Source organism: Emydura macquarii, unplaced genomic scaffold (assembly GCF_026122565.2).
Source record: "Emydura macquarii macquarii isolate MOO-44397 ecotype Brisbane River unplaced genomic scaffold, CSIRO-AGI_Emac_v2 contig_1253, whole genome shotgun sequence".
Lineage (NCBI taxonomy): Eukaryota > Metazoa > Chordata > Testudines > Chelidae > Emydura > Emydura macquarii.
In genome coordinates, this window is record NW_027131390.1 from 43442753 (window position 1) to 43503700 (window position 60948).

At 41.5% G+C, this 60948-nt stretch overlaps 1 protein-coding gene across 1 annotated transcript; it reads right to left on the reverse strand.

Annotated features, from left to right (window-relative positions):
* Positions 1 to 2525: 2525 nt before the first annotated feature.
* NDUFA10 (NADH:ubiquinone oxidoreductase subunit A10) lies at positions 2526 to 60362 on the reverse strand. Its single transcript, XM_067548629.1, has 10 exons — positions 60182 to 60362; positions 57047 to 57215; positions 56192 to 56407; positions 54707 to 54793; positions 51324 to 51445; positions 48285 to 48364; positions 42223 to 42277; positions 34567 to 34652; positions 21452 to 21560; positions 2526 to 2950 (listed from the first exon to the last, which is right to left on the reverse strand). The coding sequence occupies exons 1-10, from the start codon at positions 60263 to 60265 to the stop codon at positions 2882 to 2884; spliced, it is 1077 nt and encodes a 358-aa protein (XP_067404730.1). The 5' UTR covers positions 60266 to 60362; the 3' UTR covers positions 2526 to 2881.
* Between the last annotated feature and the right edge of the window lie 586 nt (positions 60363 to 60948).

Sequence of the window (60948 nt, forward strand, 5' to 3'; positions counted from 1 at the left end):
CAATCACTGCAGTAACTGCTGGAAGGCGAGAGCATGTATCAGAAGCTACTAAGGTGGAGCAGGAACAGAGCACCTGCTCTCAGACCTTCCAAGCACTATGAAGGAATGGCAGCTCCTGTGCAGTAGAGCAGGTCCTGTCAGCTGCTGTGGGGCAGGGAAATTCCTCTAGTCAAACAATAGCTGTTGTGGTGACTGTGCTGCCACCTGGTGGATGCCTATGTAATTACACAGCAGTGGGGCACTGGATGTGGGATAGCAGCTCACATGAACTATTCCTGTGCAAAAAGCTTTGGGGAATCTCCCGATCACTAGGTTTAGGTGACTGAGGGTGAGCTAAGATGAGGGCTCCAATCCCTGCTGCACTCTTTGGACCTTAGACCTGCCTGTCTCCTATGGCAGATGAGTTTGAGTAGTACCTGCATGTGAACACTTCCACAGATGGAACTGCCATGCTCCAGCAACCTGATTGCTTTCTATGATGAGGTGACTGGCTCTGTGGATGTAGGGAAGGCGGTGGATATGATATACCTTGACTTTAGCAAAGCTTTTGATACTCTCTCTCAGTATTCTTATCAGCAAGTTAAAGTAGTATGGGTTGGATGAATGGACTATAAAATGGATAGAGAACTGGCTAGAGCATAGGGCTCAACGAGTAGTGATCAATGGCTCCATGTCTAGCTGGCAACCGGTCACAAGCGGAGTGCCCCAGGGGTCGGTCCTGGGGCCGGTTTTGTTCAACATCTTCATTAATGATCTGGAGGATGGGGTAGATTGCACCCTCAGCAAGTTTGCAGATGACATTAAGCCGGGGGGAGTGGTAGATACCCTGGAAGGTAGGGATAGGATACAGAGTGACCTAAACAAACTGGAGGATTGGGCCAAAAGAAATCTAATGAGGTTCAACAAAGATAAGTACAGAGTCCTCCACTTAGGAAGGAAGAATCCCATGCACAGCTATAGACTGGGGACCGACGAGCTAGGCAGCAGTTCTGCAGAAAAGGACCTGGGGTAACAGTGGATAAAAAGCTGGATATGAGTCAGCAGTGTGCCCTGGTTGTCAAGAAGGCTAATAGCATATTGGGCTGCATTAGGAGGGGCATTGCCAGCAGGACGCGGGAAGTGATTATTCCCCTCTATTCGGCACTGGTAAGGCTGCATTTAGAGTATTGTGTCCAGTTTTGGGCCCACCCACTACAAAAAGGATGTAGACAAGTTGGAGAGAGTACAGCGGAGGGCAACAAAAATGATTAGGGGGCTGGAGCACAGGACTTATGAGGAGAGGCTAAGGGAACTGGGCTTGTTTAGTCTGCAAAAGAGAAGAATGAGGGGGGATTTGATAGCAGCCTTTAACTACCTGAAAGGGGGTTCCAGGGAGGATGGGGCTAGGCTGTTCTCAGTGGTGGCAGAGGACAGAACAAGGAGCAACGGTCTCAAGTTGCAGTTGGGGAGGTCTAGGTTGGACATTAGGAAAAAGTTTTTCACTAGGAGGGTGGTGAAGCACTGGAATGGGTTACCTAGAGAGGTGGTAGAATCTCCATCTTTAGAGGTTTTTAAGCTGAGGCTTGACAAAGCCCTGGCTGGGATGATATAGCTGATATTAGTCCTGCTTTGAGCAGGGAGTTGGACTAGATGACCTCCTGAGGTCCCTTCCAACTCTAATATTCTATGATTCTAAGACCCACAGACCTCAGAGGTCTGCAGTGCTCCAGGCAGGTCTGGAATGGGGGGCTGTGGCCCTGGTCGTTGGGCACAGACATTCGCCACCAAGGCCTTGTCGACTTTACTTGTGTGGGGATGCACATCCAACATTATGCGGGATCTGCAGAAGCTAATCTGAAGGCCCTGGTGTGAACGGGGGAGTCTTCCTGCCTATCTCAGCACCTATTTAGGCCCCCAAGGCAGTTTTTTAAGAAGCCTTTTCACAATAGGCTTGGTGCAGGAAAGGGAAGGAGGCCAGACTTGATTGCTTAGACATAAGCATGGCCCTAAAAGTTGGAAGGACTGGCAGCACTTCCATTCAATGATTAAAGTACTTGGCCCCCAGCAGGAAATGCAGAATTACAACAGACTAAATCTGGACAGTGCTGCCAGATCTAATGCCAGGAAGCCTAATTTTTATGATTGGTAACTAAAGCCAAATGAATCATTTATTTAAAAGAGCTCTGTAGCTTGAATTTTTAGGGACATATAAAATAATAACGACTTTTACTTTGCCTTTTATACTCCAACATTTTGATCTACAGTTTTCTATTAGAGGAAGAAATTACGTGTACAACTGCAGGCAATTATTATGAAATCTTTACAGTTTTAAGTGCAACAAATGTTTTGTTGTTTAAATATGACCACTGCTCATTTCCCTTCTCCTCTCTTGGTGGCTTTTAAAAATCTATATACTTGTTTGGTTTGATGCAAACAACTACTAAAAAGACATTCAATCCTATTTATAGAAATATTGCTCCATCAGAACGGTGTGCCTAACAGAACTTTGTGTGACATGGTGATGGACATATAAATTGGAAAAATCGTAAGGATACATGTTTTATTTCTTTTAAGTTTAGTCAAACAATCACAGTCCTATAATATTAAGCCTCAGTTTTGATGAAAAGATTTCATGTTGATCTTAGAAAAGATGCTACTGCAATGCCCGATTATTACAATGTTGTGGATTATTTTAAAATAAAAATGACCTGAATTCTACGAGGAGGAAAGAAGTTGCCTTAAATGATATATTACAGTGGTTTTTTTTATTTTCTCTTACACTCTAATTTCTGGAGCATTTACATGTGTCTCCTTTGTGTTGAATACACAGTTGATGGTGAGCAAGGAGATTGAAAGCAGTTTCTTTGTCATTCACCATTAGGGCTTCAAAGTGAGGCAAGTCTCATTTCAGCCAGATCCACTTGTCCCCCACATCGGAGTTGTAACCTTTGTCGAAATTGCGACCGGGAAGCTAGAGAAAACAAAAAAGCTCAGTCAGATATGATAAGCCATTTATTATTAATTCTTCCACACTTCATTCACCAACATCTTCGGCCAGGTTTTCAATTTAAAAAAGTAGTTAATTTTGGGTGCCCAATTTTCAGAAGGAGGGTATTCAGTACTTTCTGAAAATCAGGCCCTATAATTGGGCATCCGAAGTGAGAAGTCGCTTTAAAAACCATTGGCCAATATTTCCCTTGGTTGACAGCTTCCAAAACCTGGATACCTTCCCATGATATCCTAACCAGGAATTTTCTTAAGAGACTATCCTAAACGTTTAAAGGTTTCGTTGTAGTTTGTCAGTAGATACGAATGCCAAAATAAGGGCAAATTAAAAATACGAAAGATGGCATACATGAAAAATTCAGTTAACTATTACAGTAAGATTAAACCATTTAACACACATTAATATTCAGCCTTTAAATGCAGATCTAACCTGAATTCATTACAACAGGAAACTTTTGCAAGGGGTCAGTATTTTCTTTACATTTTCACTTTGCATTTAAATAGACAGCTGTTTCCTAATTTGCATACAGGAGCAGCTAAAATTCCTCATAGCATTTAGTGAGTTTCAAGGACTTCATATGAAAATAAAGCAATGGCAACGTTTGATTGGCACACATCACAACCTTATTACTATATGCTACTTATACACAGTGTAATGCATCTCCAAATAGAATTATATATTAATTGACACACACTCTTTAAATGGAAAGCAGTCTTCTGGACAGATTCTAGACAGCTTTCGCCTTAATGTTTTAGAACATTATTGCAATTCTGCCCAAGTGTCTCACTTCCCCTTCAAGTGGGATCCCAATGGACTCTCCAGCTGGCCTGATCCAACTTTTTAGATCTTTCTGGTAAGAGACTTATCTAAAAACACTCTGGCTAACATTGTCTCTGTGGTACAGCCTGGGCCCATCCCTTTGGGATGTGTCAGCCTAAGACCATAAGGGAAAGGGAAGTTGATCAGGACTTGAAGCTGATAAGTAAGAGGAATGAGTGGGGAGAACACTGAGTGTGAAAACCAAGGAACAGGTGCAGAATGCAGAGGAAAGAAGAGGGGCCAGGATTGCTGTGAAAGGAGATAGGATTTACCTGCTGCGCTCACTTGAGAGGGACAGGAAGGGGGATTACAGGTGGAAGCAAAAAAACGGTTACTAACCTTCTTGAAGAACAGCAGTTATGGATGTGTGGCTCATGTCCATTCCATGGTAGGTGTGTGCGCGTAACATGCACTGGCGCCAGAGATTTTTCCCTTAGTGGTACCTGTAGGGTCGGCTCTAGGGCCCTCTGAAACAGTGCGTGTATGCATCTGTAGAAGGCCACTGCTGGCCTCCCATTGCTCTCAGTTCCTTCTTGCCGGAACTCTGACAGAGGAAAAGGAGGGAGGGTCATGGAATGGACGTGAGTAACACTTCTTGAAGAACAACAGTTACGGAAGGTTAGTAACCATTTTTTCTTCTTCGAGTGCTTGCTCGTGTCCATTCCATGTCAGGTGACTCACAAGCAGTGCCTCTGGAGGTGGGCCAGGCATTCACGGATGTGCCGAATGCAATACTGCTCTGCCAGAGTCCCCATTGTCCTGAGCCTGCTGCATGATGGCATAGTGGGACGTGAACGGAAGCCCAACTTGTGGCCCTGCAAACGTCCTGTATTGAATGTGAGCTAAGAAAGCCACTACCAAAGCCTGTGGGCGGTGACAGTGGCAGGAGGCATGACCTTTACCTGCTTGTAACAAGTTCAGATGCAGGTGGTGATCCAGGAGGAAATCCTCTGCGATGAGACTGGCAAACCTATCATTCACTCAGCGACCACAATGAAGAGCTGCGTGGATTTCCAGAAGGGCTTAGTTCTTTCAATGTAGAAAGCCAGCGCTCGCCTGATGTCCAAACTATGCAGGTGTCTCTCCTCACTAGAGCTGAGAGGCTTTGGAAAAAAGACTGGCAGGAAGATGTCCTGATTGACATGAAACTGAGATACCATCTTTGGTAGAAATGCGTGCTGAGGGCGCAATTGAACTTTATCTTTGTAAAACACAGTATAGGAGGTTCTGATGTTAGAGCCTTGATCTTGAAGACTCTCCTCACCAATGTAATTGCCACCAGAAAGGCAATGTTCCACAGCAAGAGAAGAAGCAAACAGGATGCCATGGGCTCAAAGGGAGGCCCAGTGAGTCTGGACAAAACTAGGTTGAGGTCCCATGGGGCAACGGGGTCCATGACCTGCAGAAGGAGCCTATCCAAGCCCTTCAATAATCTGGCTGTCACCTCATGAAAGAAGACTGATCTGCCCTGGATATGCAAGTGAAAGGCCTGCATATGTCTGTCATTGGCGGCTGACACTACCAACAACCCCAGGGACAGGTGAGAGTACAGCGAACTATTCAAACCCCTTGGCAGGTACATAATATTTTTTCCCAGCCTTTTTTAGGTGCAGGGGGCAGAGAGAAGGTGGTTTGCCGTAAGGCCTTGATAAGTTTAAGAACTCCCTCATGGACGGGAAGTGCCACTCTAGAAGGGGCTGCTGCTGCCAAAATGTCAAAGAGTGCATGAGTGGACTCCTTCAGCTCCTCTGCCTCCAAGCCCAAGTTCACAGCTACCCTCTTGAGTAGCTCCTGCTGCCCTCTAAAGTCATCCTGTGGGGCCATGGCAGAAGGACCCACTACCATCTCATCAGGCGATGATGAGGAGTAGGAGGCAGGTAAGTGTTGAGTGGGCGACTTCTTCTGCTGTTGGAATAGCCTCTTCCAGGGGTATAGCTGAACCCCCCGTGGCTTGGTCTGGTTTCTCATTCAAGTCTGGGGGCGGATGCGACACTGTCGCCGAGTGTCTCTCAGATGGTCACGAGATCGATGTTGCACCTGTGATCCTGGGGCAGGAAGGAATCCCCATGGGTTCCAGAACTGCCATGGTCTGAGCCATTGTATTGATGGCTACGAGACCAGTGGCAAGCCTGAGGGGAAATCCATAGCTGTGGCTGGGCTCACTTGGCCCCTGGGTAAAGCAATCTTCTCTCTCTCTGAATCTGAGGGGTCCTCTCCCAGCGACCACAACAGTACTGACCTCGTTTCCACTAGTCTAGTGCACTGGGAGGTGCGGTGTCTCGGGTCCAGGGAGCGGTGCTGTCACTCTGCCAATCAGTTCTGGGCATCCAGAGATCAACGGTGGTACTCTGGCGATCAGTAACAGCACGCCAGAGACCAACAATGTGGCTCTGGGGATCAGTGCCAGGACTCTGGCGACCTGGGTTGAGGCCCCAGGGATCGGTAAGAGAGATCTGGCGATCGGTACCGGGAGACCAGCTGTCGGTGGTGGCTCTCCGGGGACTGGTCATGGGGTCCTGGTGATGACTGCCGGTGACTGACGAGGCACCAGAGAGCGGTGAAGGGGCATCAGGGATCTGTGTAGGGCCCCTATCGTGGGCTTGTCCTTGGACACACTCTTAGCTGGCTGTCCCGGCACAGAATCTCAGCAGCACACGGACCGAGAGCACATGCTTGAAAGGCTTTGGGCGTGGACGGTACTGTGAGGTGCCGAGTCCCCCACCCACTGGAGTTGGAGGCGGGTCCCAGGGAGCTCTATTGGGTGAGGTCATAGCTGACCTGAGTTCCGGGATAACAAGCAGCCTGGCACAGGTCTTGGCTCATCCCTTGTGCCCTGTTTGTCCTTCTTAGGGGCTGGAGAGTGCCCAATGCAGGCATGCAACTTCTTATGGCACTTAACCGGGGATGGTGACCGGTGCCAGGATGAGCTCTGTGCCAGCAGGGTGCACTGAGACGCCGCTGAAGTGCTGGGTGTGGAGTGTGAGCAACCCGGCTTGGAGTCTGGTCTAAGAGCTGACTCCATCAGGAGTGCTCTTAACCTGATGTCCTGGTCCTTAATAGTGTGGGATCTGAAGTTTCTGCAGATTCTGCACTTCCCCCAGATGTGGATCTCACAGTCCCGCAGCTCTGGCAAGGATCATTTACAGGCACGGGCTTCTTACATCAGTGCATGATTTGAAGCCTGGAGCCTGGGGCATGGCCCATCCCTGGGGCTATGTCCCTGCGGGACTAACTATGACTATCTCTAAACTACTAACTAACTTATCTAACAGAACTATACACTAAATATACAGTTGAAAAACCACTGGTAGCACTGTTTACTGAGGCAAGGACGTTGCAGCACGGTCACAGGTGGTAAGAAGGAACTGGGAGGGGGGGGGCAGAAGCGCCACTTATAGTGGCGCGCACCACTGCACAGGGTGTTAGAGCTGACTCTACGGATACCACTGAGGGAAAAGTCTCCAGCATCAGTGCATGTGGCACGCAAACACCTGACATGGAATAGACATGAGCAAGCACTCAAACAAGAAGCAGAGGTGCATGGGAAGAGCTGAACTAGAGTCCTATTGTTTGGTAGTTCAATGGGAAGTAACTGTGGGGTTGTCTGAGCTGGGCAGGGGCTCAGTAGACCCTCTGAGTGTGAGCAAGAGCATGGAAAATTCAAGTGCAATATTATTAAAGACAATCCCTTTACTGACAGTCTCATACAGTTTGTCACTATGCATGAAGCTATTCTACTTCACAAACTACTTCCTGCAGAGATGGAAAGAACCAAAGCATCACACAGCCTACATTTTCAGTGTCCAGCAACAGCACAAAACCAGCCCAGGCTGCACTGTGAGAAATCCCATTGCAATATATAATTCAATTTCGGCTACTAAGGCTTTTTTTTTTTTTTGGAGGGGGGATGGGGGGAAGGGAAGTGGGGTGTTTGTTTTAAAGGATCACAAATTACAGTGTCTAAGGCCAGACCTACACTAGAAAAGGTTTGCTGGGATAGCTGTACTGCCAAACTCTCTTAGAACAGATATTGGCAAAAAAGTGCTTCGGCTGAGAAAGCTTATTTCAGTTCCCTGAGTGAAAGAAGGTACCAAAGCAAAAAGCACTTTTATGCCACTCTAATTGTGGCTATACTTGGACGATTGTCTCTACAGAAACGTAAGAAAAGTCACACCCCAACCAACATTAATGGACTAGTGAAAGTTTTAATGTAGACCCACTTTAAACTAACACACAGTAGAGAGACAAGATGGGTGAGGTAGTATCTTATTGGACCAACTTCTGTTGGTGAGAGAGACGAGCTTTTGAGCTTACACAGAGCTTTTCTTCCTGTCTTGGGATCGGCACAGCTACAATACTGCATACATTCAGTAGACACATACTAAGACCTGAGCCTACAATCTGATCTATAGAGGTGAAACCAGTATCCAGACATAAAAATAGCTACTTTGACAACAAATCCCCCAAACTCAATGAGAGGCCAAGCAGAGGTAAATACATTTCAGTCGTCTTTAAACTCTGAGCTGTTAACAATTCTGAAGGAGGCACAGACAAAGATCTGAGAATGCCAGAAGTTCTCAGATTCCTAGTTCCAGGATCCATCAAGTTCTCAGATTCCTAGTTCCAGGATCCATCAAAACAACAAAAGCCATCTATCCCTATGAAGATTCGATACATAACTAACAGGAAGTATACAAGGCAAGTTTTGAAAAATGATGCCCAACACATGAAGAAAATGTATGACTCTAAAAATCTACTGTGATCGCAATGATTTTTAAAAAATGCCAAACTACAGTTCATTTTATAAAAAACATTGATCTGAGACATATAAATACTTCCCTGCCTTACTTCCCCACACAGATAGCTAGTGATATAACAAGAACCACAGGCTCATATTTTTTCTTTTTTAAAGAACAAATGAAGTCTAGACAAAGAACTATTTAGAGTAACAGCACCTGCTCACAGCATGGGAAGAGAGGTGCAATTAGGTACTGATGTGGTCGATAACTGTTTGCTATGCCACAGAATATTTACTATTTAACAAAAGTGGCCTCATCCTGGATTAAGGTCAGAAAGCAGGCAAGGTCTATTATGACAGAGGATCAAATGAGCCACAGAATGTTCCCGTGTCTTGAAAACAAACGCACACGCACACACACAGCCACCCCACATAGTGAGAAACATTTACAAGTCACCCTTGATCAGCTTTTCTAAGGTTTTTAATTTAAAGCTGCCTTTTAATGTCTTGTCTAAATATCAGAAGCAATCATGCAGTCCTATTAACAGCAACTCCTGCTGAGTGAAGAGTAGATTTGTGATAGTGTAGTCATTTGTTTGCATCTCTGCAACACAAATTTACAGTGAAAAACTGGAGGAAAAAAGAATCTATCAGGGCATCAAGATCCGCTGTGTCCAGCCTACGTCTATTAATTCTAGCACAAAACCTTGCTCTCTCCAGCCTTTTAAAGGCAGATTTAATTGGTCCTTTGATATTTAAAGAAATTCCCAGCTGATGATAATCAGATTATTAAAGCAACAGGGTATCGTGGGTAAAAAAACCCATGAATTTTATTATTTCATTTCTGAGGAAACAGACACACTAAAAAACTACCTATCGTACCTCCACCCCCAATTCAAATGAATTGTCTAATACAAAGATGCCAGGTGGTTTTTGTTAAAGACGAAATACATCAAAACAATTATTTTAATATGTATTCATCCAAGGAGGGACCAAGTTATTCAGTCAGTTATTCACAATGGGCCTTGGCAAAGTCATTTGTTAGAATACAGAGCCAAGATTATCTGAATTTGGGGATGTACTACTAGACAGGTTCTTAAGTTGCTAAAAATTCAAAGGGAAAATAATAGAGTTAAACGAAGCCACATATTTAGTAAACCATGCCATGTAACGACAGCACAGAAAACAAACCTACAGCAATGAAGTGGAGATTTAATTGAAAAAATGCCCCACATACGAATCACATTCTCCTTCACTGTTCATAACAGAGGATGCAGAGTTTGGAATCCAAATTAGTACACCCTTAGAGGAAAAAGACCATTGTTTGTTGAGTACCTATTCAGTGCTTATAAAGAATAGTATTTAAAAAAAACCTGCAACCAAGCCCAATTATAATAGAAATATCTAGGATTTGTTCTGAACATGCTTCATAGAAGATGCCACCTTCCTGTGAATTTATAATTATTGAGAATCTTTTCCAGTCTTTTTAGGTCATTTCAACATGCATTTAAAAATAACTTGTGAATAAGTACAGTGTAGTAATAAGTCAACTTTTTCTCTTTATGTAACAGGCAGAAGCAGAGCAGGATTTGTACGTGAAATGTCTTGCATCCCGGTCCCATTCTCCTCCCTGTCTCCCCGAAACTGGGCTCCTCGGAGGGGATTCCACCTTACCTACTCACAACCACCCCTTCTTGGACAGAGGTGGGGGAAGATCACCCTGATTACCAGCTACATTCCCCTTTTGTCTCATGGAGAATTCACAGAGTTTCTCAGAGAGCAGTAATGAAAATCAGTTAATCCACATCATTAATGAGAGTGGCTGGCTTGATCACAGTACTGCTCTGTGCTTGAGAAACCTGATTCATTTCATTAAGGCTTGGGGTCTCATTGAGCAGGGGTCTCCTCATGCAATTAAGAGGGAAACATTTAGGGCCAGGATCCCGTCCCAATCAAATCTGTTTTGTTATGACATAAATGGCCAGCCAAAGAATCCCCTGGTTTAGAGGATTTCTCCAATAGGGCAGACGCAGCATAACTGAACCTATGCCACCTACTCTTGTAGCCTCTGGAAGAGGGCATGTGGCCAGGGAAAGGGGTGTAGCTGGAACCCTGCTGTCTCTGCCTATCCCCGACTGTTTGAATTGCCCCCTGGGAACTAAGACAACCTGAAGCACCATGATTAGGGAGGGAGGGAGTGGAACGAAACAGACAAAGCCACCTTTGTCCCTTTAATTCCTCCTGGGTTTTGCACTGCAAACAGCATGGCAAGGTCTGTGGATTGTGCCATTACCAAGGTTCCCAAGTAGAAGAGATTGTGGGGTGCAATTTTTTATTTATTTATTTTTATACACAAATCCCAGAACCCACCCTCCGATAAAGTAAACAAAGCCAATTTATCTGTAGTATTGCAAAAGCATCTACGGGCCGTGGCCAGATGCTGTGCAAACACAGTAAGCAAGTGTCTGCCCCAAAGAGCTTCCAATCAAACACACGATGGGGTGGGAGAAACAAATGAGCAAGTCTGAGATGGAAAGACCCAACAGACCGTTCTAATCCATCTCCACTGTAAAGCAGAAATGTGTCCTCCAGCATAGTCACTGCTGAGTAATGCCTTTACTACTATCCTAGCAGAGAGAAATAAGAGACCAGGAATCAAGCCTGGGTCTCCTATGTACCTCGGCACTGAATTAATCAAACTTGACCCATAAAAGGGTTCACATTAACAAGAGTATGTGAAACAGAGAACACAACTCCTCAAACTGAGTTGCTGCTACAAAGACAGAACTGACTCATACATAGGAATTAATTTGCACAGATTTTTAAAAAGCAAATTATGTAAAAAAAATGAAAGATCACTTTACTAGTTACATTAAAAACTCTATCACCAAAGTGTGTGTCAAGAATATGATTAACTGCCTCTTGAAAATCGTATATGTTGTAGAACAATGAACAGCTTCAATGAGGTGTTTACTGTACACTATCGTTGCATTTAACAGATCCTCAAATTAATTGCAAATCAGACATGCATAGGCAGATCTCCCTGCGAGTTTTAACAATCTGAAAATGTCTAAATCCATCATGGAGTTTGGAGCCAGTCTTATTTTCCAGAATTCCTGGACCAAAGAGAATAATCACTCTCCTTTCCCCAACTCCTTGGCTGCTTTCATTAACTGCTGTGCTTAACAGCTAAAATAGGTCTATAAATAACAGGTTTTGAATACTGTTGATCAAAGAGTATTTAAAAACACAAGACATCACTCTGCAAAGCATGGAAGCTTTCACCAATCTCCAAGCCTTTTCATTTCCTGACCACTTACAGTAAGTACCATAGCAGCACCTGCCATTGCTGCTATTAGTTAAGGTCTATTGCTGTTTCCATTAGAATCCTTGGTTTTCAGAGGTTTGTAGCTATGGCTGTTTATTTTAGCTGGCTGTAAATTAAAGTGCACACTTTTCAGTTCAGATACAATTTCTTCTAAAAACTCTTTAAATATTGTCTGTGCTGGACTTTTTGGGGTAGGCTTGGTATTTACCTGCTACACTGCAAAATAATGTAATAAAAAATCCTGTAAGACAGACATACATGCTTCATAAGACTAGCATACTAATTAGGATGCTAATTTTTAAAGTTGTGCTACAGTACCTGATTCAGCCAAGACTCCCAGTGAAGTTAATGGGTGTTTTAGGCCAAGTAATGAATACTGAATTAATATTAAAGTAATCTATTCTTCAGTGACTTAAAGTAAAAAAAAATTAAATATGAATAGACAAGCAACTGTCCTGCTAAATTGACAGGCTCGTTGATAGAACAGGTTATTAATGATCTCTGGCTTCCTCTAGGTTCTAATGCATAAAATGTGTCTGAAGATTCTCATCGGTGATTTAATTTTGGATGCCCAACTTGACAACACCTTTAAGGACCCTGACTTTTTGAGGGTGGGTCACCTCTATTGCAAGCTATTTATGAAAGTCTTGGCCTAATAATGTGTATACAGCATGAAAAGGGTGATCTAAGCTGGTGTTATGCCGACAATATAAGCAAGAGTAATGTCAGGGCAATCCAAATATTTTCTACATTATTGCTAAAAATAAAGATAATGAAATGCAAACAATTATTTTTTTGAAAATAACATGGACATTCACCACATTTTTTCTTGCTGACACGTTCTGAAACTCTACATAGAAAGATGAATCTTGCTGCATATAAACTGAACTGTAATGGGAAGATTTCAGTAATCAATTGGAAATTATGAGTCTTCCCTGCTGGCATATCCAGAATGCTAAAAACAACATCTGTGGCACCAGCAGTTTAAAAGTACAACGCCAGATGAAATATTTTCCGTCCAATTCTCATATTGGGTCAACTGTCAGAAAACTACTTCAAGTATTCAAGTGCTGAGAAGAGTCTAGAACAATGACATCTCTGTGATTCCTTGCTTATTTTCTTTGAGCTGATTAACTTACCAAACTTGCTCAAATTAATAGTTGATTTCTCCAACTACCAGCTCTGTAAACAACCTAGAATACAGATGTGTTCTTGCTTTTACAACATTGCCAACAATAAAGATTCAGGCAGCAGAATTTAGCTGATAAAGAGAGATTAGGAACCAATTATGTGTTTCTATAATGGCAAATCACTATTACATCTGTACTAGTCACTGATATGCAAGGCAAAACAGAATGCGCCTTGCTCTTTCTTAGCAGAACAGTGCTACTAGTAAACGCTGACTTTAGTCAGTAAGGTAATACCTAGCTCTTATCTAGTACTTTTCATCAGTAGATCTCAAAGCACATTACAATGGAGGGCAGTATCATTATACCCATTTTACAGGTGGGGAAACTGAGGCACAGGGAGGCAGTGACTTGCCCCAGGTCACCCATCAAGCTAGTGGCAGAGCGGGGAACAGAAACCAGATCATCACATGACACCACAGGAAGAAGTTCTGGAGCCAACTGACTGGAGCCATGCTGAATAAAGTGATTATTATAACTGGGTATTTATTTTTCTGGTTAGTCAGTACTAAAATGCATCTGAAGCCTCTTACCTCTAGGCTCCCTTATGATTACTATCACATTAACAATTTAGCAATGTAGCAGCTGCTTTAAGAAATGCCTGTTTTACCCCAGAAAACTAGCGCTACACATAATTCAGTTAGTGTGTTGTCAGAAGAGCTTCTCATCAGTGAGAGTTTCCAAAACAATGTTCTCCGCAAACCAAGAAATTAGAACTGACCCTTCAGTTTTAGCTGGCCTACTTTGTCTGCAAAATACAGCATATAAACAAGGTAATATTTTCAACTCCTTGAGACCCCTGCAGAATCCAGCCCTATAGAGAAAGTCAAGAATAACCAAAGGGGAAAAAAATGGGGCCAGTGTCCTTTTGCCGAGTAAAGAATCTATAAAAGGCAGCCTGAAACCTTTCCACCTTTCGAGAAATAGTTTCCAATCTAAGAGATACTAAGATCATCAAATCTTGCCCTCCCATTTTTGCTGGAGGCCTCCTGTGTAGCTCAGAGGAGAGGAGTGGGAGCTCTCTCACCCCAGAAGTGAAATAGGACGGTCTTTAATCTTTAACAGAACTTTCTTCCCAGCTATTTGTTTGAGTTAAATAGACCTAGCTGAGGAATCACCTCTCCCCCAAGGCCATGCTGTCATAGCTGTGGTCAGAAGAAACAAGCAAGCAGATCTCCCTTGTTATAAAGAAGACAATCTTTGTAGGGGCCAAAGTACCCTGGAACTTGCTTGGTCCAAGATAGCCTGAATTTGGTGACCTTACAAGCATGCTGCAGAAGACATCTGCTCAACAGGGTTTTGGAGGGGGCTGATGGCATGCTTCTCACAAGGATGGAGAGATTTTTTTTTTTAGGTTTCTTGCTGAGTTCCTGTTGGAAATGATTATTTTATTGCTGCTGCCATTTTATTGTATTATTAACGATGCATCATGGAATCCAAAGCCTTGGGTAGTCATGTTATAATTTACATTTAAATAAACCATTGGGTGCTACCAAAATATCCCAAAAAGTTTTAAAGCAGTCTACACCAGCCTTCAAACTCACCATTTACATTGGTTTTACTTCCTTTGTAATTTACTTTATAATCCTATTTCTCGGGTTGTCTACAGATTCTTCCAGGGAAAACAGGGTAGACAAGATTTAAACTTCTAAAGCAAAAAGCAAAGCAGAACAAACAAAAATCTTTTATGCTCCATTTAAACATGTAAAGTAGGGGGAAAAAAGGACAGAGCACCCATTTTCCCCTTTGCAAGTCAGCTTTAAAGATAGTTTGCTAGTTCATTTAAAATCTACTGGTTTTTGTTTATGTTAGACTCTTAAAGATAATTTAACAGACAAAAATATTTTCACATAATTAACTCAAAGGCACAAACATTAAATTTGATGGCAAGAACAAATTTTATTTACTCCAGTTTGGAATCCGCTAAAAAGTAATTTTGAAGAGACAGATATTTCACAAAGCAGAACACTTAGAAATTAGAGCCTTCTCTTGTTTATTGCATGTCTGTCTTTATTAAACCTTTTCTTCCTAGCTCTGAGAACAGGCAGTGCTCTGTATTAAAGCTGTCAAATATCTCCATTAAAATAAAAAATGGAAATGGAGACCTTGATCGAGAAAAATGAAAACAACTAAGATAGTAAAGGAAAAAATAGCAGGGGAGAGAAAACAGAAGATGCTGTTGCCATAGCAGCTGTCTTTGATAAAAATCACACACAAGAAGGGAGGGAGTTACCCTAACAATAATTAGCCTCCTTAATTTTGGAAAAAACAGGAGAGGCCAAACTGAAATACAATTTACAATGTAATTACTTACATTAAAGGAAGAGCTGCAGTGTTCTAAAAAACATGACATCTGGCTTGGGAAGAATTTTTTCTTTTCAATGTACTGAGGACATTTTCTGTGTAGGTTACAAGGTGTTTGCCTCAATAACCATACCTAAAATCTGAGACCAATGGCCAAAATGTTTATTACTTCACAGTACAATTATTTCTGAGTTAATTTATTATTCTGACACAATCTCCCTGTTCACCCTGACTCTGGAATCCCCAGCATCTAAAGTATTTTCTCTGTAGAGTCACTGTATTTAAATGGAAGATTAGTGTGGAAGCCCGGAGAGCACTCTGTACTAATGAAGAAGGATGGGGAGATTGGAGGCCTGCCTGAGTGTTTATTCCCATTCTAGGCATTGTCCCCGCCCGGCACCAGAGCTGCCAGGATGTGTCTGAGTAGCACTTCACGCACGGCTACGGCCCGGGCTATATCTGCAGGGTTGGACTGGAAGAAGTTCTCTCTAAATTAACTCACTTTTTGGGCTAGCATCATCGTTACACAGTAAAAATACATCCCTTTACAGAAGTCTTATCTTTAGGGTTTGGGGTTTTTCTGGGGGGGCGGGGGGGGGCAAAGGGAGGGGAGTGGGAAGTGGGCATTCAGTGAAATTGAAAGGTGGGAAATTCAAAACTGATCAAAGGAAATACAACATGTAATTAGACTGTGAAACTCATTGCCACAGAATGTCACTGAGCAAGAATTTAAGAGAGAATGGACATTTGTACAGATCACAACAATATCCACAGTTGTGTCAGTTAATGCCTAAATAAATGGGAAGGGATATTAAACTTCATGTTTCAGGTCTTAAGCCAAATCTCTAATAAGGATCAGGGCAAGAGTTAGAGGGACAAGTTATCCCACATTCGCTTACTAAAGGGTTTCTTAGATCCTCCTCGAAGCAGCTGGACTAGACAGACTTCAGATCTGACCCAGTAATGCAATAGCTATATTTTCTTCTTCATAAGCGAGTAAGAAGGGAGACTTAAAAAACAAAGTTCTACTTCCTTCTATGGTATTTATAATATATACATTCCAAGAGACAAATTTCTGGGCTGCATAGTTATTAATTCAGAGTTACACTTCCAGAGAAATCCCACATGAATCTGACACACTGAGAACAAACCTGCACGCTCTTTTTACAGTCCTGAATGAATGTACTGTGAGCAGTGGACTTCAGTACCAGTCTCAGATTGTAGTAGGACTAGAGATAATTAGCCCCTACTAATTTTATTTAGCTGAGTTCTCAATTAACAGCAATATCAAAGGTTTTCAAACAGTGTATGTACAGGAAACACTGTGACTAGTCATCCTTTGATCTGCAGTGAGAAGAGAGGAATTATCTGGCTCTGGTTTCTGAGGTACAAATGCTGCCTGTGTTAACATTTCCCTTCAAACAACCATCTGCCTAATTTTAGGAGAAAAGAGAAGACATGTTTGGTGGGCTGAGAAAAGTAGTCCCTAGAAGGTTGCAGTAGGACTCAGTGATTCACTTTGGGAGCATGAAGTACACAGGGTTATTTGATTCCTTCCCCCCTGCAGACACCTCTAACTACTCTAGTGTCCCAGGAAGTCTGCAGACTTTGAAGCATTTGCTGTCAGGAGCTGTCTGTTGTTGGGAAAAGAGAAGGGGCACTTGTGAAAGAAGTCTGAAGTCTTTACTGCTTTCTGTCAGAATTATCATGCTTCTCTTTCAGTGATCTACATGACTTGATGACAGGGTTACTTTTTCCCCGAGTTTCCTTTTACCTCCCCACATCTTTAAAGTTTATGAAAATCTGCTGAACCCAGTCAGATAACTTAATTAGTAGAAAAGAAAGATGCAGCAGGTCTTCTCTCAGAAATGGAAAGATCATTTATAGGGGAAATCTACAACTAAAGAAGAAAAAAATGGAAGGAAGCAAGTTATATGATGATCTCTCATGTGTCCTTCCAGCCCTATATTTTTATGATTTTGAGTTTAAAGAAAGTTTTTTTTTGTTTTGTTTTAAATCTTATGCTGCTATCTCATTATTGTAAGAAAAAAAAGTTGGATATGGCTTAAACGTTGTTCTTAGGAAGGTGTTTGCACAGCTCCTGATAACTGATGAGAATCTGAATAAAGAACAATTTCTGCCTCTAATTTAAGAAACCTTGAAAGCTGCCATCATTAAACAGCACAAAATGTGTAAGCAGATCTGGAAAGCCTAGGGATTTGTGATCTATTTGTAAGCCTTGGGACTCATGATTAGTTCCAGGATTGTTGTGATTTTGCCCCAACCTGCGTGGGGGGGAGAAGGGGGGAACAACACTCACATTCTGTTCAATATTTTCATCAATGATTTAGATAATGGCACAAAGAGTATACTTATAAAGTTTGCAGACGATACCAAGCCAGGAGGGGTTGCAAATGCTTTGGAGGATAGGATTAAAATTCAAAATGATCTGGACAAACTGGAGAAATGGTGTGAATTAAACAGAATGAAATTCAATAAGGACAAATGCAAAGTACTCCACTGAGGAAGGAACTCTCTGTTGTCCACATACAAAATGGGAAATGACTGCCTAGGAAGGAGTACTGCGGAAAGGGATCTGAGAGTCATATTGGATCACAAGCTAACTATGAGTTAACAGTGTAACACTGTTGCAAAAAAAGCAAACATTCTGGGATGTATTAGCAGAGTGTTGTAAGCAAGACAGGAGAAGTAATTCTTCTACTGATTAGGTCTCAACAGGAGTATTGTGTCCAGTTCTGGGCGCCACGTATCAGGAAAGATTTGGACAAACTGGAGAAAGTCCAGAGAAGAGCAACAAAAATGATTAAAGGTCTAGAAAACAGGACCTATGAGGAAAGATTTAAAAAATTGGGTTTGTTCAGTCTGAAGAAGAGAAGAATGGGGGTGGACATGATAACAGTTTTCAAGTACATAAAAGTACACAAGAAGGAGGGAGAAAAATTATTCTTGTTAACTTCTGAGGATAGGACAAGAGGAAAAACATCCTAACCGTCAAGGTAGTAAGCACTGGAATAAGTTGCCTAGGGAGGTTGTGGAATCTCCGTCACTGAGATTTTTAAGAGCAGGCTGGGCATACACCTGTCAGGGATGGTTTAGATAATGCTTGGTCCTGCCTTGAGTGCAGGGGACTGAACTAGAAGACCTTCAAGGTGCCTTCCAGTCCTACGATTCTATGAGATGTGAAAGGTTTATGAAACAGAGGACACATACTGTGCAACTCCCTTTGTCAGTGTATTACCTCCACTAGCTTTTAAAAGGCACACATTGTCCAAAATGAAAAGTTTACAATTCCGTAATTAAAACGTTAACATGATAATTAAGGCTGACATTACTAACTGACTAGGCCTACAAGCTCAGACTTTCTGGAACACTGTGCTCTGTTACGCCCCCTCCTTCATACTGGCTCTGGGCTTCCCTAGCCACATTTGGTTCTTGTGTGGCCCCTATTCCAGGGGTGTTCCCTAGTGTAGGGGACGTTGGCTGGCTGGAGGAGGAGATGCTTCTTGTGTAGGGAGCAGGGACAGACCTGAGAGGGAAGGAGGGCTGCTAGCCAGAAGCAGACAGTTTTCAGATACGAGTGGGTCCCATTTCCAGGAGGGAAATGGAGAGGGAGGCAAAAACAGCCCAGCAGTTGAAGGCCAGATTAAGGGTGAATACAACACTGGGGGTAGGAATCCTTCTCAAGGATGGCCATCTGAAAGTGAGCAGAGAACCTTTATGACTATCATTTCAACATACTGGCCAAATAAAAAGAAAAGATGAAGGGAAACAAGAGAAGGAAGAATAGCTCCAATTCTGCAAAGTATTTAAGTAGTCTCAGCTGGATGGTTTTGGCCTCTAAGAATCTCTCGCCTTTCTTGATTACCATCAAGGAGAAAATATACCACTTGAGCTTCCAGTCTTCCTTTCTAAAAGGTGTACACAGTTCTTACTACCAAATATCCTTCCACCATATCGGGGGAGCGGCTCACTCTATCTAAAAATCAATTTCCAACTGAGTCAGGGCCCTCTGCCTTGCAGCTGAACACAAGATGAATTTGTCAGTTACACAAGTTAGGAAAAAAATGTATTTAGAACTAGCATCCCTAATTTCCAACACCATGTGCTGAGGTCACCTACCCCTACAATTTCTGAACTCCACCACAACGTGATCCTTTAGCAGGGAAAGCCTGTTGTCTTACACGGAACAGGCAGTCAGTACAGACAGATGCTGCACTGACAATGCACAGAACAGATCAACACTCTTAAATATGCAATACATGCCCAGATAAAGGTTTCAGTTTCATTTTGAACCCCAAGAATCCTGACAATTCTCGGAACAAATATACTCCGTCATCAAGTCCAAAGTTTCAGATTCATGCTGGAAATGATGCCAAAAAGTTACCATAAAGGTGATTAATTCTGGAAATATTTTTTCCTCAAACTTGTTAGGGAGTATTCAAAGTCCTCACCAGACTTGAACTCATGCAGCAGTGAGAACTCTTCTGCTGTTCTAACTATTTGCTCTAACCCCCTTTACAAGCTGGAGAGAATGCTTTCTAACAGACATCTGAGAGACGTGGAATTGTATGAACCCAGAGCATCTTTCTGTGCTTTCTCTACAGCCAGGTCTGTACGCACCGAGTAGGAGCAGAGTAGGTGCAATATTTATTTGAAATTCTAAATCATACATATGGTTTTTTCAACAGTTCAGTCTCCAAGTGGATCTTAAATCCCAGAATTTTACACTTTAGTTCTACATAGCATGATTGATTTTTCTAATCTTGCTAGTGCACTAATTAAAATGTTTTGACTCTGCAGATCAGTTTACTACACGTTCCAAATACACTTTCTTTGTACTTTTACCTGCCCCAGTTTCCCCAAGCAGTCAGCAGACAGAAAGTTTCCATACAGTTTAAAAATATATAGATAGCACCATGAGCTGGCTGTTCAATTTGTACATAATGTAAGAATTTACAGTATTTAGTCCTACAGAAATTCTGCAGAGTACCTTGAAGAGGTGGTGATATTAATTTTCACAAAGTCCCATGAGACCCTATGCAAACCAAACCACAGACTAACTGCATAAAGGTAGGATTCCAATTTCAAGCCATTATCTCCAAAACCAGCAAGGCAAGCAGCTAACTATAACTTTGTTTGGGAGTCTCTGGGTAGGTCTACACTGAAATTAGACATGGGCCAACTGACTCAGGCTTGCGGGCCTATTTAGCTGCGATGTAGACGTCTGAGTTCAGGTTGCAACTTGAACTCCGGGACCCTCCCACCCTGCAGGGTACTAGAGCCCAGGCTCCACTGCAATTTAACAGCCCTGCAAGCCCAAGGAAGCTGGCACAGGCCAGCCACAGGTTCTTAAATGCAGTGTAGACCTATCCTGTGTGGGCTGCAGGAAGGATTACAGAGTCATAACAGGTTTTGGGATGGTGCAAACTTATAGGAACATATTTATTTAAAGCAGTAACATTTCATAGAACCAATTAAATGTTCACACACTTACTTTTCAAAAGCCACAAGTATTTTATAGTTGCATCAAAAGACGTATTTTAATGGGGATTCAATTTTCTCATTGGACTTAAGGAGTATTTTACATTTACCAAAGGGCGGAAAGATGAATTTAAAAAAAGAAAAGAAAAAGATTTTTTAGTCCAAATTTAGAGAGAGGAAAAAAAAAAGAATGAGCTTATAAACCTAATAATTCGCTTCATTAGTTCCCCTAAATAAGAGTTAGGTTTTAAAAAAAGTTGGGATCTATAGAAAGCTAGCACACATAATAGAAACCTCATTCCTGGAAAGACATCAGCATATTATGCATAAAATTGACATAACTGAGATTATAGACAATGTAGCTGTAGTTGTGTTGGTCCCAGGATATTAGAGAGACAAGGTGGGTGAGGTAATATCTTTTACTAGACCAACTTCTGCTAGTGAGAGAGAAGCTTTTGAACTTACACCGAGCTCTTTATATGTGGACTCAAGCCCTTGCAGGGTGGGGGCCATAGTTTAGAATTTCTTCCCCATTCCTCAAACCTTTCTTGTCCACAACATTTTCCTCCCCTACAGGCATTACTTACCGATCTGTATTGATAATATAGTTTATCAAATTCATGGCCTCCAATTGTGGTTTCTGGGATGTAGCGAGGGATGGTTGTAAAGTTCACCACGTTGTGTTTGTCCTCAACACTAAAAACAGAAAGAAAGGAAAAACCAACACAGTTAGGTCCATCCTTCTTGGAAATAATTCAATCAACTTTGAAATTCAGAGACATATTGGAAAATTGAAATGCAGTACAGATCAATTGTCCTCTGCATCCAAAGAAGTCACTACTTCAGGCAAGCCAAATTAAAAATGGATTTTTTTATAGTTAAACTATACTTCTACAGATTTAAGGTTCTCTTTTGGTTATATTGTATGCTTTAACAGACTATCCCTCACACCCTTCCCTATTCTATTTCAATATAGCCCTTTTCCCATTTGGCCTTCACTTGAAAGAGAAGCTAACTCTTTTAATGGTAGCTCTGCAGTTGCTGGAAGCCTGATGTGTCAGGGACCTGCACTACTTGCTTTTATGAAGCATTTCAATTTGTAACTCAGTAATAGATATAAATAAAGCAGATGGAATTTTTGTACTCAGTTAATGTTTTGCAAATAGCGTCCATGCCCTGGCATTTCATTTTCAGTGGAAGGATGCTTTTCTCATCAATATTAATCTATATTTCCATCTTTAGTGAAATGAACAAATCATACATGTATGGCTCTGTCCCAGATAAAATCTGAGCTTCATACAACAGCTTCATATTGTTCTTTTTTTAATCCAGTTTGCTTAAATTATGTACAATAAATTTAGCCTGACTAATGAAACCAGTAAACAGAGATCTGACACTCATTTCTTCTAAATGCATTCAAAATCATTTATATAAATTCTCATTTCTGAAGGGCTCAAGAACAGGTGAGGAAATAGGACTATAAATATATAGTGTCTAAATTCCATTATCTTTTCGGTAAACAGTTTGTATGAAAATGTTTTTACATGTACCTGGCAACATGCCAGGCGATCCATGCAAGCAAATATTCATCAGAACAAGAACTGGCCAAATAATAGCTCTTGACATTGTCATACACAACACCTGCTTCACTTATTGGCCGTCTCCAAATCCCTCAACTGGCAGGATCTGAGGCTAGTGTAGCAGCAATATGCTCAATGCATAGAGGATGTGCTACAATACTTCACAACAATACTCTGTTATATCACTCTGTGTTCCTTAGGTAGCTCAGATTGTGTTAGCCAATCCTTCCCCTGCCATGACAGCTTGTTGAGAAAGACTAGAGGTCATAGGAAAGAAAAAACAACAAGAGGGGAAACAAGAAAGACAAGTGCCAATGACAGCAGAATATTTCTGCGCTATCCACAACCACAACTGCCTAATTGTGATGGAATGCACCCCATATTCACAACCTACGCACCATTGTAACGATCTTTGGGCAAAACATGCCTCGTGAGGAATCATCTGAAGACTAATCACTCACTGGTCAATAACATCATGATGAAATGTGTGTAGCAACTTTATACATAAAGTTCTTAATTCCCCCAGAATGATGGTGGTAGCACATGTTCAAACCCACGCAGCCCCATGGACTGGTCAAGCAGATCTTAAACAAAGAAATGTGTGTTTACCTCAATTTACATATAAGTTGTAAACATGGTCCTCAGACAGTGAGAGAGAGAAGACAGGAGACAAGGAAAATCTGCATTTCAGCAGACAGAGGATGAGAAGAAACAATGTGCAACCTCTTTCACCATCAAACACCCTGTTGCCTTTTTCACTGTTTGAATGAACTTTAACTAGGGGGAACCCTGTGCACAATGCATTTCAAAGGGTAACAACTATAAAAAGGAGGGGCAAAAACATCCCATGTTCTCTCTCCCTATCCAGCTTTCTGTTTTCACCTAAGACGACAAAAGAAACAGTTGTTGGACTTTGGGAGCAGATGCTGGCGTGAGAATTTGGTCACCAATGTTAGTGGGAACACATGGTAAGAGACTTCACCTTGAACTAAGTCTAGTTTATTAAGTTTAAAAAGCAGTTTACCTTTATTTCTCTTCTAACCATTTCTGACTAATGCCTTATACTGGTGCTCACTTAAAATCTTTCTTTGTAGTTAAATAAACTTGTTTTATTCCTTTAATTTAAACTAATCCAGTGTTGTCTTTAAACTGAACTGTGTGGGTAACTCCATTTAGGGTAACAAACTGCTTTATATGGATCCCCTCAGGTGGGCAATGGACCTAATATATCTGGACTGGACAGTGCAGAACACGTGTTTTTGGGGGCAAACCCAGGACTGGGAGTGTGTTAGGATCACCCTGCAAGTGTCACCAAAGCTGCTGGAAGCCAGAGCATGGCTGGGGTTTACTGACAGGCTGCAGGAGTCAGAGTTGCTGGAGCAGGGCTGTGGCTGTTGACAGACACTCTGGGGGGTGACCAGTTGTCTGTGAGAGGCCCAGGTGGCAGATACTGCAGCAAAGCACTGTAAGACCCCCAAGGCTGCAGGGCAGGTAGTGACAGAGCCCCTCACTGGTCTGGATTGCACCCCAGAATGTAACAGGCCCTCCCTCCCATCTGATGAGAAGGATAGGACTGGGGGAAAGATTAGATTTTAAATCAGATGAGACACTTGGAAGAAGACAGAAAAAAGAGAAATTATTGACTTTTGTAGAAGGGGTCCTGCTTTTGGAACTTTTCATCTAAAAAATCACTATGCCCAGAAACTGGACAGTGCATCATAGGGATATAGATAACATTGTTTAGAACAGCATAACCCTGCATTTCCATACTTTTCAATATTTGCTTCAGGTGTTTCAAAAGTTGTGAAGTGGAAGCTATTTTAAAATATATATTGTTTTAATTTCATACAAAAAAGAAAATTCACATTGTACAGTAGTCACTTGCTATGTTCCTACATCAAATTCCTTGTGTTCCATCATAAAATGTATATTAAAAAATTGCCCATATACAAGTGAACACAAACAAACAAAAATAAAAATATTTTGAGATTGTATTAGATTCATACTTCTCTCCCCAAAATTCCTATCCCAAATATTTTAATTATATTAACCTCCAATGACATATGCAGCAAGTAGTACCAGAATTTCAGATGAAAACAGGATTTTGAAGTTGATGGTGTCCCTTTAACAGAATCTGTATAGGAATATTTAGAGATACCTTGCTGTACTGTTATGATTTTGCTGCGGTTCAGCTATGATCATACAGATATAAGCTGCAATGCACCACAAAAATGATACTATGTGGAAACACAAAGCACATTCAAAAACCTAACATTTAGTTGAAGAGCTTAAGAAACTGCTAGAAAAGAACAACTATTTAGATGAAAAAATTATACACAGACCAACAGTGCCACCTATGTAAAGTCTGAGGAAGGTACACCAATGATATTGTTGCAACTGGCAATGAATTCAAATTCCAGTGGTTAAAATAGAGAGGTATACAAACTGATCTGTGCTTTTGGTTTTCAGGCATTGTCATTTCTCTAGGAACATTTACACAAGCATGCAAAGGAGTAAACATAGGGCAGAAAAGGACTACTCAATTACTATTGCTAATCATATGTATCACAGTAGTGCTTCAAGAGTGCAAATCAGGACCTCACTGTGCTCAGTGCTTTAAAACACAGGGGAACACAAATCCCTTGACTTGGCTAGCTAATTCACCAGTGAATACACACACAAATAGTTTAGGAGTTAAGATATAAACCTGTGTGTCGCTCTATTACAGACAGACAACACAAAAACCAACACCATGTTAACTTGAATATTAGTCCAAGATCAGAAAATGAAAAGAAATGAGAGAAAGAAGAAGCAAATAAAAAAATAAAAATAAAAGAATGCCCATCTGGCTAAGTTAGGATGAAATGATGTCAAAAAAATTCTCCTACAATTGAAAAATGGTTGTTCATACTATCTACTATAAAACAGTGGTTTTCCTTTAACCAGAGATCATTTTTTCCCTTCCAATTAGGATATATGGGGGCAGGAATGGAGTGGTACTTTGTGGGTTTGGGTTTTTGTTTTTTTGTTTTTTCGGGGGCGGGGGAGGGGCGGGGGGGGCGCGGCTAAGAACAGGTTTGGGAGTTTATCATAGAATCATAGAATATTAGAGTTGGAAGGGACCTCAGGAGGTCATCTAGTCCCACCCCCTGCTCAAATCAGGACTAACCTCAGCTAAATCATCCCAGCCAGCTTAAAAACCTGCTTAAAACGCAGCTTAAAAACCCTATCTGCAGGATGGTATTTACTTGGAAAACCAAAGGAGCCCTGTGATTAACAAGGAAGCCAGGCTGCCAAAGCCAGCACCATCCACAAGTACAGGACAGGAAAATGGGCCCTCCAGCCAAGACAACACTGGTCTGTTAGGAGCCACGCTGCCATTGACTCTCCCACACACCCACACCTTCATCTCTCACCCCAAGAGAAGCATGCAGAGGAAGTTCTGCTTGGAATAACAGTACAAAAATCACATGCGATTCCCATTGTGAATTCCACTGGGCTCAGAGAGGAGCATTTCTGACCTCATCATCGATTAAATCTTGTTCATATAGGTTCGGTAGAATAGGGACAAGCTGGAACACCCAGTGCCATTGAAGTAGAATTAAGTTAGCCTCCTCCAATGCAGAAGGCATCTCTGCAGATAGTGACTCCTTTCACTCCTCCTATGCTCAGCCGCTTTCCTGGGTAGGACTTAAGGGAAGTCTGTCAGCACTAGAGATTGTAAGCTCTCTGGGTCAGGGACCACCTTTTTGGTCTGTATTTGTACAGCACCTATCACAACTGGATCTTAGGCCATGACTAGGTCTCCGAGGCACTACAGTAATACATAGAATAAATAATGGAGGTCTAATCTGCATTTTCATTGCACAGACAACACTTTATACAGCAACTTCCACTTAAACGAGCTGTTTGCAAGACATTAAACTATGGATATTGACTTCAATAAGACTTTGCATGTGGTTAGTTAGGCATGGTGCTTAAGTACCTTTCTGCTTTGGGGCCTTTAACCTGGCCCTCCTTCAGACAGCAGTGTCTCATTCTAACAGCACCACCACACCTCTGCCGAACAATAACAGATAGCCTGGGGTTTGCATGTTAGCTTCCCAGTGGAAGCAACACTCAGTCTGGGAATATTCCAAGTGCATTTTGTTTTATTTACACACACACGCACCCAACATACGTACATCCTGGAACAGAGGTGGTCAAACAGCATGCAGGACAATCCCTTCTTTTAGGAATCTCAGCCCAACTCCTAAATCCAGTTTTCAGAGAGCAACTCTACCCAAAGAACTGACTCTAGTTAGAGACCAAGGCAGAGTGCAAACCCTCCTGCTGCTCACAAAGCTCCCTCTCCAAGGATGTCTGCCTCTACACAGGAACTTGCAAGAACAAAACTAAACACCACAACAGCATGTCTTCCCAAGGCTGAACATTAGCTTGCACACTAAAAGTTCTTGAAAGGCTATAAATAAGAGCACCACCTGCCACAACAATATCTTCTATCTAGCGCCAAAATATGTTTTGGTTTCCAGGACTAACCCATTGCCCAACAAAAAACATTTAAAACAGCTAGTAAAAGTTCCTTAAATTTTTTCAAGTCTGAATTACTACAACTGATTATTTTCTGGAATTTGACCATTTCTTGAGCCAGTGAAAAACTAAAAGGAAGTTGCCATGGTTTGTTGATGCAGAAAGTGTACTGCCAATTCTCCTGATTTTAGCATGACTTTTGTGATAATTGGTGTTTTTCTTAAAGCCCCAGCTCCTGGAATCAGGTGAGAATCTCAGTTTTCACTTTGGAAAAAAGTAAGTTTCAAACTTTCCTGGTTGCAAAAAAAAAAAAAAAAAGCTTGAAAATGTGACACCTAAAACCTCAAAAACCAGAAGGCAAATATAAAGCCCCAAAATGTTATTTTTAAAATCTCATGATTTCTGGGGCCCAACGCATGCATTTTTACATGCTAAGGGTTGACGACATTGCAGAAACCAAAACAGAACATTTACCAATATACAGCCACTCTTCCCACCTATGTAGATTGCAACAGATTCAATGGTGTGAAAGAAGCCGGAAGGCTAAAAGCCCAGATGTAACGTGCAGTGGCTTATTATTTAAGTCCTATATTTGCATATGGAAAGTACTCAAGAGAAGATTGCAGACAGATCCCAAGGAAGTCAAATCAGTGTAAGTTTCCCACCCCTGAAACCTGCTTCGAACCTTGAGACTGATGGTGCAGCTGGTATGGTTTCGAATGGATTGTAACCTTGTTCCCACCCTTCCCAGTGCCTCACCCCTTCACTGGGTAGGCAAGCAGGAGTGCAAGTCTTTCATTTCCATGCTTTGAAAGCAGGTTTCACAGGATCACACACGACACTCTGTATGCAGATAGGCACCAGGACAACAACGATTTTCAAAAAGTACAAGAGTTAGGTTAAAATTGGTCATTTCTGCTTCTTGCTCATTGCGCTTGTTTCTTATATCTGTAAAAATGGATTGGCTGACGATCACTTACCTCAAACTGAAAGCTGCTTCACCTTTGCAACACATTTTTATATCTAAAAATCCAGACTAAGTCTGACATTCTAGGATGCCACTTAAATGCGGTGCAAAGAACAAAAATAATGAGATGGAAGCAAAGTGTATGGGATTGGCAGAACTTCTCCGTACTAGAAATAAAAACTAAACCAACTCAGAAAAGAAACTACTGTAGCAATTGCTCCTGATCTGATATTGCTTCATTAGAAGTCAAAAAAGTTATGTCTGATGTACTGCCAAAGCAAAATACTTAACGATTTGCAACACAGCGTACTTGATATATTAGGGACTCATTAACCAGCAAAATACTGAGATGCTATGGACAGCAAGTTTTACTCTGCACCGCTACTTTGGTTTCAAAGGGAAATTGCTTCCTTTTAGATGAAATTCAAGTTGATACAAACCCATTTATCAATAGTGACTGATATTTGGATCATGTCAGTTTTTACCCTTGGGAGTATGCCTTGGCTATGATGATGTTAATGGGGGCTGCACATGAAGCAAATGTCAAATACGACACCGGCACTGAGAAGCGTGGGACATTTTCAATATTTCATGAATGTTTGTAGCTGGCCAGCCCCACGCAGGAGACACCAAACAAAACAAAGCTATCTGCTTAAAACCCTTATTTACCCTGCAGCACAAACATTTGATAGGAGACTATAAATTGGCATTGCAAACACGACATGCCAAACTCTAGATGTGTCTGTATTCATAACAGCGAGAGTTCTGTGGCACCTTAAAGACTAACAATTTTATTTGGGCATAAGCTTTTGTGGGCAGAAACCCACTTTGTCAACAAATAAATTTGTTAGTCTTTAAGGTGCCACAGAACTCTCGCTGTTTTGCTAAAAACAGACTAACACAGCTACTTCTCTAGAACTCATCAACATGCAAGGCACAGAATTTAGCCGAATGTATTCATGTCTACCACAGTGATGCACACAGTCACTCTTTAGAGATGTCAGCTGAAGAAATTATACTTCTTTGTCTGCTCCAGACTGGGTTACTGCAATGTGCTCTACAGGGGACTAGGCATTAAGTCCATTCAGAAGCTGAAACTTAGCATGGAAGCCAGCAATGGAGTATGTCACCGTGAGCCCATGACATCAGTGCTCCAGGAGCTGTACTGCAGGCCCATTGGTTTCTGGAGTTTAAAGGTGTTGGTGCTACCCTAAATGGCCTGGAACCCGCCCACCTGAGACACAACCTCTCTCTCTGTTCCAGGCAGCAAGCAGCAATCATGGTGGGGCTTCCCTTAGGGCCTGGTCCATAGCCTGTTCAAGTCAATAGATGTCTTGGAACATAGGGATGGGAGATGCTGGTAAAGAAGTCTCAGAGAGCCCTGGGGCCCGCCCACCCACCCACCCACCCACCCATCTGGTCTGAAATAGTCATGATATTTTACCTTCAGGCTATGCTGCAGAGGACCTTTCCCACCCCAAACAAGAGTTTGGGAAGGACAGGAAGGCGGGGAGGTAAAAGAAGTTATTACACAGGATTTGTTTTATGTGGGAGAGGTCTGCCCTTTTGGTTAACTTATTATTTGCATTACAGCCCCATTGTGCCGGCCTCTACACAAGCTCATAGTTAGAGACAGTCCCTGCTCCAAAGAGCTTGCAATCTAAGAAGTCAAGTCAGATGAAGGTGAGAGGAGAAACTGAGGTACAGAAGTGGGAAGTGACTTGTCCAAGGTCTACCTACAGGCCACTACCAGAGCTGGCAACAGAACACAGGTCTCCTGTTTCCTAGTCCTGTGCCCTAGCCACAGGACCATGCTGCCTCCCTGTATTTTAGTTAATGGCAGGGAGCCTAGAACAAGCATCTTTCATGCTAAGTCAAACTGAAGGGGTTATTGTTGCTCTACACAAACTGGAAGGAATTTGGTGTGAATGATCATGATGTAAAATTACTAACGGCTTCATGCTATATTCTAGAATTAACTTTATGGACAGGACTATATGATGGAGTTGTCTGCGATAGCAGGGGACTGGACTTGGTGATCCAAGAGGTCCCTTCAAGTCCTATATCCTACGTAACTCCACCACAGAATGAAGCTTTAACTTAGGCCTGGCCTACACTCGCCGTGGATTTCGGCAGCAGTCTACGGGAGAGACACAAGCTATGTACAGTAACTTGCGTATTTCCTGTCGACTTCCTAACATCTACTTACCATGGCATCTCCACTGCGCTGTGCCAATAGGAAATGCCCTCCCGTCAAGGCAGCGCTATGCTACTTGCCGGAGTGGATTTACAAGTCGACTTCTGGGTTCGATTGAGCGAGACTTTATGGCCGCTTAATCAAACCCACAAAATTGATCCTGCACATATGTCTACACAGCCTCAATAGCTTATTCCTCTTAATGACCACCTGGGGGCAGCATGTGCACAAACATGGCCTGCAGTTCACCCAATTACACCACATGAGACATATATAAGTAAAAAAAGTAGATTCTTCCATAACAAATAAAAGCTTTTAACAATTGGCAAGTCACACATAAGTAGGGCCCTGTGTGCCCATGGTAGGCTCCTTGATTTTTGCTGAGAGCAAACCCAATAGATTTTTTCCTCTGGGCAGTCAGGAAACAAACATGCTATTGGTTACAGGATGTGAGGGATTTATTAATATCATTGGTGGCTAGAGTTATATAAACAGCTGTACTATTTATTATGCAATATATTTTAAATGTTGATCATAATTTAGTTACCTTCAACTTTAAATCGCTCTGAGGATGCCCAACACTCTGGATGCTGTTATTTAACTATGAACAATCAAAAGATACAAGATTGGTCTGCATTAAAAAGTTAAGCTAATTACATTGCTCAGAGGTGTGAAAAATTCACAACATCTGAAAGACATACTTACGCCAACTGTAGTCCTAATGTAGTCCCCACTAAGTCTGTCGACAGAAGAAATCTTTCTAGCTACTGCTTCTCAAAGAGGTGAATTTACTACAGTGATGGAACAACCCATTCCATCGCTACGTTACAGCGCTACAGCGGCGCAGCTGTTGTGGTGCTGCTATAGCATTTCTAGTATAGACATACCCACAGTTTCAAACAGTCCATCAACCTAGATTCTACAACAAATACACTTCTTTGGGTGATTTAAATGGAAAGCAGTTTAAAAAGATAAAGGGGAAGCTCCCAGGAAAGCATCAGCTTGATTATTCATAAACTAGCACATGACTTTTGACTTAGGCTTGGTCTACACTAGGAATTTACTTCAGTAGAGCTATGTCTCTCAGGGGCGTGGACTTTTCACAGCCCTAAGAGATGTAGCTATACTGATTTAACCCCCAAAGTAGACAGCACTCTTCCATTGACCTAGCTACCGACTCTTCGGGTGGTAGATTAACTATGCTGACGGGAGAACCTCTCAACACTGAAGCATTGCAGCTGAGTTGCTGTAGCATTTTAAGAGTAGACATAATCTTAGAGTGGCAGCACATAGCACAAATACTGAATACACTTGTAAGTGGAATTTAAAACCAAAAGATTATCTGTGTAGTTGGGTCTTTTGAAGGCAGACAGTTTGATTTTTAGGAAGCCAGAGGACAGTAAAACCTATATATAGAACATTTATGTTTGTAACTGGTTGTGATTATCATGTAATAATACAGACATTGCAGTTTGCCATGAACACTTAAGAACAAATCAAGTACCTTGAATGAAAGCACTGACATATAAAAGGAAACACTTTCTTTCCTACCTTCAATAAAGACCTATTTAACAACATAATTTGCCACCTTTCCTACTGTGAGGTATGACTTACTCATGGTACCCCTTCACAATAAAACGTAAACATTACCCATTTCATTTGAATGCTTTCCTTTAATTCCACCCTACACTCTGTGCAATAAACAATCATCCTTTTTTATCACCTTTAATATGAAGGAATAGATTTAGTGCTTTGACTAAGCAAAATTAACATTACAGTATGTTTTGGTCTTTCAAAACACTCACAAAAAAACCCTGGCTTTTGAAAGCTGTGCTGGGTGCAAGCGGACAGCTCATTTTGTCTTGAAATACTGTGTGAAAATTCTTATTAGAAGCTTAAAGGCCACTCAAGTCATTTTTAGTTTTTGTGTTTGGTCTTTTTTTCCTCCATTGTTTATAAACCTATTACAGAAGTTTGAATGTTTTTCCCTTTAAAATGATTGTCTTTTTCAATTTGCATGCAGGTGACACTGAAGTAGCAATTTTGTTTAAATAAGCAACTTTCTCTCTATAGAACCTTCACCTACTAAGACATGTGCCTTTGTGAATCAGCACCATCTTTAAAGGTCAGCACATCTTTGGATAAAATGGTAGTTCTTTATCTACTACAACCAACACAGGGAGTACACTATGCCACTATACTGTATACTTACGTAAAGGATACAAAACCAGTAATTTCAGGGAAGAGAATTTTTAGTGATGAAACAGCAATTTTTTGTTGTTCTAAAAGGGAGAATTTAGATATTGAGAATGAAGGACTTTCATCAGATAACTGTATGAAAAGGCAAAAATTCAACCTCCTCATAATGAAATAGTATCCTCCAACATTAAAATGCATTTGAACTTAGAGCACAGGAATAATGGCAGGCAGAATCTACAATGATTAAAGGATATAATCCTCAGTGATGGTATTATTATTCATCATAATAAAAAGGGGCATAATCACTGACAATTTTAAATCAGTATTTAGAAAAACATCCAAAGATCGGCTCTAGGAATTATTTGTAGAAGTTCTCTGGTCTGTGTTATACAGGAGGACAGACTAGATGATCACAATGGTCCCATCTGGTCTTGAAATCTATCACACTGTGAAAAAGAGGATGAAATTCGGAAAGGAAAAATGGAGACTTAATATCAAGAAAAATTTGCCCATGGATCTATTAGTCGGTGGAATAACCTACCAAGGGAACTAGACAATTCCCATTAAATCTAGACTGGCAGAAAACACTAGTAAATTTACCCCAGGGGACAATCCTGCACGTGAAAGGAGAGAGAGACTAGCTGATGTTAGCTTTTCCAGTTCTGGAGTTGGTTCACAGGTAGCGAAGTAAGTGCAAATGGCTAATTAATTTAAAAAATAAATTGAGGTATTAGAAGAAATTTGTGCCGATGCTTAACTGAACTAGGGGCAAGCTCCCTAGAGTGGGTTGTGTTTGCCAGCATGCGCATTCAGAGTCACATTCCTGCTGTTTCCACTGCAGCCCCAATCTTTATCAAGTGTTCCATGTGCCAATGCTGTTCTCTCTTCCCTCAACCCTCTTGCACTTATAGATGTTATCCTACCACGCTTGCAGTAAGCAGTGCTGTATTTCCCTTTCTGACAACTGACACAGAGCCTGGAACCGGCCCTCCACACTCAGGCAGATCTCCCACTGACGTCAATGAGAGCACTGCCTAAACAGGAAGGGCATCAAGAGGACCAAAGTTAGTGAGCAAAGCAGCCAATCCCCTGCTCCTATATTAGTACGTATGCGCTGGATCTCTTTGGACAAATGAAATGTCCCAACAGTCAACTGGACCTGTCAAGTACTCTCTGTACTAGTATCAATACTTCCCACAGTACTGAAGAGTTTAATGTAGATATTCATTGACAATCTAGTCCAAAAAAGAAGGATTGCATTGACAGATAGTTTATTTCAGTCAGGCCTTCTCTCCTCTGACTATCTGTTTAGTGGATCAATGGAGAAGTCTTTAAAAAAAATGTCCTGAAACAGCAATATTCTAAAATCTTTGAATGGTTGAGTGTGAATAACAATCTGCAAGACTCTAAAACATAGATTAGGATTAATTAAGGCTCTTTATTTAGGATTATCTAATGAAAAAACAGCACTGATTGAGTAACTGTGTTTCAGTCATCCATGCAAATTGGCACAAGTTGCATTTCATCCCCTACATTCCCTTGTTGGTTGCTCTGTCTGAACAGCAGAGATCTGAAAGCAGAAACAGAAGTGCAAAGCACAAGGGCCTAAAGGTTGGGAGGGGGTGTGTGTGTGAAAACTGTCATAATTTAACAGCAACTCATCTCAGCAAGCTTTAGTATGCCATCATCTCCCCAAAAAGGGGACAGTAAAGATACACTGTAGCTAACTGCATATTGCAGCATTTATTTTTTAATTCTTTAGGCTCTTCTCATCTTGGTGAGCTTATTGTCTGGGTTCAAGAGTAATTATACTGATGTGACTTGCACACCAAACACCACTTCCCAAAGCTCAAAAAGCCACAGTTCATAACAAAACTCTATTATTATGAAATAACCACAGGATTCTCTGGTTTGGAGCTTGATTAATCATGTTTGGAGCTTTCATCTGTGGAACACTGACTGAATCTAGCTCAAGTTGGTTGTGATCAAAAGCCACCACCATCTGATGTCTGGCTTACTAAAAGTTGGTGGTCCCCATACCAGACTAGTGGCAACCATCCATATTACAAAAACCTACCTATACCATAAAAATCTACTATCATTGTTTATCTGTGATGGGCAATGGATAAAACCAAGTCTTGATGCAAATATGAATTGTTTTTAAAAATGTACAAAGACAATAAAAGTTTCCCATAAACGGCAACACTGGATAGGGTTTGGTTTACTTACTACATCCTCAAGTAATGGAAACTAACGTCATCTTGTTCCAGCCAAGGCCCCTTATCAAACTTCAGATACTCAATATCTTCAATTACCTGAAAAAGGGGGATACATTACAATTACAAGAGTTTTGATCAAAATACCTATCCTCAGTCAAGAAAAATAGAAATAAATCAAGCAAACAATACATACAACTAAACAATGAAGCCGTTACTTGCTAGCACTTTCCAACAGTAATGCAAAATGTTAGTGACAATCACATGTTCAGCAAGCATACAACCGAAGGCCTTGGACATCCCACAGGCAGTGACCGGAGTCCTTAAGGAAATCTTGCTGAGTTCACTTACCGTTGCTCTACATCCCCATGGAGGGCTGGGTGCGGAATAGCTGGGGTGACTTTGCTTGCGCTGCTCTCTATGATGATGACTAGATGCACAAGTAGTCCAGACTGCAGCTGTTACATACAGCCTTGACGGGGTGGGGATAACAGCTGGGGAAAATTTGGGAGGATGTAGTGGAAAGGGTAGTTCCTAACAGCTCTTCTAGGAAGACCCTTTAGATGAAACAGGTAGCAATATATTTACAAGGCCGGAACCTGAGCTGGTGTAATTATTATAGTTCCATTGGCTTCAATCTACAGCCTACATTTACTTATTTACTTTCTCTCTCTCTTTCTCTCTCACACACACTCCCCCTCTCCCCCCATGACAGATAATGAGCTGTACTGTGTGGCATAGAATAAAAGTATGTACATATTAGCTGTATAGTAATCCCTTCCCTCCTACATCACAGAGCATTAAATGCTTCTCCCACTCACACAGAAAGGAGTGGCAAAGGTGTCCTTTGTTAATGTTGCAAAAGGCTCTTTATTACCTAAACAATTCTGCTTTGTTCCTTGTGTTAAGCAGGAATGAGAGTTAATTTACACAGGTCTGACTAACTGAATGATCATCATTTTACTTTGCGCGTTGCAATGCGCATTTCTCTTAAAACCCTTTCACTGATGTAAACTAACCACAGATGGCGGATGTGTAATAGTCTCAAAACCTGACAGAATCTAAAGAAAACAATGAATCCTCTATGCCCACTTTTGATGTGTTACAGAGTGCATCACTGGTAAGATAAGGAGCTAAATTAAATGTGCCAAAGTCTGCAATGTCTATGTGTTATAAAGCTATACCTGCCTTTTCCAAAGCCTAAGATGGTGACAAACTTAAGTGATGAACAATCATTTTCTAAGTTACAATGAAGATATTTTTAGGAAAAAACCAAGATGTCTTCAAGTCTACATTGAAAGAAGAAGCAGGTAGGAGAAAAAGTTATTTAGACTACTGATGAAAGTATACCCCAAAGCAAGAAAGGGGAGGAGAATGTAAAGAGGAGCTTGTGCCCACCCTGCTCCTACAAAATGCCTTGCAGAAAGGCGCTTCCCTATCAGAAGAGCTCATCAGATTCAGCAGGGACCAGAGCTTTCCAGAATGTTAAAAACACACTGCTTTTAAGTTGTCTAACACAGATCTTTCAGCCTACTTATAAGATAGTTACTTACCTGTGTCTTAACAGCTGCTCTTCAAGATGTGGATGTAGACATGTATTCCACCCAGCTGTGTGTGCACCAGTGCACTAAAGCCAGAAAAAATTCATGTAGCAGTACATGCAGGAGTGGTGCTCGTGCCCTTTGCCTGGTTACATAAGGGTGACGCTTTCCCAGCTCCCTTGGTTCCTTCACCCTGAACATCAGGCTGAGGTCTGATGCAGAGGTGACAGAGGGTAGGTCATGGAATACATGTGAAACTACATCTCGAACAAAAGTTATGACACAGGTAAGTAACCTTTTTTTTGAGCGTCTGCAGATAAGGATTCCATTCAGGTCACTCACAAGCCATTTTATGAGCGGCGGAACGCAGAGTCTCTTTAGACACTGACTGCAGAACTGTCTTCCCAAAGTTTGCATCAGCTCTTGATGCTGTGATGATAGAATGATATCTAGCAAAGGTGTGCACCGTAGACCATGTTGTTTCTCTGCAGATATCCACTATGGAAACATCTCTATGAAATGCTACTAATGTTGCCTGAGCTCTCTTCAAATGAGCCTGTAACTACCTTGGGGTAGTAATCTGAGCTGCTCCATAAGCCATAGTAATACATGCTGTTATCCACTTAGAAATGGTCTGAATGGAAACCGATTGTCTTTTCAGCCTCTCGGCATAAGATACGAGGAGATGAGAGAACGAACAAAATGGTTGAGTCCTTTCCAGATAAAATGCTATACACTCTCACACATCTAAGATAGGAAGGCATTTTTTTTTTTGTGCACCCAAATGTGGTCTGGGAAAAAATAAGGTAAGTAAATAACCTGATTAAGGTGAAATTGAGATATCATTTTGGAGAGAAATTTTGGATGTGGTATTAAAGCTATCTTGTCTTTGAAGAACTGGGAGTACAGCGGATAGCTACCAGGAAGGCCGCCTTCTGGAGAGGAGAGCCAATAAGCATGTTGCTATCAGCTGAACAGTGCTGACAGCAGCATATGAAGACCCTACAATGGTACAGTCTTCTTCACTGATGGCAAAATGGACAATACCTTTCCAAAACCTTCCTACCTAAGGATTTGACTATACTAACTATCCCCACATGGGAGGATAGAAAGCTGAAATCACAGCTACATGAACTTTCAAGCAGCTAAGAGCCACATCTGAAGTTTTCAACTGCAACAAATAGTCCAAAGTGTTCTGAATCCAGGTTGACATAGGATGAATTCCTTTAGAGGTTGCCCAAATCAAAAATCACTCCCCTTTAGACAAATAAGTGGCCCTCACAAATAATTTTCTACTACTAAGCAAAACATCCCTAACTGTTTCTGAACTCTCCATCTCCTCCTCAACTAGCCACACAGCATTCATGTGGTAAGGTGTAGACTGTCCAGTGTCTGATGAGCAACCTGCCTGTGATATTGAGTCAACAGGTCTGGGAGAAGGAGGAAAGACTTGGGAGGTCAAACTGACAGCACATGGAGATCAGAGAACAAATATTGTCTCAGCCATGCTGGGGCAATCAGGATCAGTTAGGTGTAGTTCAATTTGAGTTTGAGGATAACCTGAGGGACCAGAAGGATGGGGAAGGCACACATCAGACTCAGACCCCAGTTCAGATGAAATACATTAGTGAGGGACCCTGGATCGAGCCCTGCTTGGGAACAGAACTGACAAAATTTCCTGTTGTCCTTTGTTGGGAATAGGTCAATGGTAGAGATGCCCCATTTTTGGAAAAAAAGCCCTTAGCATACTGTTCTTTAGTGACTGTTCATGGCTGTATGAAAAGGTACTGCTGAAGTGATCAGTCAGATGATTCTGAAAGCTTGGTAACTAAACCACTATCGCCATGTTATTTTCTTGGATAAAGAAGTGCCATAATTTTATCTTTGTGACAGAGTTGATAGGAGAGGAAAGATTCCTCCCTGTGTTTTGACACAGTACATCATGGTAGTATTGTCCATGATTACATGCACCATTGTTTCCGAGGCGTGATCCCAAATAGCTTGGCACGCATTATATATTGCCCAAAGATCCAGCACATTAATATGATAGGACTCTTCCTGTTCCGACTACAATCACTTAACTGTTAACAATCCAGATGCACTTCCCGACCTATAGAGAAGGCATCAGCGACCAACACTCTCATAAGCGTGGTATGGATGACAGACGGTGACCAACGTTCTCATAGGTGTGGAATGGACAAAGGAATCCCTTAACACACATTGTCCTGAACTGTTCACCACTGCAGGGAATTCAGAATTTCCAGAGGTACTCGCACAAGGATATCTAATTAATGGTAACCTGAATGACAGATTAGCCTCAATGATAACTAGAGAGAGCAGAGATGCACACTCACATGCTGCACTATGTAGGTAAACGTGGCCATATGGCCTAACAGTTTCTGGCAAACAGAGGGTGTTGTGGTAGGATGCAACTGGATGTCCATACAAAGTTGCTGAATTGTCTGGAATCATTTGCACAGAAGAAAGGCCCTCAAATTTGTGGAATCTAGTGGGGCCCCAAAGAACTCGATTTTCTGGGTAGGGTTCAGTGTTGATTTCTCTTTGTTCAAGATTGGCCCCAACTGATCAAAAAGATCCAGTGTGAACTGGACATGACTGAGGACTTGCGTCTTGGATTTGCCTCTTACTAATAAGTCATCCAAGTATGGGAATACATGAACTCCATTCCTCCGGAGATGGGCAGCTATCACCATCATGCATTGGTAAAGATGAGTGGAGCCGAGTACAAGCTAAAAGGGGAGAACCATATATTGGTAATGTTGACCGCCAACTAGGAATCTCAAGAACTTCCTGTGGCCTGGAAAGATTGACACATGAAAATAAGTGTCTTGGAGATGGTAAGCAGCAAACCAATCATCATAATTCAGAGTGGGAAGGCCCAGAGTGGCCATGCCCAATCTTATATAGCTGATGTATCTGTTGGGATCGAGGAGGTCAAGGATAGGTCTCCTTCCTCCTTTGGATTTGGGGATTAGGAAGAATTAGGAGTAGAATCCTCATCTGGCATGCTGATGAGGGACCTCCTCTATGACTCCCAGGGCACACGGAGTTTGAACCTGCTGAAGGAATGACTCATGAGAGAAGTCCCTGAAAAGGGAAAGGGAGGGAGGTTGGAGGGTTGAATGGATAGAAAATTGTATGGTGTATGCCAAAGTGTCTAGGACCCATGTGTGCATGGTTATTGTTTCCCAGATACTGAAGAAGTGGGCCAGTCTGTTCCCGAACGGAGGTGATAGTGCTGGGATGCTTACAACTGATCTGCTGCTCCCAACACACAAATCAAACAGGCTGTCTGCCAGAAGATGGAGGGGGATAAGGTGGCTGAGTAAAACTAGATCCCCAAGATCTCTTGTGAGATCTATTTCCCTTCCTGTGGTAGTCTTGCCTTGGTTGGTAAAAAGTTTGCCTAAAAGATAGCTGGGGGAGGTATAGCTGCACCAGTTGTCCCATAAAGTGGCATCTATTTTAAGCTGGGGTATAAATCCCTAAAGAGTGCTGGGTTGCTCATGAGTCTAAACGAACGTGAGGTCTCACCCATTTTGTCTGAAGAGAGAGATTGATCATCATACATTCTGGTGTATATCTGGTGCCATTGCTGAGTTCTGTAACCCCGACGCCCTTCTCAATGTGATTGCCATAAACATGTCTCTGGTGGCCAAGTTAGCATAGTCCAGAGTTGGCTGAAAGGACATCTTGGCCACCAGACAGCTCTCCGCCACAAATGGCTTCAACTCCTCACTAAAAGACTCAGGCAACTGCTTGTGAATTTTGCCACAGAGTCCCAATATACAAAGTGATATTTCAAGAGCAACACCTGTTGATTTGTGATTTTCATTTGTAAGGAGGCTGAATACATTTTCTTTGCCTCTTTGTTCTTGGGCATAGATTTGTTCCTCCCCTAAGTCATCTCTCATTGGCCACTGTCACAACAAGTGAGTTAGGGGCAGGGTGCATATAGATGCACTCAAATCCCTGAGTAGGGATGTAGTAATGCTTATCCATACACTTTGCCACAGGTGTCTCAGAAGCTGGGATGTTCCACAGAGCCCTGGCCAGTTCCAATAGCATTTTGCTGGGTAGAGAGCTACTCTCCCTGGCGACGAGGCCTGGAGAAATACTGCTACTAGCTTCGCTTTGCTCTCTGATTGCTCAGCAACCAAGTAAAACTGAAATGCACATCTCCTCACATCTTTGAAGTATATCATCATCATTAGAAAGTCACCAATCTCCTACGAGGCTTCGCTTTTGATAAGAGCAAGACAGAGCATAATGGAATATATTGGTTGAACCTGCCCTTTTGTTTAGCCATTTCTGGATGGGTCCTCAAGGGTGTTTATTTACACAGTAATCACCAGACAAAGTGAAGGTGTGCTTTCCACAGCAGCAGGTAATTCATGAAAGTTATGAGATGTCTGCATTCTTCTGCTTCTAGAGGTGTGTCTACACTACACCTGGGAGGGTGCTTCCCAGCGTGGGTAGACAGAAATATGTTAGCTTAATTGAGCTAGAGTGCTAAAAATAGCAGTGCGGCCACAGAGGCTCGGGCTACCTGCCCAAATACACTCACAGGGGTCAGGCAGGTTAGTACTCAGGTAGTTGGCACAAGGCACTGTGGCCATGCTGCTATTATTAGTGTGCAACCTCAAGCAGAGCTGGCACATGTCTGTCTATCTATGCTGGGAAGCACACTCTCAGCTGCTGTACAGTCATACCCTAAGAGTGAAGGAGATAGGCCCTTTTCACATGATGGCAGTAACTGTATTATTAACATCTATGTTTAGACACAGCTGTTGCCAGCAAGGGATTTTAGCACATTTTTTAAGACCGATATCTCTCTGTATCTAATTTATCAACGTTGATAAAAATCTCCCACTCCACACTTGTCATGGAAACCTTGATAGAATATCCTCTACCCCCAGGCAACAACAGAGCTGCTCCTGGAATAGTTTCATCCACAGCAAAGTCTGGGTTTAATTAGGAGGACTACTTTGCTAGCAGATCCCTGAAACAATTAAGTCCCTAGCTCCCTCAGAAGGTCACCGTCCTGTAAATCCTCTCTTCCCAACGCCCTTCTTCAGAAGTAAGCAACATGCTACCATGGAGGGGTCTGGAACTCATCTCTGGGGCTAGACAGCAATGCAATCAGCCCTGGGAAGGATTCTTTGCATCTCTCTCTCTAGGAGAATGTAAGGAGTTAGTCAGGCTCCTGGAGAAGCCACAAGGAAAGTAACCATAACATTAGGCCTTTGAAGCAAGAAGTGTGGGGAGAATGGGGTTCAGTTAAACTGGCAAAAAAGATAGGAGTGATGTAGAACTTAGGAGCTAGAAAGAACCTTATCACTTATATAAAATTTGACTGTACTTTTAAGGGGCTGTATTGAAAAATGAAAGATGTTCCTTTGATTAGGGAACAGATCTACTACAAACTGGTCCAAAACTATACAAGGCAGTGAGCAGGCATTAGACATTAGCCACAACTGTAGATACAAACCAACAAACAAGAGGTGAAAGGCCTCCATTATCAATCATCTACAACCTTTTCTGTATTCATTCCACACTATGACCAAGTGGATTGCATTGTTCCAGAATAAAGATGTAGCAAGAATCAATCCCAGACTATCAAACTGGATCCTGTAACCCAGTCTATTACCCTGCAGTTTAGTTGGTTCTCCCCACGTCCACACTGGTCTGCACTAATCCATTTAGAGAGAAGAACTGCAATGCAGATACCATATGCAACTGTCAATACAGATCAAGTGATTGGCCTTTTAGCAGTCTGAACATTTGTGGTTGCGTGGTTATCTTCCAGCAGTTGGCCCTTACAGTTATCAAAGATTTTTCTCAAATCAAAGAACCCATGGGATCGTAAAAGGAGTCAAATTTTAGATCCACTAGTAATTGTTTAGCAAAGTAATACAATAACTTGATAGTCCCTTTAACTTTTAAAAGTAACTAGTTCCAAGACTAGAGTGAATTATTTTATGTTGCTGTTACTCTAAAATATATGACTAAATTGCAAATCTAAGATAAACTACAAAAGATGGCCTGAACAATCCATTTCCTTAATCAAAGCTTAATTATATCAACTCCATGCAGCAAGCTTTTACCTTCTCTACATCTTCTGCCTCACTCGCTGTGTACTGCAAAACCTCAGAGGTCTCACTGCAAAGAAAAGAAATAATGTTAAAATGACTGACTATAACTCCTTTGCCCCTCAGGAAAAAAAAAATATTCATGCAAAAACAAAATTAAGATGTAATGCACCAAGATAAATGGATCATTTCAAAATTAAGATTTTTTTTTTTTGTGTGGAGGAGTTATTTGGAGAAGTTGTTACAGTAGAACACTCCTTGTATTGCTCAATGGTTCTTTCCTGAAATGAAAGCTTTTAAAAATCTAAATGCCAAAATTCACTCAAAACTACCTAGGTACAGCTGAATCTAAGAGTTTGCTAATGCAACACTAACCTAGATACTTGTCTTAATAACCAACTTCTGCTCCTCTTCAGTCCAGACAACCACCCTCCAAACTATTAGCCGCTGTCTGATTCAAAATTAAGAGTCGTGCGTTTTTCTATAACCACTACATTTGTGGATTATTTGTGGAAAGGATTAAATTGATTATCATTATACCAAGATACCAATTATACCAAGTTACCAAGATAGATGGTAACTGAAACAATATGACATTAAAGCGGAGTCCATATTTATGGGAGGAAAAAACCACACAAAACAGATTGTAAGCACTTTGGTGCAAGGACTATCTTTCTGTGTTTGTATAGCACCTAGCTCAACGGGGTCTGGTGCATAACTAGCAGTCCTAGGCGCTACTGCAATATAACTAACAAACATCGTTGCACTCACTACTGTGATTTAAGAACAGTTTTTTCAGTGCTGTAATCGCATACTTCCCCCCCCCCCCCAGTTCATCCCCAAGTAAACCACTGTGAAATCAAGACATCCCTTTTACAAGAGCAAACAGCAATATTGAACCCTTTTATTTTCCATCAGTTCTTTAAGATGGAAGATCCCAGTCCAGACAATTTTAAGCACAGCTTTTTATTTAATTTGCAGCTCAAAAAGCTCTGAAAAAAGTTGCCTTTTGCTTAGCATAATAACCTGAGAGTCTAAAGTGGAAGTAATACCTGGCAATCTGAAGCTTATTGCTGGCAGAAGTCATGTTATCAGCAAATAACAATTCAGGACAGCAGCAGCATGGAGGCCCAAACCAGCTTCAAGCCTGCATTATTAGTGGTCCAGCAGGGCAACTTTGTTAATAAGAAATTTATATTTATATGTCTTTTATTCCAAAGGATCCCAAAGCATTTCACTGCACCACTGATATGCAGTCAGTATCTGATTAGAGTGCTACTGCACATCAGACTTTTTAAACAGTTTCCTGGATACAAAAAAAAGCTTTCATTCTTTTGCAGAAGAACATACGAAAGCTGCAAGATTCTTCAAATTCTCAACTCTAACATTCATCTCCCTACAGTCAATTGGCAGAGGAACAAAACTGCCTTGCTTCCCCGCCCCCCAAAAGGGGACTGTTATCACAATGCAGTAAAGACGATTGCATCTTCAGTTTCAAGTCTCACTAAACAAAGGGTAGTGAGCTGACGTGATCAAATACAGAGTTCTAAACTGGCAATTGCATTATAGAGCAGATCAAGCCACTTGATACTTCACAGCCTGCTTAGGCTTTCACAAAGAGGAAGCAGCTGCTCAGTGGTAGCAGAACTGGATATGAAACTGAAGAACAGATTTGCAATTTTAGGCTTCTGGCCAGGAAAAGAATGCCAAAAAGATTGAAGTGGTTTGTTCAACATGATGAAGAGGAGTACCTATCCCAGCATTAGTCATTTATGAGACTGTCAGATGACACACAGAGAGGCCGCATTTAGAATATTGTGTCCAGTTTTGGGCCCCCCAATACAAAAAGGATGTGGACAAGTTGGAGAGAGTCCAGCGGAGGGCAACCAAAATGATTAGGGGCTGGAGCACAGGACTTATGAGGAGAGGCTGAGGGAACTGGGCTTGTTTAGTCTGCAAAAGAGAAGAGTGAGGGGGGATTTGATAGCGGCCTTTAACTACCTGTTCTAGGGAGGATGGGGCTAGGCTGTTCTCGGTGGTGGCAGATGACAGAACAAGGAGCAACGGTCTCAAGTTGCAGGGCGGGAGGTCTAGGTTGGACATTAGGAAAAAGTTTTTTACTAGGATGAAGCACTGGAATGGGTTACCTAGGGAGGTGGTGGAATCTCCATCCTTAGAGGTTTTTAAGCTGCGGCTTGACAAAGCCCTGGTTGGGATGATATAGCAGGGGTTAGTCCTGCTTTGAGCAGGGGTTGGACTAGATGACCTCTGAGGTCCCTTCCAACTCTAATATTCTATGATTCTATGGTTCTGGTATCTCCAGTATGACATCAACCTTCTGTTCTAGTCAGAAGAAAGACCCTAAAAAGTCAAGTCATAAAGCATCAATATTTATAAATGTTAATAACCTAGTCCTCTACACTATACCTGAAGCAGTGTGGGGTGCAGCTAAATGAAGGGAGACAGAAGAGAGATTTAGCTTAGTAGCGTGCAAGTCAAGTTTTTCTTCAGCATTCAATGACATTTTCAACTGAGGCAAGGCAGGAGGAAATCTTTCACGTTCCACCACAAGTTTAATGTGCTGGTCAGTAAACACACCCAGGATTTATGTGCATGTCAGAAGTTTGTTTAGGAGGCAATAAATAATTCCATTTCCCCCATCTGACCTGCGTTTTGGCTGTCCCAGGCTGTGAGGAATAGGATATTTCCTAGTCTGTCAATGATAAACAGCAAAACATGCAGTAACCCACTGCATCATCAAACTTCAAGCTGGTTCAAACTGGCAAACAAGTAGTTACAGTGAGCCAGAGCTTCCATGCATTTATCCAGTATATAAACTATTGATGAATTCTATCATTGTGTGAACTTGAAGTGTCATACATTTTAAAACTTTTACCATCAAAGGGGCAGATGTATTCTCCTTCAAAACTGAGTGCAAACTTCAATCTGACAGGCTACTGCAAAACCATACACTGGAGATGCCAAGCAGCGTGATGGCTTACCCAGTGTATTAACCACATACAGATAAAGGGGAAGAGTTGAAATCACAGCAGGACTAGCTAGACCAGGATTTCACCTCAATGAAATAACATTTTATGTTTCAGGGGCTTGATTTGATCCGAAGAATAAGCAACATTTTTCTCCTCACTGGTGAATTAAAACAGTTCTGCCCTCAGGGAGGTGAGAATCTTAAGGCTTCCCACCCTCTCTCTTCAGCCTTTGGGTCCAGCTTTGTTCTGATAGCTGTGCACCAGCTGCTAATCAATGGGGCTGAACTTCCCCAAGGCGGCAGCTGACCTTAGCTGCATCAACATCTCAGGCCCGAGATGACAGACAGGCTTCAAGATGACGACATGAAATTATTCAGTTCAATTGCTGACAGCACAATTACCCTGATTTATCTTGGTGATTGGAGCAAGAACACAAGAGGAGATGGACAGGTTATAATACACCTTCAGGCTTGTTCTGACTTTCATCAATGGGATTAGAGACCAGATTATACACAAACCAAACCCAGCATGATTATACTTACCTGGTTTTAATTCAAAGCAGGATTAACTTTGTGACCTTTGAAAGTTACCCTTCCTGAGTCATCACATCTGCCATGCCATGACTATGACCTGGTCTACACCTAAAAGTTAGACCAACATAGCTACTGTGCTCAGGGGTGTGAAAAATTCACTCACACTCACACACAGCTAAAGCAACTGGATACCAGTCTAGGAAAGTGCTCTCTTCACTTTTATTGGCTGTCCACAATATCTTGTCAACCAGATGAAAGCCAAGATGCTAATGCATCATAGAAGAGAGGCAAGGAAGACATATCTACTAGTTGGAGTAAAGAAAACAGCAATCTCCAGTCCTGGGATTTATTCCTTGCTATATCACTGACATGCTGTTTGGCTGTGAGCAAGTCAAATTCTTTGAGAGTTGGAAAAAAATGGGATAATACTTCCCCACCAGACTGTAGAGTTGTGAGGCTGTTTATGAATTTCAAATATGGAATTGCAGAACTAACTGAGGTATGTAACCTATCATTTAAATCAGCTTCTGTACCAGATGGCTGAAGGATAGCTAATGTGATATCAATTTTTAAAAAAGGTTCCAGAGGCGATCCTGGCAATTACAGGCTGGTAAGCCTAGCTTCTGTACCAGGCAAACTGGTTGTAACTGTAGTAAAGAACAGAATTATCAGACACATAGATGAACAAAATTTGTTGGGGAAGAGTGAACATGGTTTTTGTAATGGGAAATCATGTTTCACCAATCTATTAGAATTCTTTGAGAGGTCAACAAACATGTGGACAAGGGTGATCCAGTGGATATAATGTACTTGGACTTTCAGAAAGCCTTTGATAAACTCCCTCACCAAAGGCTCTTAAGCAAAGTAGGTAGGTCATGAGATAAGAGGAAAGGTCCTCTTATGGATCAGTAACTGGTTAAAAGACAGGAAAGAAAGGATAAGAATAAATGGTCAGTTTTCAGAATGGAGAGAGGTAAATAGCCGTCTCTCCCAGTGGTCTGTACATGGACCGATACTGTTCACCATATTTATAAATGATCTGGAAAAGGGGTAAACAGGTGGCAAAATTTGCAGATGATACAAAACTACTCAAGATAGTTAAGTCCAAAGCAGACTAAAAGAGTTATAAAGGGATCTCTCAAAACTGAGTGACTGGGCAACAAAATGGCAGATGAAATTTGATGCTGATAAATGCAAAGTAATGCACACTGGAAAACAATCCCAACTATACATACAGGGTCTAAATTAGCCATTACCATTCAAGAAAGATCTTGGAGTCATTGTGGATAGTTCTCTGAAAACATCCACTTAATGTGCAGCTGCAGTCAAAAAATGCTAACAATGTTAGGAGCCATTAGGAAAGGGATAGAGAACAAGACAGAAAATATCATAATGCCTCTACATTAATCAATGATATGCCCACATCTTGAATATAGTGTGCAGATCTTGTCGCCCCATCCCCCCAAAAAATCCATTGGAATTGGAAAAGTTACAGAAAAGAGCAACTAAAATGATTAGGGGTATGGAACAGATTCCGTATGAGGAGAGATTAAAAAATGGGACTTTTCAACTTGGAAAAAAGAAGACTAAGGGGGCATATGATAGAGGTCTATAAAATCTTGACTAGTATGGAGAAAGTGAATAAGGAAATGTTATTTACTCCTTCATATAACACAAGAACTAGGGTCAACCAATAAATAAATAGGCAGCAGGTTTAAAACAAACAAAAGGAAGTCCTTCTTCACACACACACAGTAAACCTGTGAAACCCTTTGCCAGGAGATGTTGTAAAGGCCAAAACGATAATAAGGTTCAAAAAAAACAACTAAGCAAGCTCATGGAGGATAGGTGCATTAACAGTTATTAGCCAGGATGGGAAGGGATGCCAAACTATGTTCTGCATGTTCCTAGCTTTTATCTGTTAGAACTGGGAGTGGATGACAGAGGATGGATCACTTGATGATCACCTCTTCTGTTCATTCTCTGTGAATCACCTGGCATTGGCCATGGTCAGAGGACAGTATACTGGGCTAAGTGGGTTAGACCAATGGTCCATCATGACCATACACACTATGACTATACTAGGATGAAAAGCACTGAATTATGGATTTAGGTCAATAAATCTTGTAATATATTCAATACTTCTACAACATAGGAATTTGAGTTCAGTCTTTGTCCAGTTGAGTTACAATTCAAATAACCATCAGCAACTATTCTGCCTCCCCCCTCAAATAAATGTATGCTTTTAGAAAGCTAGTGGAACCTAAAAGTTCAACTAAAAAACTTTCGTCTGTCTTAAGCCCTTTGATGTTGGTAGCTAGGGTTCTCTGACATGAAGGGTAACTATAGTGAATAGTTTCTAAGAGTAAATTTCAGCACTATCGTATAGACACAAGTATATAGATGCATAACTTACTAGATCCAGAGTTTAACATGGTAACAAGACAAAGGAGGATTTTTATATACAAGCATTTTTATTCAAGTGATTCTAGGTCTACATGCATAAATAGTTTTGCATAAATTTTTGTCATACAAAATGGTTTAGGCTGCTAACCTTATCTGTGGCAGGAAAGATTTCTTGTAGGTATCTTCAATGCTCTGGAGGTATGCAGGAGACACCTTTTTCTCATGTGGCTAAATATAAAGAGAATAAAATGCTGTGAAATGTGTGTGTTTGTCTTTTTTTACAGTGGTACAGATTCCAGAGATCCAAGTAGAAGCCATGGCTACCACACCATCTGTTGAAGCACAGCTCCTGCATTAACAGCCAAACAGTCATGTACATCGACATGCATTTTTTAAGACTTCAAAATTAATTAACATATGGAGTATTTGGGATTACAGTATATGGTATTAACATGTTCAACACTACATATGTGACAAAGGGAATAAACTACAGCTGCTGTAGCATTATAGATTTTCACTGTACTTCTTTGGATGTTCTCCATAAAGTTTAATATATTTGTTTTGCAATTCCTTTAATAACGATACATATGAATAAGATTCTCCTGGTATACAAGTGACCGTTGAAAGACAGGAAAAAAGGCAAGCTTTGCTGAAGAATGCACAAAGAGACACTTTCCTACCGGACTGAGATGAATGACAGAAAAATCTCATTTTTTCTAAGCCTACACAAACAGAATTATCAAGAACAGGCCCCACACCGATTAACTTTCAAACAGATGACTACACCCACACATTCAAGGAGGTTATGAATTGCCATCTAGTAAAAAAAATTGGGATTACACACATCTGCCCTTTCGGCAAGTTAATCAGAATGGGACAACTCGTCATTTTTCCTCTTGAGGTTTGACAAGGATATGCATGATTAGTGTGTGCACTCCAAATATAATCTTCTCTAATTTTTAGACAAACAGATGGGCAACACTGCATGCAATTCAAAACCTATGAACTTTCTTGTAAGTTAAGTGGACCTCAGATCTACTGTCAAGGCATTACCCATCAACTGCAATGATCCATTACTGTATATAGCTCTTTCGTCACATTTCTTCAGGGCATAGTTCATCATGATTTCCTACTTCCCTTAAAAGCAGATCTATTCAGGGTACAGGATACCCTCACCTGCACTTCAGAGATGATGTGCAGCTCCTTGGAGGATCAGGCTTCTCAATTAGTTGAGCACACAGAGGTACTCTTCTATTCCAAGCCACTAATTACTGTTCAGTCAATGTCAACTAGGAGCCATTAATGTAAACAGACTGCAGAGATCCAGACAATACTGCTGACAAACAAATAATATACTAATAAATACATACATCCTTCAAGGCCTCTACCCCTGAGAACTGTTACTGTAGAAGCAGTTTGTGCCAGAATAAAAAGGAATGCAAGACCAATGAGACCAGTTCGATTTTTCCCAAGATGAGGAGATAAAATTAGAAACCTCTCACAGTGCTTCATGATGTATCATTCAAAAAAGTGGCTTAATTTAAATTGAGCTCACCCCTACTTCAGAAACAGCCCATTATTACCGTTGTATAAGGTAATATTTCGTTCTTTAAATGAAAGAGCAATGAGTAATGTTTAGTTATGGTCTCATCTTTGGGGCACTTTATGATATTAAAGTAGTACAAGACTGTAGTACACAAAGCAACTCAGGCCACAACAAAGCTCTCTTAGAAGAATGTTATCGTAGGTTACAAAAAACTGCCTGTGTATTTTTTATTTTCCACTATCAAATACACCTTCCCTGGACAGTGATCAATATTGCTTTGACATGACCACAGCAATTTCCAAGCCTGTCTTCAAAGCTACCTTCTCCCCCTCACCAATATGGTCTAAAATATACATGAAGTACTTTGGAAAGCAGAGGTAGGTCAAATGTTTGGTGAGAGTTGAACAAAACAGAAGTTGTTTGGTTTTTTGTAAAATTATATTTCTCACAGTTAAATTCCTCACTCAGATCCAATTTCCCGTGGTCTTTGAAGAAAGTACAAAGTTAACATCATTTAGGGTCTTGTAGACCATCTGGGAACAGTTAGTGATGCAGGGCCTGATATCATGGGGAAAAATAATTAGTTCAGCATATCTGTTAAATGAAAACACTTCACAGCTCTCCTGCTCTTAGACTATGTTACTGACTCAATGTTCTGGAACCATTAGAAGGGTAATTTTAAAACATATTGCTACAGAATACTAGAAGTCAAACCATTCAAGAAAACTATTATTCTTCTTTCAGTACCATATCTTAACAAAAGGTAGATTCTCTCTTTTCTTCTGAGGAAGTGGGTTGCAGCCCACGAAAGCTTATGCCTGCAGCAATTAAATGTGTTAGTCTTTAAAGTGCTACAGGACTCTCGTTGTTTTTGCTATATACAGACTAATACGGCTACCCCTCTGGAACTTTTATCCTAGTTTTAGAAGACTGAAAACAAAAGGCCGAACACCCTTGAGTTTCACAGAATATCCCAGTTTCAGGCATCAGAATTTCAAACTAGGAAGTGAGATCATTTCTATGTTACAATGAATAATTGAAATACTAGCCAAGTCTCTATGAGCTCTGCAATGAGATGGACTTAAGAGCTAGCAGCAAGGCCCTCTGGTTTCCACTGCATGTGGAATACTCTATGGCAATTTCAGCCATAGAGCTGAGCTGGAGCAAGGAGGCTGCTGAGGCTTTTGGGATAAGCCCAGTCAGCAGGATGTTTCTACTAAAATGATTAGCAGTGAAGGCAATGATTTCCAAAGGAAGCTGGATTCCAATGGAAGTTGGGCACCTAATTCCCCATGGCTCTTTGGAAAATTCCAGCCAAAAGAGTTTGCAAATCACACTTTTTGACAGTAAATTTTTTGTGGCAGCAGCAATACCCAATGGAGACAATCAAGGCAATTCACCTGTCAGATCTGACATGCCAGGCTAACTGCACATCCACGACGACAGAACATCATTGATGGTATTCTGAACGTTTTCTTCATAATGAGGACTAAACACAAATAAAAAAATGAAACGAGATTCTGGAGCACAATTCTGCAGCAGAGGGACGGACTCTGCAGCAAGTTCCACAACAGTAGAATTTATACACAAAGCCCTGATCATGACACTAACACAAAAAATAATACTAACAGCTAGAATTACCTTTCCTTTCTCTTGAATCCTTTTCTGTACCTCTGAGACCGGTACGTCAATATAGATCACCAAATGAGGTGGCAAGAATTCACAGATAGTAATGCCCTTGATTTCATTATAATGATCAACACCTGAAAAAACAAACAAGAACAGGGAATTCCTTAATTGGAGAATAAAATGGTTACATCCTACTTTCCAAATAAAACTCAAGAACAAACAGAAAAGAATTTGAATTTGATTTTGACCACCATTACCCACCCACCAAGTTAATGATCAATACAGCCTCTTGAAACGCTTCTCTCCAGATTTTTAACCGGGTTTCAAAGAGGATGGAACTAGGCTGTTCTCTGTGATGGCAGGTGACAGAACAAGGAGCAATGGTTCAGGTTATGTTTTATTCCCCAGGTAGGTGGATGTAGCAAATTTAAAGCTGAAATAGCCTTATAGAATTAGAAAAATAAGCAACAAACATTTAAAATGAAACAGTACGGGTACCAGAATCCACTATTACATTATAGGGTAGTTTATTTGTGACTTAAATGGTGCCAGATTCACTGATGTTATTGTTATCAACAGGAACAATGGCAGCCTAACAAGCCCCATTCCCTTTAATTATTCTGCATTAGCCCTTTTGCTTCCAACCCTCCTTCCTTTCATAAGCTTGCAGAAAGACGGCCTTCCCCCAACCTGTGGAGGTAGATTCTTATGTAAACAGCAGAAGGCAGAGGCAACTGTAGAAATTGCTTGAAGGCAGCAGGCTGCTACTTCCAATAATGACAGTATGGGAACTGCACCCACCGAGAACATGGCAATGGGGCAAAGGGGGTTCTTGCAAGAATCATGAGTTCTAAGGAGTTTAGGGAAAAGAAGAAGGAATAACCACGACATGTCACTTCACAAAAAAAAATTCTATTCCTTCCAGAAATCTAGGGGGGGAAGCATGAAAGGCACAGACATCAGAAATGGATGTCTCGGAGGGAGGGAAATGTTGTAGGGGTGCCCAGCATCTCAGTGTTCCCTCCCACTACAGTCTGTGGACCCCCCAGATTCGCTAGTGCTGCTTTCCCAACAGCTCTGTCACTGGGAAAGAAGTTAACCTGGGTAATTAGCACCAGGTCTGAGCAACTAGGCTAGCTGAGGCCAGGGGCAAGCATTCCCACAGCAAAGCCATCCTGCCTTACTATGCCCTCATAGTTTCTACACTTGCCTGTGCAGGTCTGGGAGCATAATCCTGGGTTCTTTGTGCAGAGAAGCTTTAGGATTCTTTTCCAGTCAATTGTCGGAGAGTCTATCTGCACTTTGCAAAGACTTGTGGGAAGGCAGAGAAGACCCATCCACACTCGAACGATCTTGCCTGCATCCTCACAGCAAAATTGGTGGGTCTCCAGCCAGAGTAAAGTGGAACCTGGGCTCTAATGTTCAGCCCCAGTCAGGTAAACTAGCCTGGGCTTATAGTACCTCCAAACCTGGGTCAGAGATTTTTCTGTGCAGATGGTAGTGATGAGGGAGACGAGTTAAAACCCAAATTCAGCCTGAAGTGAAGAAAGACCCACTGGGTAGGTCTATATTGCAATTAAAACACCCATGGTTGGCTCAGGTCAGTAGAATTGGGCTTGTGGGGCTCGGGCTATGGCACTGTTTAACTGCAGTGTAGATGTTCAGACTCAGGCTACAGCCTGGGCTCTAGGACCCTCTCCCTTCGCTCCAACCATGACCAAGGTCTCTAGGCACAACCAGAAATAACCATCCCTGAACAGATTTCTATGCAAACCTTTTCTTCTATAGTAGCTTTTTCAAACGTAGCCCGGAATGTCTCTTTTACATTCATCTTTAGTGTGTCTCCAATGAAGTCAGTGGAAATTAAGAGTGAATTTTGGCTAAACATGTTTTACCAGCTGTTCTAATCCAAATAGCTGGAGATATTTCTAGTTTTGCAAGATGATCTTTAGTACCATTGATGTGACACTGTCAGCAAGTCTTTATTGGGGTGTCTATATTTATGGTTAGTACAGTATTTGCTGTTTGAGGAGATCAGTGCTGCTGGATGTTTCATAACAGATTCATTTATTCTTATAAAAGAACATCTATGCATAAGGGTATGCTCCTAGAGAAGATGTTATTGTTCTAAGGATCCTGAGCTTTGTTTGCATTATCAACATGAGCCATTAGGACAACAAAGTGTGTTGTAATTAACATTACATAATAAGCCTTATTTTGACACACACCTTTCTCCACAAAATTTCTCAAAACAAATCCATTGTGCATGAAATTTCTCCTCTGTGGTTGTGACACTAAGCACCCTAGTGTTCAGACCCTACACATTATCGTAATAATCTTCTGTACAAAATATGCCTTGTGAAGTATCATTTGGAAACTAATAACTCATTGATCATTAATAATCTTGCATCATATATGTAGGTGGTGGGTGTTAAGAAATATGGACACATGCTGGAATTATAACTAAAATGTTTTTAAGCCAGGTATGTCAGGGGAGCTGTTAAACATGTCAACCCTAAGCAAAGGAATGTGAATGTTCCTCAATTTACATATAAGAAGCAAACAGACCCATCAAGCTAAAGAGGGATGAAGGCAAACCACACATGAACAAGTGAGGGAGAAGACAGCATACTGTCTATGCTCAGCAGGAAAGGGAAGCTTGGTCTGGGTTTTACTTCTCAAAGAATTAATTTCAAAGATTTACTGGTCAATAAAGACAGGGGCTGAACCTCAAGTGATAAGAAAAAAAGAAAAGAAAAGAAAAGAAAAGAAAAGAAAAGAGAGAGAGGTATCACTGAATCCAGGCAGGACTAGGGGAATACCCATAGGAGATTTGTCCCCAATATACACTCAGATGTTGTGATAAGTGGGGAAGTACATGCAGAAGAATATCACACCACAGGCTAAGAAGCTTCAGTAATCATTAAAAAGACAGTAAAAGCAGCTTTGTTTGATTTAAGAATATCTTTAAACAACACTGTCACAAGATGACTGACACTTTAAGGGGAACTGGGGCTAGCCCTGATCAGCTGTCTCCCAGCTGTTGCTATGAGGCCAGAGATCAGGTGATATCTTGAAGATTGCCTGGTCCTCATAAGAGGCAGCAAGAGCCCAATTATGGGGAGAACTGCAAGGAACAAGCAAGCTTCTGCAGATGTTCCTGAATCAGGAAAAGGAAGACAACTGATAGAAGAAGTGAAACTGAAGCACCGAAGAAAAGGGATGGAAACCTGTGGCTGGAATGTTCCTTGGTGCAAAGCTCAGTATGATGGCCCACTGGCTTAATTACACCATTACGGATTCAGACATGCTGCCTTTCCAGCTGTTTACATGGCCATCATACTCCTCACAGACAGTATTACAAATTAAGTTTCTATTTGCAGACAGGGACTTACATCGTTTGTGGATATAGCCTTGTTGAAACATCGCTTCCATGAACACAAAGTCGCTGTAAACGGAGCGTTCCATCACTACACCTTGTCCTATGATTACAAATAGGTTCTAGTCATGAAAGACTCAGTAGAAATACACTGCAACATCTCCCATCATAGCTTTTAGATAATAAACAACAGTGAGGCCCTTATAATTACATCATCTTGGAACACACTCTTCTCTGAGCATGTTAATGTACCAAAAGAGTAAAGATTTCACTCCTCAACCTAATACCAGGCATACGTTCAAACAAACATACATTTCTAGCACTACTGAACATACCTATCGATCTATTCTACTCAGGTTCTTATACCACACATATCACCAGGGTATCCAAGTGCCTTCCAATGATGTATTAAGCAATATATCATAACATTTTAAAATCAGGAGACTCCATCTGGTGTCTGATCTTCAGAAATGTAGTTCGTTAAAGTGAAGGGAAGGATATTATTGTTCCTTCTTAAAGGAAAGTGCTCTTAAATCTAAATACACAAAAGGCACTGAGATACTTAGAGAGAGGGCTACCCTAGAAATACATGCAACAACATAGCATGTGTAAGATAGTAGAGTTAATGCTGCTGCTGGAATTTTAAAGTATAGTTAGAGTACAAAAGTGACTACAGAAATAGCAACTTCTTATCTAATCAATCTGTCCCTCTCGTTTGCTTACTTTACATCGATTACAATAAGTTTGTTAATTTTTATCTCTATTAATGAGACAAATCTGATAAAGCTATAGAAGAAGGAGACAGATTCTTTTCTGGTTTACACATCACAGAATCTGTATTCTTGGTGATGTGTGAGCCAGAAACACTACAGCTTGACTTTCAAATTCCAGGTCAAGCTTGCAGCACTGGATGTTAGAAAAAACACATCTTTTTTTTTTTATTTCTAAGCTTCCAGATCAATTCTGCTTAGTCACAGAGTGGCCACAGGTATGGACCCTTACAAGGCAATTTGCATGGTTATCCTGAAAGATGACTGTACAATTTGAGTTGTGTGTTTTGGGGACTTTGATTTTAACTGTGCCACCTTAATGATTATGTTAAAAAAGCCACATTAACATTTTTAAGTGGAGTTTGATCTGGAAGATTCTGCCAAGCTGACCTGATAGGTTACCGACTTAACTCTGCTCTCACTCTGAAAGAACTAATGAAGCTCACCATCACAGTGTGATGCCTTTTAGACGGGCATAATGAAAAATAGAATAGGGGTATTCTGAATAAGGTTCTTCTAACAGAATTATTATAGTGTTTCTTAATAATTCAGAAGGTTTCTCATTTTTAAACACTACTTTATAAAAAGGACTATTCAAAAATTAATGAAACAATGAGATTTTATATTTTAAAATACAACTATGAGGGGCAGCCAAATTTGTAAAGGCAGCTTAATCATTTTAATTATTCTAGAACTGAAATTCACCAATTAATTTAGAAACCAAACTTAACCTGTAGACAGGAGGAGCTCCAGTGCGTTGGAATACTGTAAAAGACGGTTACTGTACAGCCAGGCTTGTAGACGATATGAATTGCCATCAGGACATTTAGGATCATTGTAAAATTTCTCTAGATTACAATGGCCATTAAATTTCTCATCCAGCAGCATTCCATCTCCTGTGACCCTGTCCAAATAATGGACATCTGCTTCTGGGAAATACCGCATACCTGAGACGAAGAATCATGATAATAAAATTGTTTGCTTTGATTTATACTGGACATTTAAAGATAACTAAAATGAACAGGAAAACTGTAGTTTAAAGTGAAGTTAATTTACAGGCATGCATAACTCATCTCCACAAATCCTGAGCACAATATTACTACACAATGTTCTCCAATGAATTTCACCATGACATCATCATTAAAGATGCACAAGCAAGTTCAAAACTGTATCTTTCAATTTCTTCTTCCTTCTTCAAAATGGCCTCTAAGCTGTTGTTCTGAGCAGCTGTCTCCCTGTCCACCATTCTTATAACCCACCTTGATGCTGCAAGAACATTCTTACTGCAGCATAGCCCAAGATAACCTGCTGAGAAAACTCCCATTGACTTCCTTAGGGCCAAGATTTCTTCCACCAACACCTCTTCTATTGCCCACACATTTGGAAAACGTGACATCTAGAAATCCCAGTTTGCCATATATTTGGTATTCTCCTTGTCATTATGTTAACTGTGACAGCAAAGAATTATTCGAGCTACCCCTAACCACTGATACTTGATGAATCAGAGTCTTTGCTTTTACAAGGGTTGCAGTAATGTGTTATGTTTCATAAAATAGTATAGAAGACAGAAAAAGAATCAGCTCTACCTAGCTTTTCTGCTACTTGTTGTGCAAGTTTGCCCTTCCCAGAAGATAAGTTGCCATCTACAGTAAAAATTTTGCTGTATTTATTGAATCTTTTAGTAGATCTCTCTCCCAGCATATAAGCCAACCAGCCATACTGCAACTTCTGCTGAGAGCTCACGTGAATTTCTGCCTGCAAGAAAACACAATGACCAAATTAATTAATTCAAATTGTTGATTTTAACATAATATTTATATTAATACAATGCCCCAGAGGTCCAGACCAGAACCAGTGCCTATATTAGTTTGTATAGCACCTAACACAATTAAAGGTATCATTCCCACCTTGGAGAGTTTAGTTTTAGGACCTGATCTTGTAATCAGAACCATGAGACTACAGCCATCTGCTCTGCAGACCCTATTGTAGAATCACGTAACCCAGAAAGTGAAGAAAATAATACCCAATGGAAATCACATGAGTGATTTAAAGTGATTGAATATAAGTTACCACAAAATGGAATTTGGTCAGGAGGAAAGGATTGATATTCCTTGTCTAAAGTGCCAAAGACCTTTAATGATTCGTTTTAACAGACATTTTATTTACTGCTAATTTTATACATATATATGTCCACTATTCAGTTTTTAAGACCAGAAGAGATCATTCTTATCATGTTGTCTGACCTTCTGCCTAACAGACCATAGAACCTCACATAGTAATTTCTTCATCAAGCCCATAATGTCTGTTGAGCAATAGCATATATTTAAGAAAGACATCCAGATTTGTTTTAAGGATTTCATGCAATGGAGAAACCACATCCTTAGATAAGCTGTTCTAATGGTTAACTCCCTTCACTGCTCCCAATTGCTCCCAATTTCTTCTCCAAAATTGTCAAGCTCCATCTTCCAATCATTGGATCTCCTTTTTCCTTTTCTGCCTTTTTCCGCTAGATTAAAAGGCCATCTACTAACAAACATTGTTTCTCTATGTTCATACCTGCAAACAATGATCAAATCACCTCGTGACCATCCTTCGAATAAACTAAATTGATTTTCTTTTGTCTCTCATTTTAAGGCAGACTCCCAGATCTCTAATGATTCCTGGAGTTTTTGTCTAAACCCATTCCAATTTTTTCACTTCCCATGTGAAGTGTGGACATCAAGACTAGACACAGCATTCTAGTAATGCCCTCGTTGGTATTACATACAGACGTAATCTCACCTCCATATGCCTACTTGCTATTCCCATTTATACAACAAAGGATCATCTTTATCCTCAGCTATAGCACTTCACCGGGAGCTCTTTTTCAATTGGTTATCTACTTATAAGTCCTTTTAAGAGTCAATGCATTCCAAGATACAGTACCCCTTTATCTTGTAAGTGTGACCACCACTTTTTGTTTCTTAATGTCCAACACTGCATGTGGCTGTTTTAAAACATGTTTTCTTCAATTGAGCCTTTCCAAGTAATTTAAATTACTCTGTATAACTGACACACAGTCCCCATCATTATTTAACACTCATCCCACAAGTAGAACATCTGCAAACTTTACCAACAATGATTTCCCATTTCTCCCAGGTCACTGATAAAGAGATTGAACAGCATCAGGCTAAAAACAGATCCGCGTGGGAACCTACTAAAAATATCCCTATTGGATAATTCCCCACTTACAATTACTTTGTGACCTGTCAGTTAATCAGTTTACAATCCATTTAATATGAGTTCCATTACTACTCCTGCTCTGTTAGCAATCATATTCTGTGCAACAGCATTTCCACATTGAAAGATTTACAACTAAACTGAAGGGATCAACTTGCACAGTCTCATAATGCTCTACTTATCCATGGTGAACAGCTTTTCCCCCACAGAGATTAGTAAAACATCATTAGTTTTTCATTATCATCAATCATCACAAAGAGCAAGCAAAAAGACTGTGTTTAGACCAGTAAAAATGAACAGTTTTGCAATACTGAGCTCTTAAATGTAGAGAGCAGACTAGCTTCTAAGAATAAAGAAAATAAATAGCACTTTGCTACTCTACAGTAACCTCCATCCAAAGCTTTCTATGCACCTTCCAAACACGTGACTCAAGCCTTTGGAACAGTAGCGTAGTAGTGTAACAGAGGCTCCATTTTACAGATAAAAAACTGTGTTGTGGAAGTGAAATGACTTGTCAAAGAAAATCTGCCAGAGCAATAAGCAGAAAGCAGATCTCCTGACTCCCAGCCCTGTGTCTTAAAAACAAGCCTATTCTTCCTCTCCAAATGATCTGCTAATGATTACATGCTACAAGTAGCCAAATCCTTGGAAAAACACAAGGAATGTCTTTGGATTTGTAACAAATTCCAGGTTAGAATATAAATTAAGTTCACCTAGATATGTATGTGTTGTGTATGCATATGGGTGCCAAACATGAATTTTATAAAGGGTCATTATGTAACTTTCCTCACTCTGAAACCTTGCAAAAGGTCAAGTTGCCAAGCTGCATCACTTGTGGTGTCACTTGTGACAGCAAGATATGATACCAGCCTGGAACTCCTCCCTAGGATCATTACTAAACACAGACTGGGGCAACACCAGAAGGACACAAGAAGTCACAGAATTTAAGGCCAGAAAGGATTTCCAGACTATCTAATCCCCCCTCCTGCAGACCACAAATCACCCCAGGACCCAGCACCTGCATGTCAAACCCAACCACCAAAATGAGACCAAGGCATTACAGCCCATGAAAGACTAGACTATTACCTGCCACAGGCAGCACCTAGGAGGGACCAAGCTGCGCCAGGGCCCGAGGGCCCCACAACGGCAGGAATTTCTCCCCCGCCCTCCCCCCCGTGACCCAGGCAAGCAACCCGCGCCCCGCTCTGCAGAGGAAAGTGGAAACCTCCTGAGGCCGCTGCCAGTCTGTCCTTGGGAAAATTTCCTCCCCGCCCCCTGTGCGACTCCCACTCAGACCCTGAGCCCGAGAGCTGGTCTGGCCGTGCCCGGCGCTGCACACAGATAGCTAGGGGCGGAGTCAGAAGTGCTGCCCACCCTCCTCCCCCCAGGGTCCAGCCTAGGGAACGGAAAGCCACAAGCCCCGCCGCCGAGCAGGAGGGGAGGGGAGGGGAGGGGAGCGGACCGAAGCAGATCCGAGCCGAGCCCGCCCCGCCCCGCCTCACCACTCGCAGGGTGCCGAGCCCCGGGCGGTCCCGCACAGCCGCGAGCCCCGGGCGGGCGAGCTGCTTCCCCAGCCGCAAGGACATGGCGAGCAGGCGGGCGGGCGGAGGAATCAGACAAGGGGTCGAGGCAAGGACTGGAGCTTGCGCTGTGCGACGTGCAAGGAGAAGGACCCACCGTCCCATACGGAGGGGGGACCTTGCCCGGCTGCCGGCGTGGGGATGACGTCATAAGACCCGGATGCATAGGTGACCGCGGAGAGCGCCTGATTGGAGAGGCGAACGAATTGCGTGGTGGGAGGAGCCCGGCAGCTTGGTTCCCCTCCCTGCGGCCTGGACGGGTCACGTGGCTCCGTCACTTGGAGACCCAGGTTCGAGTCCTTGCTCAGCCACAGCCACAGCCCCCCCCCCGTGTGACCTAAGTCACAGCCCCAGTCACTCTGTGGCTCTGTTTCCCCAGTAACCCAGTGGGGACAGCAGCACAGGGTTACCACCTGGCCAATATCTGACCGGCCTGGCCAGCTTCTTCTTTTTTTTAATGGATTTGTCAAAAAAAGAATGTAATTATCTAGTTTCTTTTTTTACCTGGGTCTAAAGGTTTGCATTGCTCTCCCGATACGCTGGGGTAGCTGATGTTAAAAGTTCCTGGGCCCAGCTATTGAGGCTGCTGGGTTCCCAGCTTGGCAGTTGAAGCAGTAACAGATCAAAACTGTCAAAAATACAGCAGCCAACTGGTCCCCCCGACACGCTAGTGCCCCACGCGTGTGTGA

What these genes read in the sequence shown, in the direction of transcription:
- NDUFA10 (XM_067548629.1), bottom strand. Translation starts at nt 60,265, where the DNA reads ATGTCCTTGCGGCTGGGGAAGCAGCTCGCCCGCCCGGGGCTCGCGGCT. An exon ending in TCTTTCCTGCCACAGATAAG is followed by an intron (nt 42,278 to 48,284) that starts GTTAGCAGCCTA and finishes TTTTCTTTGCAG; the next exon opens with TGAGACCTCTGAGGTTTTGC. An exon ending in TATATTATCAATACAGATCG is followed by an intron (nt 2,951 to 21,451) that starts GTAAGTAATGCC and finishes TGTTTTCTCTAG; the next exon opens with CTTCCCGGTCGCAATTTCGA.